Source organism: Bos taurus, chromosome 23 (assembly GCF_002263795.3).
Source record: "Bos taurus isolate L1 Dominette 01449 registration number 42190680 breed Hereford chromosome 23, ARS-UCD2.0, whole genome shotgun sequence".
Lineage (NCBI taxonomy): Eukaryota > Metazoa > Chordata > Mammalia > Artiodactyla > Bovidae > Bos > Bos taurus.
Window position 1 is genome coordinate 20,208,862 of NC_037350.1, and position 72,089 is coordinate 20,280,950.

Below are 72,089 nucleotides of genomic sequence, written 5' to 3' on the forward strand. Positions count from 1 at the left end.
CATGTCCCTAAGTGAGAAAAAGCTGTTCTCTATTAGCTTCTCTAATGATACCCTTCCTTTTGTTCCTCGACACCTTCTTTTTGAAAATCCAGTTATTTAAATGGTGAAACTTTGGGTCTAGTCCTCTAATTTTTTTCTCTTTCATTTTGCATCTTTTTCTATTATTTCTATTTTCCAAGTCATTGCCTCAACTTTATCTTCCATCACCTCAATTGAAATATATCAGTAGTTATATTATTCTATCTTTCGTTCCAAAGATTCTTTTTGTGGCCCCGATATTCCTTCTTATGGCATCCTACTCATAAATGCAATGTTCTGTTGGAGGGTAGTATTGATCCCTGCCTTTCCTCTCTTCCTAGTTGTGTTTTTTCTCCCAAGTTGCCTTTCTTAGTTTTCTCCTTCATCTTCTAGTCAAGTCCGTAGACTGGGTTCTAAGTGACACCATACTGACTCTTTCTATAGTCTTTTTGTTTGTTTCTGCATTTAATATTGGGGGCTTTCCTAGACAGCCTAGTGGGCTGTCAACTAGTGGGCACATATCTCTTAGCCAGGATAGATTCTACCACAAAGGCATATGGGTAGAGCATCCCTTGACATTACTTCCCGTTTGACCTCCAAGGAGCCTTTCTGCGCACATGTGGTCGGGGAGGTCTCCTGACTCTGGGAATGAGAAATATGTGGTCTGTCCAGGGCCCAGCCTCCTCCTTTAATTGTCCTACTATTTCGCCTTGGAGTTTCAGTCCATAGGAAATGAATGTCGAATTGTTTTATGGAGTGGAGGGGGCATCTACCTCCTATCTCAATATCTCCATATAGTCTATTGCTAGGATGGAGGAAGAGGTGATTACTTCACTACTTGGGGTGAGGGAGGCATCTGAGAGTCTGTTTCCTAAGTTGACTTTGAACTACATGTATGGTTTAGGCCCAGACTCACTTCACTTCTTAAGGAAATTGATGCTGCCAAGTCTTGAGTCTCTTGAGAAATTTTTCAGGATAAATCAGGTTGCCCCTTGGCTTTCTCCAAGACCAAGTGAAGTTGCTCAGTCGTGTACGACTCTTTGCGACCCTATGGACTGTAGCCTACCATGCTCCTCCATCCATGGGATTTTCCAGGCAAGAGTACTGGAGTGGGTTGCCATTTCCTTCTCCAGAGGATCTTCCCAACCCAGGGATCAAACCTGGGTCTCCTGCATTGTAGGAAGATGCTTTACTGTCTGAACCACAAGGGAAGTCCTGCTGCTGCTGCTGCTAAGTTGCTTCAGTCGTGTCCGACTCTGTGCAACCCCATAGACGGCAGCCCACCAGGCTCCCCCGTCCCTGGGGTTCTCCAGGCAAGAATACTGGAGTGGGTTGCCATTTCCTTCTCCAATGTATGAAAGGGAAAAGTGAAAGTGAAGTCGCTCAGTCGTGTCCGACTCTTTGCGACCCCATGGTCTGCAGCCTACCAGGCTCCTCCGTCCATGGGATTTTCCAAGCAAGAGTACTGGAGTGGGGTGCCATTGCCTTCTCCAAGGGAAGTCCTACTGCTGGCTTAATATTTAGCTTTCTTAGGCCAGCTAAGTCAGTTTGCACTCATCCCACCTGCTTTCCAAAGTTCTATTGTTATTCCTTCCTCTCTTACTCTTTATTCTTGGGAGTTCATGTCTATGACCACAGATAATCCCTTTCTCCTGCTGTTTACACCTTTAAAAATTCCCTTCCCTTGAGTATAGACAGAACCTGTAACTCACTTCTAGCTGATAGAGTATGACAACAGTTATAGGATGTCACTCCCCTGATAACTTATATTGTACAAGACTCTGTCTTAAAAGCATCTTGGAATAAGAGACTGTCCTTTCAGGCTCAATGATATAAGGTGGCCTTGTAGGAAAACCCCCATGGGAGGGATGTCTAGGTGACCTCTGGGGTCACAGGATAACATCTAGCCAATAGTTGGCAAACAGTCAATGTTCTCATTCACCCAGTTGCTGGGAAATAAATTCTGCCAATAACCCGAATGAGTTAGAAATGAATTCTTCCCCAGTTGAGCATCCAGATGAAAATGAAGACCAGTTAGCTCCTTCACAACAATCTGTGAGACCCTGAGCAGAGGACCCAGTTAAACTGTGCCTGGTTTCCCAAGTCAGGGAGACTGAGAACATAAATGCAAGTTTATTTAAACCCCTAAGTTTGTGGCAGTTTTTTATACATAGAAACTATTCCAATGTCTTTCTCTTTTTTAAATTCAATTTTTTTTTTAGTTTCTTTATTTTTTGGCTGTACCACACGGCATGTGGGATCTTAGTTCCCTAACCAGGAACTGAACTTGTGCCCTCTGCATTGGAAGGTAAGATTCTTAACCACTGGACCACCAGGGAAGTTCCTTAAGTTCTTTTATCATTGTTTAAGTTGCATCCTGGAAGGAAGCTGAAGTGAATGTGTGTGTAATCAGTGAGTTAGACAACAATGGCATGTGGTATGTGACCTGACACACTTTTCAGTTCAGTTCAGTTCAGTCACTCAGTCGTGTCCAGCTCTTTGCGACTCCATGAATCGCAGCACGCCAGGCCTCCCTGTCCATCATCAACTCCCGGAGTTCACTCAGACTCACTCCATCGAGTCAGTGATGCCATCCAGCCATCTCATCCTCTGTCGTCCCCTTCTCCTCCTGCCCCCAATCCCTCCCAGCATCAGAGTCTATTCCAAGGAGTCAACTCTTCACATGAGGTGGCCAAAGTACTGGAGTTTCAGCTTTAGCATCATTCCTTCCAAAGAAATCCCAGGGCTGATCTCCTCTAGAATGGACTGGTTGGATCTCCTTGCAGTCCAAGGGACTCTCAAGAGTCTTCTCCAACACCACAGTTCAAAAGCATCAGTTCTTCTGTGCTCAGCTTTCTTCACAGTCCAACTCTCACATCCATACATGACCACTGGAAAAACCATAGCCTTGACTAGACGGACCTTTGTTGGCAAAGTAATGTCTCTGCTTTTCAATATGCTATCTAGGTTTTAAAAGACCCTAATTTTGGTTAAAACAGGCAAGTAAACATTTCTAGCTACTTTCTATGGACTGAATAGTGTTCCTGCAAAATCCCTATGTTGAAGCCCTAACCTCCAATGTGGTTACTTGGAGATAGGGTTAGTAGGGAAGTAATTAAGGTGGAACCAGCTGATAAGGGTGGAGCCCTAATCTGATAAGATCAGTGTCCTTTTAAGAAGAGGAGGAGACACCAGAGAGCTCTATTTGCATGTGCATGAAGAAGAGGCCATGTGAGGACACAGACAAGACAGAAGAGCAGTCTTACTAGAAGACAAGTCTGATGGCACGTTCAACTTGGACTTCCCAGCCCCAGGACCATGAGAAAATACATTTCAGTTGTCTAAACCACAAGTCTGGGATGTTCTATTACAGCAGTCTGAGCTGACTAATATATTCCTACAGATAGCCGTAAATATGGACATGATTTGCTTTCATAATCACAAGCTGCTGGGTCTTAGGACATCAGGGCTCTGTGTAAAATAGTGGCTAGAAGAGACCTGAGCTCCCTTGCAGACCAAGCAGTCTAGGATTCTAATTACAATTAAATAAACAACGTCAATCTGGCTAGACTGACTTACATAACCCCTCTCTTACTGTAATTCAACTTCTATAACTTCTATCTTGGGACAGCCATTTGCCATCCATGTTGCCCTGCTCACATGATCTCACCTCTCTGTGCCTTAGTTTCAGCTGCTATAAAACAGGGATAATAATATCCCTCCCTCTCAAACTTATTGTGAAGATTACATGAGATAATAAACACAAAACAGATACATGTATATGTATGGCTGAGTCCCTTTGCTGTTCACCTGAAACTGTCATGACATTATTTTTTAATTGGCTCCATCCCAACACAAAATTAAAAAGTTATTTAAAATAAATAAATAAAAAATAAATACAGAGTAGAGCCTGACACATCGTGAGTGCATATAAATCTTGTGTCTTCTTTTTTAATTTCTTACCATCACCGTCAGCATCATTATCATCGCTACTGCTGCTGAAAGGAGCGGATACTTGCTTTAAGAAATACCGCTGCAGACTTTTTAGGAAACTCTGGAAGCAAGGATGAATCAAAGGGCTTAGTTCTTCTGGGCCCTGTGGTCAGGGCTGAAATTCAGGTGAGCCCAAAGTGATGGCAGTATGGAAGGGAAATGTCACGTCCTAGAGGGTCTTCACTTGCTGCCTTGTTATCTCATCCAAAAGTAGCACCAACTATACATGTATGTAACTTCCAGTAAATGCCTGCTGTATTATGAAAGAACACCCGGGTGCTTTACGGTTTTCCCGAACACCGACAATCAAACTCTCTCTCACTTTGCCTCTGACACAGAGAGAATTCTGGGAGGAAGAAATGAAGAACTTAACCTCACAAGGCTTGATTAGGATTGCAGGTAATTTTCAAGGCTGTTAGGAGGCTGTAGAAATGGACTAGGAACCAAAGTCCTAGAAGTGCCCAATACCCTTTTAGCATCATTGCAATGCTTGGGAAGTCACTTGACCTGTCCAAGCCTAAATTTCCTCATCCCTTCATTCTGTCTGCCCAGACACCTCACGTCACTGGACGGGGACCAGATGAAAGTTCTTTGTAAATTGACAAATACTGCATTTTATATATATATAAATATATATAAATTTATATATATATAATTTATATATATATAAACTCACATTGTTATAGTTTCTAAGTCAGGGCTGCAAAGCTATCTGAAATGGACACTTTCCATTTTGCTTCTGATTAACCTTCAAACTTCAGTGACTGAATCTAAAAAACAATTAACAAGCATAAAATTTGACTAGAAATTGAGGAAGAAAATGCCTTTTCTGTAGGAAATTTCACCAGTGATTTTTTTATAAGAAAGTAAACATGGTCCATCAATGTATTTAAAGTGATTTCATGACATTTCCTTATTCCAAATCAGATAACTGGAAATGTCACATGCATAATGCTAATTTATGAAAAAGGAAACCACAGTTTGTGGCAGTGAGAAGCTAGTACAACTGACAAAATTTCTGACACAAAATTAATCTTCTACATTTATGAAGCAATTCCTTTAAATCAAACCTTACAGAAGTCAATCTCTCCATTTAATTGAAGATAAAAGATGGTGGTCATGAAGCTGCTAAAAGCTCTTTATTTTATTCCCAGATTTTTAAATCAGAAAATTCCATTGAATATCATGTCTTCACTGACATTGAGCTCTGAGTGTCGATTTACTAAAAAAAAAAAAAATTATCCTTGATTTTAGGATTCCCCGCTTTGTTCAGCTGATGAAAACTGAGTTAGCATGATGTCATGTGAGGATTCGCTAGTATATGAAAATACATAGCAGCCTAAAAGAGGAAAAAGAGGATAAGAATTATTGCTGTTATGTTGGAACAAGCTAAGATCAAAATTAGAGTAAGCCTATGCAATTCTTTACAATTCTGGACAGTCTCATGAACAACTTAGGGTAGACAGCATTTTATTAATGCTTGTAAGCTTACATCTCTCATATTTCTCTCATTTGAGAAGAGAAACCCCACATTTTCAGATCCTGGGGGATGAGATAAAGGTTTGAGACCACTGAATGTTACTGCTGGAAGGAACCTTAGTGGTCTCTTAGTTTTTCATTTTACTGATGAGGAATCAATGTCCAAAAAGGTAAAAAAATTTATTAAAGGCCCTCAGGCTGATTTTGGTGCAACTTTTGTCATGTATAGCTCCGCATTCCTTTATTTTAACCCTAAGACCTTTAATTACACAAATAACATATTATCCCCCAGGGCTGCCCACAAAAGCCCTCAGACTGGTTGGTGGCAGTGATAGTAGGACCCAAAGCTTTTGGATGAGCACATTGAGCATTTGGGGTGGGAAATGCTTTTTCAAGTTAAGACACTTGAACTTTATCTGAAATTCAAAGAATTTTGATCAGAATCTAAAGTGAATTACCCATGACAGATGCATATTCTTTCTTCCTACCCTTTGGAAACGTTGGTCTGTTTTTACTCACCTTTCTGCTGGAATGGGTTGAAAGGCTTTTCGAATCTGAGTGTGACAGATGAATCTGATAACTTCTGCTGCACCAAAGGAAACCAAGTTACTTAGGCATTCAAAGTATTCTTTCACGTGCTTCCTTATTTATTCAGATTCCCTCAAAAAATTACAAATGCTCATCTTTTCTTCTACCAAATGTTCTTAGAAGATGAAAATCTCATTTTTGTCACCTACTCAGAAGACAAAAATCTTATTTTTGTCACCTAATTTTAAAGTGAAACTGCTGCTGCTGCTAAGTCGCTTCAGCCATGTCTGATTCTGTACGACCCCATAGACGGCAGCCCACCAGGCTCCTCCATCCATGAGATTTTCCAGGCAAGAGATACTGGAGTGCATTGCCATTGCCTTCTCCAGAAAGTGAAACTGGAGGAATACAAATGGAGAAGATGCAAAGCCCTCACTGACCATGGCTGCCTTCTGAAAAGTGAACATTTTATATTAGAAACAGGGAGAAAAAAACACTGTTGGGAATCTTTACTTTGGGGTTTGCTTTATTCTACTTTTGAATGTTTTTCTTTCTTTGATTATCCAATGAGGAAAATTCTGACTCCCTGCTTTGTAGGGTGGGGGTGTCCTGTCTTACTTTACTAAAGGATTGTCTTTAATGCAGTCACACAGTCTATAACTCCTTCCTTTTCTTTTTTTTAACTTACTTTTGATTTGAGGATAATTGGAGGATATATTATAAAATACTGTGTTGTTTTTTGCCATACATCAACCTGAAATCATCCATGGGTATACATAACATACACATGTCTCCTCCTTCTTGAGCCTCCCTCCCACTCCATCCCACCCCTCTAGCTTGTCACAGAGCACTGCGTTTGGGCTCCCTGTATCATACAGCAAATTTCCTCTGGCTTTCTATTTTACATACGGCAATGTGTATGTTTCAAGGCTACTGTCTCAATTCACCCCACCCTCTCCTTCCCCCACTGTGTCTATAAGTCTGTTCTCTACATCTATGACTCCATCACTGCCCTGAAAATAGATTCATCAGTACCATCTTCCTAGATTCCATATATATGTGTTAATATTTGATATTTGTTTTTCTCTTTCTGACTTACTTCACTCTGTGTAATAGGCTCTAGGTTCATCCACCTCATTAGAACTGACTCAAACATATTCCTTTTCTGGCTGAAAAATATTCCACTGTGACATTGTGATGGTGACTGCAGCCATGAAATTAAAAGACGCTTACTCCTTGGAAGAAAAGTTATGACCAACATAGACAGCATATTAAAAAACAGAGACATTACTTTGCCAACAAAGGTCCATCTATCTAGTCAAGGCTATGGTTTTTCCAGTGGTCATGTATGGATGTGAGAGCTGGACTATAAAGAAAGCTGAGTGCCGAAGAATTGATGCTTTTGAACTGTGGTGTTGAAGACTCTTGAGAGTCCCTTGGACTGCAAGGAGATCCAACCAGTCCATCCTAAAGGAAATCAGTCCTGAATATTCATTGGAAGGACTGATGTTGAAGCTGAAACTCCAATACTTAGGCCACCGGATGCAAAGAACTGACTCATTCGAAAAGACTCTGATGCTGGGAAAGATTGAGAGCAGGAGGAGAAGGGGACGACAGAGGATGAGATGGTTGGATGGCATCACTGACTCAGTGGACGTGAGTTTGAGTAAATTCCAGAAGTTGGTGATGGACATGGAGGCCTGGCGTGCTGTAGTCCATGGGGTTGCAAAGAGTCGGACACAACTGAGCAACTGAACTGACTGAATAATCCATTGTACCTATGTACCACATGTTTTTTATCCACTCATCTGTTGATTGACATCTAGATTGCTTCCATGTCCTAGGTATTGTAAATAGTCCTGCGATGAACTTTGGGGTACATTTGTCTTTTTCAATTATGGTTTTCTCAGCTCACTAGTGGGATTGTTCAGTCATATGGTAGTTTAGAAAAGTGTAAGTGTTAGTCACTTAGTCGTATCTGACTCTTTGTGACCCCATGGAGTATAGCATGCCAGGTTCCTCTGTCCATGGCATTCTCCAGGCAAGAATACTGGAGTGGGTTGCCATTCCCTTCTCCAGTGGATCTTTCTGACCCAAGGATGGAACCTGGATGTCCCATATTGGCAGGCAAATTTTTTAGTTTGAGCTACCGTGGAAGCCATGGTAGTTTTATTCTTAGTTTTTAAAGGAATCTCCATACTGTTCTCCACAGTATTAATTTACATTCTGACCGATAGTGCAAGAGAATTCCCTTTTCTCTACACCTTCTCCAGCATTTATTGTTTGCAGATTTTTCAATGATGGCCATTCTGTCTGGTGTGAGATGGTACGTCATTGTAGTTTTGATTTGTATTTCTCTAATAATGAACCTTCTTTTCTTAATAGCAGAGGATGATTCATTAATTTCACATTTTCTGGCTCAAGGCATGTTAGTTCTTCAAGACAATACAATTATCAAGACATACAATTAAAATCACAGAGCATTAGAACTTCTGCTTTGAGCAACTAGTCCAACACTGAATTTTTACAGTTTGAGAATATGAGACCAAAATGTACTAAGTGACTTTCCTATGATCACACAATCAGTTGGCTACAGAGTCAGAAATACAGAGCAGGTCTCTCAATTCCTGAGTCATGGATCCTAATTCACAGCACTCTCCAATGAAATGCAGACCTAGGAAAGTTACTTTAATGCCAGAAACTAATTGCCTCAGTTCAGTTCAGTTCAGTTCAGCCACTCAGTCGTGTCCGACTCTTTGTGACCTCATGAATTGCAGCACGCCAGGCCTCCCTGTCCATCACCAACTCCCGGAGTTCACTCAGACTCACGTCCATCGAGTCAGTGATGCCATCCAGCCATCTCATCCTCTGTCGTCCCCTTCTCCTCCTGCCCCCAATCCCTCCCAGCATCAGAGTCTTTTCCAATGAGTCAGCTCTTCACATGAGGTGGCCAAAGTACTGGAGTTTCAGCTTCAGCATCATTCCTTTCAAAGAACACCCAGGGCTGATCTCCTTCAGAATGGACTGGTTGGATCTCCTTGCAGTCCAAGGGACTCTCAAGAGTCTTCTCCAACACCACAGTTCAAAAACATCAATTCTTCGGCGCTCAGCTTTCTTCACAGTCCAACTCTCACATCCATACGTGACCACTGGAAAAACCATAGCCTTGACTAGATGGACCTTTGTTGGCAAAGTAATGCCTCTGCTTTTGAATATGCTATCTAGGTTGGTCATAACTTTCCTTCCAGGGAGTAAGCATCTTTTAATTTCATGGCTGCAATAACCATCTGCAATGATTTTGGAGCCCCAAAAATAAAGCCTGACACTGTTTCCCCATCTATTTGCCATGAAGTGATGGGATTGCCTCACTGTTTCTTTATTTCAAAAGTTTATATTATCCCATATTAAAAAAAAAAAACCCTCTAAATATCTATGTATTTTTTTCACACACTTAGGTCAGTTGATTTTTATCAGACACAGAAATTTCTACTTTAGAATCCTTTCTGAAAGACCCTCCATGTCTTACTGAAAGATAAAAGTATGAGGTAATGTCAAAAATACAAAATAGGGAGGCAAGTACTTTTGTTTCTAACTATACGGTTCCTTACATGGCTTGCACTTTTGTGGCAAAGAATGAAAACAGAAATCCTGTCTCCATACAAACTTGGCAGTTTGTGGACTAAAGAGCTAAAACTGCAAGGGACAAAGTTTGTTATACCAGCATAAGAGAGAAAATTCAAAGAGAGAATTTTTTATATTAGAAGTTAATGAAGACTTTCCACTCTGCTTTTCTGGAGAAGGAAAACAGGTCTACAGGAGATTAGGCAGAAAGTTAGGCAGAGAAAAGGACCCTACTGATTCTAGATGTTGGAAAACAAGTCAGACTACAGCAAGTGATATGCTTCAAATGAATTTGCTCACAAGAACACTGCAGACCCCCATGCCTGAGCATCTTTGAAGCTTTCCACACATTTGAATTCATTCATTCACTCACTCACTGAAAAACTTTCTGGTGAATATTAACTGTTTGCTGGACATCATGCCAGATACCAGGAATATAATGGCAACAGAAACTTAAGTGGGTTTACACAAAACTGGGCCTGTTGTGGGACTGTGTAAAAAGTACAGAACTTCACAAATTGCCTCCATGGTAGCAGGAGATAATTACCTTTGATGTCTGGTCCCAACAGCTTAAAGGAGACAACTTGTTGAGCAGCAGCTGTCGCAGCTATAGGGCAAAAAAGATATATTGAGGAGCTACCCATATGCAGTCATACATAGACATATCAAATACAAAACTAGTAAAATTGTTATTTAGTAATAGTATTTCCCAGCGGTATTTAATAGACTATAAGCATAGGGACCTGATGAAAGGATTTTTCTTTTATGTCTTTTCTTATAAAAAAATCTAGAATGAAACAAAAAATAACAGTACCAAAAGCTATAATAATTCAGATTCTAGACATTAGTAATTGGCAATAATTGCTGACTTGAAGTTTATCTTTGAAGTGAAGAGTCTCCTCACTGACTAAATGGTGAAAACCACGGAATTATTTATTTTTATTTAATTATTTCCTTCCAATCCAGAAGAAAGTAAATTACTTCTTTGTAAACAGGGATTTGGGGGCATGTACAACAACAATTATAATAATTATAAAATATCCTTATCTTCTTATTGAAACAAAGGCTACATTTATTAACTTACTATCTTTACTTCTCTCGGCAGAATTGCTAAAAGCTTGGAAAAATAATAAAAGTAGTATAAGTTTTTTTCTACTATCTTTTACTTGCATTAGTCATCCTTCATTAAGAATTCTATTTCATGTTAGAGGCTACAAAATATTTACTATATTAAATTTTAGAAACATAGAAATAAATAGGCTTTTCCAGCATATGGAAAGTTTTTTTGCAGGCTAATTATGCCAAGTCAAAATTTGAAAGTAAAATCAAGTTTCCCCCTTTTTTCTACAGTGGTCACATTATATGCTGTGGTTGATTCACTATAGCTCCATTATCAGCAAAGAGTGTTCAGTTTCTTTGTATGCTGACTGAACCTGCCTTTTGTAAAATTATAGAACTTTTTTATGAAAAAAAAGTTTTTCATGGTCTAACCTCTTATATATATGAATAAGGACCTTAGAACTGAAGGGAAGGGATTAGATTCCTGGGTTAAAGGAGGAAGAGAGAAATGAATACACATACCTTACTATCCAAGAGAATTCCAAAACACAAGATGAAAAGACCCTTTAAATGAAGGAATAAAGCACATGTATTATCTCTTCCATTTCCAGAAAAGAAAGTTTTCATATTATTACTATTCTATTCTATTCTCCAACATTGAAATTATTTCCTTGTCTGTCCCCCTATTGGCTGTGGGTTCCCTGAAAACAAGGATACGATGAAACCTCCACAGTGCCTGAATTAACACAAAGTACTCAAACATTTTTGTTGTTGTTGCTAATTAAATTATTGAGTAAATAAAGTTTGAAACACACATGGAGCTTCATGTTCCCCTTTGTGTCATCCTAAACCCCAAATAAAGAACTTCCATTTGCTTTTGTGTCTTTTTAGACATTAAAGAAATGCCAACTCAGCATCTTATGATGTCAGCCGGCTCTGAAGTCCAAGGCCAAGTGGAGGAAATTGACTGTATCAGCACGCTTCCCATGAAGTCCAGCCCCTGGGGAATCCTCGGCAGCGTCTTTCTTGGACCCTGAAGTCCTCCTCCTGGTTGGAGCACCCTCAGCTGCTGCCTGTTCAGACAGCACGTCACCAAGGGCCCTGGACGAAAGCTCCCTAACCCTGTCACCATGAGGTGTGTGCTCTCCATGACAGTCCTTGTGCCACCACTAAACATATCCTGGTTTGCTGAAGTAGGTGGAGAACCAACTGCTTTCTGGAGGCCTTTACTGACCACTTACTCTGTGCCAGGCACAGTGCTAAATGCTGAATGATCTCACTGAACCCTCGTATTTACTCTAAGATACAGGTAATAATTGGGTTTCCCAGGTGGCAGAGTGGTAAACAATCCACCTGCCCATTCAGGAGACATAGGAGACCTGGGTTCCATCCCTGGGTGGGGAAGACCCCCTGGAGTAGGAAATGGCAACCTACTCCAGTATTCTCACCTGGAGAATCCCATGGACAGAGGAGACTGGCAGGCTACAGTCCACAGGGTCTCAAGAGCTGGACACAACTCAGCACCAGCACCAGAGCACACAGATGATAATATTATCCCTGTTTACCAGGGGCTTTCCTGGTAGCTCAGACGGTTAAGTGTCTGCCTACAGTGCAGGAGACCTGGGTTCGATCCCTGGGTTGGGAAGATCCCCTGGAGAAGGAAATGAAAACCCACTCCAGTATTCATGCCTGGAAAATCCCATGGACCAAGGAGCCTGGTGGGCTAGAGTCCATGGGGTTGCAGAGTCAGACACGACTGAGCGACTTCACTTCACTTTACTTACCAGATAAAAGAATTGAGGATAGAAAAATTAAATGACTTGTTAGCAGTCACACAGTTGGATAACACGACATATATGAGCCTACAAACATTTAACCGCCACTACCCTGAGACATTGTTCAGCGTTAAGAGACCCAGCCAATGTTCCTTGAACCAGGATTGAGGGCTCTCTTCCAGATTCTCCAAATCTAAGGAATACTTTGCCCGCCTACTTGCTGAACACTCCTTGATCATGGCGTGTAAAACCCGTGCTTGACAGCAGAGGTCCACAAACCTTTTCTTTAAAGAGTCAGAGAGTAAATATTTCTGGTTTTGCAGGTCATCCAGATTCTTACAACTGCTCAGTTCTGTCCATGTAAGGGAAACAGCCACAGACCCTATGCAAATGAACTGGTGTGGCTGTGGTCCAATAAAACTTTATTTACAAAAACAGTGCTGCCTGCAGTTGGCCAGGCACTGCTCTGTGGCACACTAGGGACTTCCTTTACACCATTCAGACTCCAAAAGTATTCTAGATTTATTTCCCTTTCCCTGTATGCCTTCACAGAGATCAGCACAAGACAAAGAGGACTGGGTCAACAGCAAGGGGGATGAGTGTTAGCTACGCAAATTCAAACATTTAAAACACTGGAATGGATTACTGAAGAAGCCTAATATTTACTATTGGGGAAAAAAATGGATCTTTTTATTCTGTTCACTGTTGCAGGCGGTTTTGTTTGTAATAGTCCTGCTGGAGGCAGGGAGATGAGATCATCTCCAGAGTGGTCTTCCCATCCTCAATTCTCTTCACTCCAGTTACCTGACTATACAATAGGTTATTCTCATTGTTCTTACCTGGAATGCATTGAGAAATGCGAAAATAACATGCCAAGACAGATTCTGGCCGTCCGCCATTGTTACTATGCCGAAACCCCAGGTGAGCCCCAGAAGAGGGGTCAGGACGAGGAGGCTCCTCCCTATGCGCTTGACAGTGGCCTTGTTGTCCTGGGCCAGCCTTTCTCCAACAGCTGGCCTCCAGAGCTTCGTGAGAACTAATAGCACCACCACCAAATTTACAGCCACAATAGTCAGGGCAGGAACCGCAAAGGCCAAGAGAGGCTTGCTCCCATCGGACCAGTTAAGCCAACATGCATCCTTCCTTTTGTAGCCATCGCTGGGCTGCGTGACCAGAAAGGTGACGATGGATATAATGAGAGGGCACCCGTAGCCCAAGCAGAACCCGACAGCCACCATCAAAGGTGTGGCCATGTGATGGAACACGAAGATCACCCGATATGCCAGCAGGAACCCGAGCAGAAGCATCCAGAAGAACAAGGAGAGGTAGAAAAGGTGTGCAAAGAACACGGCAGCTGTGCAGACGCCAGAGTTTGTGTCCACCGTGGCAGCAACAATAAACCAGACGTCTGCAATCAGGAGGCACAGAGCTATGTTCACTATGCAGATGTGACGGCTGTGTGAGGTTTGGTTTTTGTTGACCTGCTTCCAAAACAGACCTTGGATGGTCAGGCATAAGATGAGACTTCCGATGGAGACCCCCAGTCCCACAAAGGTGATCCATTTCACAATGGGGACGATGGCAGGAGGGACAATAGAGGACATCAGCACGGAGTAGGAGGTCAGGTGAGTACAAAGGCATGTCACCAAGTTTGCAGTTTCATTCTCTAGGTGGCAGCCGGTATCTGTCCACTGCAAATGACTGAAATCCCAAAACACACATTGAGGTTGACTCAGATTCAATTTCATCTTAGAAAAAGTCAGGGAAATTTCATGGATGGAAGAGTTTGGGATAATAATGGATATCAAGGGCCCATTAACCTGAGCATTTTTATTTTCAGCAATGGGTAGAATGTTCCCCAGGGTCAAGGAGGTCATGCTGATGATAGTATGTGGAAGGTGCTTCTTGAATTGTCCTGGCCCAATAGACACATGGCCTGTGATGGGACTGGGGGTATTTTGGGGGGGGAATTCAGTTTCATAATTGTAACCTTGATTGCTGAGATTTGCAGATACTGGAATCCCTTTCCAGTTAATGAAGTCTCGAGAAAAATGCAGAGGCAGAGCTGTCGAAGGTACCAGAGTGCTAATGTTTTCCAGTGATTCTAGTAACTGGGAACTGGCATTCTTTTCTTTCTTCAGTAACACTGTCCAGTTGGTTAGCGAAGCTGAATTAAGGATGTGATCAGCTATATTGATGACATTCTAAAATACAAGGATGAAAGTTAATTTGGATTTTGAGTAAACTGGTCAGAGGACTGTGGATGAATAGTCATTAATCTTAAGCTCAAGAAAATTGCCCAGAGAATTGGCTCAATCAAGGATCACACATTAAAACTTAGCAGTGAAATATAGCATGGTTCTCCACACAGGGAAAGCTTTGGGCTAAGGAAAAAAGATCCACAGAATCACGTCAGTTCCAGGGTGAACACCTCCCAGGAATGCATAGGCCAAACAGGGTTTAGGCATGAAGGGGGAGAATGCTGCAATGGGGGCTGAAAAATGTGCATTTTCTCCTTCTGAGATAGCAAACAGGACTGCACGACTCCTCAGGCTGAGGGTCCAAGAGTGAGACGTTCTTTGTAACTCCTTTCCCATATTATGTTTATTTTGCTAACATCAGAAGTTCTAAATTCATGTCACAAATGTTCAAGCTTTAATTCATGTATATTTATGACATTAACAGAGGAAACTAAAAAACAAAAATTCTTAAACCCTGGACATGCAACAAGGAAGCCTTGAATTGAGTTGTGGGTTTTAAGGGTCATTCTTAGTTTATTTATTTATTTATTTTTTTCATTCTTAGTTTAAGACATTCCTTTTCCAAACATCCCTGAAAGGCAATGTTTTCTCCCCCAGGACCCTCACTCACTCTTAACAGCTCTGGTCCCCAGGCATCTGCTGTGGGCATCTGTCACTCTAGCTGAGTCTCACCCTGAGCCCTCTGTGACTCCTGGCTCAAATCCCATAGTGGGTTTCTTTTACTGCTTTCAGCAATCTCTGCTTTCTTTTGGTTTGTGTTTGCAGCTCTATTTTCCCCTTCATTTCATTTTTAGCTTTTTTTGTGTGTCATTTTGTTTTATTTGGTCTCATTAACAGTACATAGTCAGACTTTTTGAAAAAAACAAATCTGAGCATCTTTGTTTCAGGGAGTTTAACTTATTCACATTTAATGTCACTTCTGACATATAATGTTCACCTTATATAGTTAAGGACCATTGTGTGATTATGTAACAGTATACATAATATAAAACCCAATTTTGTAAAATATTATATGCTTTAACATATAAAATGCACACATCCAAAATTTTTGGAAAGATACCTATTTAACAAATAGTTCTTGAGTACCTGCTATGCGTCCCTTGTCAATCTTCTAGGCACTGAGATAACACCTACAATGTAAGCAGTTGGCCATTCTAGAGTGACAAGATTACATATCACTTATTTTTCTTTTTGTTTATTTGCATATCTTATAGTGAGCATGTCTTATTTGAGGACTTTTTAAAGTTAATTTTAAAATATCCAAACTAAATCATGAATTCCCCACTCAAGAAATGGAGTTCTTAAAATATACTAAATATAATATACTAGAGTCAGAGTTTATAGCCACAGGAAGGAAAAACTACAGACTCAATATTAAGTATCAAAAAGTTGGCACCTGTATCATTCAGTGTCATGTAGGGCAGAGACTTACACCTTTCCCTTAGCCAGGTGCCACCCAGGCGGCCTGCCTGGAGGCAGCTCCCTCTTACTTTGTACACACACAATTGAATCCTGGGGATTCTTATACATTGCAAAGGAAGCAGCAAAGCTCACACAAAGACTGTTACATGGCTCTTTGGTCCTTTTCAACAACATCTCATCAACTGGGGCTTCTGCCATTCCTCCTACCCGATCGAGCATTTAAAGTGAGCCGTTCCAGCTCACGCAGACTTTACCTCCATTGTTGAATTGGACACCGTGAAGCTTTTTCTCAGAGATGAGATATTGCCCAGAATTGACACCACGGAAGCCAGGTTCCCAGCTGTGGTTGATGGGCTTTGCTGGATGACCATCGAAAGCTTCTGCACCAGAGACGACACAGCTGCCTCTGCGTCAGTACTGTTGCGGGCCAGCTCACGTGAATTCTAGGAACAGAAACAGTTACCTTCTAGGAAACAATGTAGTGCTTGTGCTTCATCAGACTTATATCAGTTTCATGGCCACATATAACTAACATTTGTATGGTGCATGATAACCTAGGATAATCATATAACAATGACACTAACACTACGGTGGCTGTCATTCAGTGCTATTTTCCATACACTGTTCTAAATGCTTTACTGGGGATTCACTGATTTGATTTAATCCTTCAGTTCAGTTCAGTTCAGTTCAGTTGCTCAGTCGTGTCCGACTCTTTGCGACCCCATGAATTGCAGCATGCCAGGCCTCCCTGTCCATCATCAACTCCCGGAGTTTACCCAAACTCATGTCCATCGAGTCAGCGATGCCATCCAGCCATCTCATCCTCTGTCGTCCCCTTCTCCTCCTGTCCCCAATCCCTCCCAGCATTAGTCTTTTCCAATGAGTTAACTCTTCGCATGAGGTGGCCCAAGTATTGGAGTTTCAGCTTTCCTTACACTACCCTGTAAAGGAGGTACCATGATTATTTTCATTTTGATTAAGGAAATTAAAATTTGAAGAGTTTCATTAAAAAGTATTTTTATATAAATTATTACCCTAATTATACAGAACCTGAAGTGAGAGTCAGTGACTTTCCAAACAGTACCCCGCTAGGAAGTGGAAAAGGCATGGTTTGCTTGGCACTAAATGTTATATCCGTTTACTATGCTGCGAAATCCCTGTAGAGCAGGGGTCCCCAACCTCCAGAATCTAATGCCTGGTGATCTGAGGTGGAGCTGATGTAATAATAATAGAAATAAAGTGCACAATAAAGTAATGTGCTTAAATCACCCAGAAACCATTCCTCTACCTCCCAGTTCATGAGAAAACTGCCTTCCAAATCGGTCCCTAGTGCCAAAAAGGTTAGGGACCACTGCTATAGAGGATTTAAAGGGATGTACGTGGAGATTTGACTACACTTGGTCACTGGATTTGGGGTTTTACTTTTTCCTTGAGGCTCCCACCTGCTTCCACAACACTGAGCTAATTTGGAAGGCACCTAGAAGGGATATTCTCCTTACTCAAAGCCTGTCAACCCAGGAACCCAGATCCCTGTTTTCATTTTTACTCTTCTCAGTTGACAGAGCTGTACTCTGCCTGAGCACCTGGGATCTGCTTGTCCTTATACCCTGGGGTGGCCTAGTCCCAGCTATGGTTTATGTCCAGAGCTGAAGCAAAGACAGCAAGAATAAGGATAAGCCCCAGAAGTCATCTGCTCCGACCTCCCTCCCAAGTTTACAGATAAGAACCTGAGGTCCAGAAACGGAGGGTAAAGCTTCCACAGTCCCTTGGTGAATACCATGGGGGGTTCTCTGCTTCTGAAGTGGGGTCTCTAGCTGGGACTGAAGCCCTGTTCACTATGAAGGTCTATTTGCAGGACCATATCTGTGAACTGGTCTTGGAGTCCCTTTTAACTGAGTTTTAACTCCTCACCATTTGCTTCCATTTTTCTATTTATCAAGTCTTAAGTACTTGAATCTTCCTAAGAGAGCATCATATGAAGGCCATAGCCCTAATCCAGTGACCACATTTCTAGTTCAACATTGTTGCTACCTGAGGGACCATGAGCCCCCTATTCTCTCCTTTTCCAGTCTATAGAAGGAAATTGGTAAGGTGCATGGCCCTGGAGAGCCGTTGCAGTTCTCTCATTCTATATGGTTCACCTCTTGCTGACCCACTCCCTACCCCCATTTCTAACACATGTACCTCTTCACTTGTACTAAGGTTATGGCTTCTGACTTAACACCTTCACTGAGATCTTTAATTCCCAGGCTTTCTGGATTTAGTTGCTGTTCTGCCATCTATAGTAGCCCTCCACCACATTGATTCACACCTCTGCAGCACCCTCCCCTGAAAACCATCCAGTCTGACATTTCTGACATTCTCAGCTGCCACTTAGGCTCACTACTCATGCTTACACTTCCTGGGTTTCCCAGGGTCTGACGTCACCGACATCTGACCAATGAGACAAACTGATACATATTACCTACCCCCAGGAGGGTTCACTGGAGACACCCACTGTGAAACTCAAAAGCAGGGCAAGTCTGCAAAGTGGAAATGCCTTTTTTTTGTTTTACCTTCTTCAGTTCTTCCAGCTCAGAGAGCACACACATCTCTTCAAGGATATGCCACCCAGAGGGTTGGCACCTGACTGTGATGTTTCCGATGTAGCCGAGGCTGCAGGGAAGAGTGTACTCGTCATTCTCAGACCCAAATCCAAAGGCAATGCTGTTACACTGGGCTGGAAAACAATAGAAACAGAGAAATAGAGAAAAGAATAGAAACACAGTAGAAGAATGTCTTGACACTCTCTATCAACTATGTATTAATAGCAGTGCTTTAGAAGTCATATTTTCAGAGCCAAACCTAGGCAAAATTCAGGAGTAGAAGAAGTTTATTTTTGATGCCCATCTTTACCCCCATCAGTCCCTTTTCTTCTTTCCTGATGTTCTGCCCTCCCCAAGGCTGGCCCTCTTTCCCTCCAGGTATGTAGTCTAGGCCAACAATCTGACTTTTAGTGAGCTATCAAATAGTAAGTATTCACTGAAAACAAGCCAAGGTGTGATCGCTCCTAGAAAATATTTACCCTCTTTAAGGGCATGCTAGAATACCAGATAAGCTTCAAGATACTATGGGACAAAGTAGGCATGATAAGGTTAAAAGATAGGCAGTTGCCATTTGGGGGTGACATGTCCTACTCTGTTCCCCTCACATCATGACCAACCACTTAGCTCCCCTTGCACCAGGCCCTTCATAATAGGTTCTTACCATGATCGTGACTGGGAGAAGAAAGAACCACAAGGGCTGTGATTTTTGTTTCTTTTCCCCACTGTTCTGTCGTAAGTGTCTAAGCTCTTTGTACACTTAGTAAATATTTGTTAGATAGGTGTTGAAAGTGGCAAAAATCTTGGTAAGAGAGATTGAAATTGAATGTAAAGAATTTTTCAAACATTTGAAGAAATGAAGTGGGGTGTGTGTGCCTGTGTATTTCTGTGTGTGTTTGTGTATGTGAAAGACCTGAAAAAAAAAAAAACAAACATTCTTTCCTGGGTCCCTTGGATTATAATTTAGGAATGTCATCAGCCCCAGGGCTCTTTCAACATGGACACCAGTAAACTATTGCTGAGTCATTTCCAACAGAGCCTGCAGTGAATCAGTCTTGCATGACATTTACATTAAGAATAAGAGGTCAGATCACCCATGAGCAAGAGTCTGAAATAGTCTGAAATAGTCAGCTGAAATTGAGTTTCATCCTGGCGGGAGTTGGGCGGGGGAGGGAACAGCTGCTTGATAAAGTCAGTCTTAGAACAATTCTGTTTTGGGAACATCTCCAATACATAATCTACTAATTAGGCTCCCACAACCTACTTCCCTGGAGCTTCCCAGGTGGCTCAGTGATAAAGAATCCACCTGCTGATACAGGAGACGAAGGAGATACAGGTTCAATCCTTGCTCTGGGAAGATCTCCTGGAGGAGGAAATGGCAGCCCATTCCATTATTCTTGCCTGGAAAATCCCATGTACAGAGGGACCTGGCGGGCTACAGTCCACTGGGGCACAAAGAGTCCCACATGACTGAGGATCTGAGCCCATATACAGGTAACCTAATTCTACAGAATTCAGCATTACCTTCTCCGAACACTCTGAAAGAATTTTCTTCAAGTGTATACAGCTGGCGCAGATATGTCTTAGCTTTCTCAACCATCTGCTCAATGCCCGACAGGAGCTCAGATGTGCCACTGGAACCAACAACTTCATACCCAACAACGATGCTTCCATCTCTACAGTGATGATGTGGAAAGAAAAATGAGATATATTTGTTCAGTCACTCAGAGCTTACTCTGTGGGGGTGACATTAGGTCTGTAGGAATAGATCAAACAGATTTGATTTTTGCCTACATGGAGCTTACATGCTGATAGAGAAGGCAAGGAAAATAGAAACAAATAACCACTATATATAAATACATATAATTCTAAATTTTGTTAAGTGTTATGATAGACAAGCTCAGGGATAGAGTTACAGATATAGAAAACAAACATGGTTACCAGGGTTTAACATGAGGGCAGGGATAAATTGGAAGCCTGGAATTGACATGTACACACCACTATATATAAAATCTTTCCCAGATTTTAGGAAAAGATTGAAGGCTGGAGGAGAAGGGGACAACAGAGGATGAGACGGTTGGATGGCATCACCGACTTGATGGACATGAGTTTGAGCAAGCTTGGGGAGTTGGTGATGCACAGGGAAGCCTGGCGTGCTGCGGTCCATGGGGTTGCAAAAAGTCAGACGGGACTATGTGACTGAACTGAACTGATATATAAAATAAGTAACTAATAAGCACCTACTGTATAGCACAGGGAAGTCTACTCCATACACTGTAATCACCTATATGGGAAAATAATCTAAAAAAGGGTGGATAAATGTGTATGTAGAACTAATTCACTTGGTTGTATACTTGAAACTAAGACAACATTGTAAATCAACTATATCCTATAAAAATTTCAAAATAAAGTTTCTTCATATAGATCTTTTTAAAAGCATATTGGAACTTCCCTGGTGGTCCAGGGATTAAGAGCCCACCCTGCAACGCAGGTGATGCAGTTTCCATCCCTGGTCAGAGAACTAATATCCCACATGCTGTGGAGCAATGGAGCCCACGTGCCACAGCTTGAAAATCCGTGTGCTGCAGTGAAAGATCCCATGTGCTATAACTAAGACATGACACAGCCAGAAAAAGTCCCTAGAATAAGCATGGAGAGCTGTAAGATCTGGGTTCTAGATCTTAGGACCCTGGGTCCTAGGAGAACAGCATCTCTGGAACTGAGATGGGGAAGATGGCAGGAAAAGAATGTGAAAGGTTATGATGGGGGGAGATGGAGGACCCCCATTTTGGACATGTTACATTTGACATGTCTGCTAGAAAATCAACTGGAGATGTTAATAGGCATTGGATATTTGAGTTTGGAATTTAAGGGAGAGGCTGAAGTCACGTAACATGTTTAGAACCCACCTGCATACAGACGGTATTTGACGTTATGAAAGCCAGTGAGATAATATATATTAATTTAATCCTGCGATTCAATGAGGGTTAGGCTTTAGGGTTATTCTCATTTTATAGATAAGGGAACAAAGTCTTAAAGAGAAGTTGGGTCAGGTCATTAATTATTAATTGATGGGGACTTCCCTGATGGTCCGATGGCTAAGACTCCAGCCTCCCAGTGTAGGGGGCCTGGCGTTTGGTCCCTGGTTGGGGAACTAGATCCCATATGCTGCAACAAAGAGTTTCCATGCCACAGCTAAAAAGATCCTGTGGGCCACACTAGACCTGGTGTAGCCAAATAAAGTAATATTTCTTAAAAGTTATTAGTTGATGGATAAGAACCTTTGGCTCTCTGAAGCTCAATTTTTTTTTCTTTTCTTTTTTTTAGATTTAAACAAAGATTATTCCAAAGGTCAAATTCTTAATCACTTCATTGAACTAACATTGAGCTACACTGAACTCACAATAAATAAACCCAAATACCTTTTTAGGTTGTAATGGTCACAATGTCGTTTCATTGATATGGCTCTTCTATAGTGTTTGAAAAGTATTTTTCTGCCTATTATTTCATTTTATGTAATTGAGCTTCAGTCAGATTCCATAGCTATTAATAGTTCTGTCTGACAGATAAATAGAGAAAGTGAAAGATTAAGATTTACTTTAGGTCATATATGTAAAGAGCAAGACCAAAATAGTTGCATTTTATAGACAAGTCCACTTTTACTGTGATTTTGTCTATGAATTATTGAGGACAATTTGTAAGATAAATAGATAATTTGATGGAACATAAATTAGAAATATAAATAGAAAACCAGGACCAAGGAAAAGAAAAATGTGAATATTGAATACAAAACTGTTGACTGATTTTCAATTTTGTCTATGAATTTAATAACGACATAGTCAGAAGCAGAAGTTACATGAATTATATAGACCTTGATATAAGAAAAAGGAAGCAGAGTTTTTCCTAGCACTAAATTTTAAAGAATATTATACATGTGATCCTTTTTGTAAGTACATGAGAAGACTTAAAGGATAATGTTCAAAACAGTATATTTGTAACAAATGTTATTGAAAATTTCCTATAACTACTCTTTAACTGTGAAAAAAAAATATAAGAAGCTAAATTCTCTGACCTCTAAGTCATTACTTCCTCTAACAGACTATAAATAGCTGGTAATCAATACACACATGGATAACTAACCAAATAGCTTTTGAATTAAAGTATCAACAAAAGGATAATTTACTAAATACCTCTCTATTTGCTGTAGACAATGACTACTGGGCTTTGAAGCATGGTACATAAATGATATCTACACAAAAAATTTAATATTTTACCCAAGGAGCCCCTTCTGGCTCCCAGTTATACAACATTACACCCTCTCTGCTCAGGAGCAAACCCATTCCTTCACAATCCACGAGCCTCATCCCCACTCCTTGCCCCTTCCTATTCATGCCTTCCTGCTTCTTTCCAAGCTCTACTCTGCCATCTGGGTTTCTGATTCTAGTTTCTGATCCATAGTTTTGAGAATGACATTTAATATTTATGCTTGCAAAAACATTTAAGTGAGAATATAGGCCTTCTTCTTCAGACTTTTGCAAGCATCACAGACTTTTATCCAGCTTTAGTAAGAATCCTATGTCAAAGACCAGTTCTGACCTATTTTCTGTTGTGGTCACTTGGAAACAGCATGAGACATCCTACTTGGCTCTGGGGAGGCCCTTCTAAGACCACTGTGGTACTTACCGAAACTGGATGACTCGAACAGATTCAAAACCTTGGATTCCTTTGTATGCTTCCTTTAGCTTTACAAAGAGAGCAAAGGGCAATGTGTTGATCTTTGTCCCCACACAAGAAAGACATTTGAGCAAAAAAATGGATGCAGACAATAAATAAACCAACTGAAGCCCTGAGCAAAGGAAGGAGACTTGGCAGGAGGTAATTGTGTGTTACAGAAATACTATTAAAATGACAGCAGAGAATGGACACCCACACGCCTGTGCACACACATACAGTTTAATCTTGAGGTGGCTAATAAAGAACGTAGAAGCAATTGCTTAGATTAGAGGATGAATTTGGTGCCAGATAGTATAATAAATTCACCCCAAACCTATCTTTTCCTTCCCCTAAATAAGCCATTTATTTCTAAACTGAATCTACTTGTGAAGTATTTGTGCATGTCTTCAGTTACGACCACACGTGAACCACCAGCCTAGACAGAGGTAGTTTTATGTGACTTCAGTATGAAGTCCAGAATTCTGGAGAGTACTCTCTTTAGCCTCTAACAAGAGAGGCTTCTTTAAGGAAAAAAAAAATCCCAAATGTTAACAATTGCACTCAGATCATGAAAACTTTCTTTAGACAAATAAAAATCAGAAAATAATAAGGCTTGATTTAATAATACCCTAATGAATGAGCAAAACCAAGCACTAAAGGAATGAGAAGAGGTCAGCTGCTTAACACTCCTTGAAAGAATATGTTTAAAATATATTCCTTGTGGGCAGAGTGATTAACTGCTGGGTAAGAACTAATTGAAAAATGAATAAAGAATATGTGTTAAATAAACATGTTGAATTAGAAAACATCTGAAGTTATGTTTAACCAACAAGTTCTTATGTAATAAGAGGAAAATGCTTACCTGCATTTCAATTCCAGTGGTATATTTGGCGTACTTGGCAGAAGATGAGTCCAAAAGGTCTTCTGTAAATTTCTTATTAATTTTGAAAGTACCCCAAACCTCTATGGAAAATAAGAAATTTACAGAGATAAAAATTACTCACTGGATATAGCATAAAATTACAAAGGTCTAATTCAGCCTATCTATTTGACAGTGGTACTTCAATTTTTTTTATTTTTATTTTTTTGGTCAATTTCTTTTTATGATGAATGTTCCCCTAAAGTAAGTAACACAGGAAGAAAAATAATTCTCTTTTGTGGTTTTGGAACATAATGGGAAATTGCAGTAATTAAGACTACCTTTTGTTGTTGTTCAGTGGCTAAGTCATGGTTGACTCTCTGATATTCCAAGGACTGCAGCACTTCAGACTTCCTTGGCCTTCACTATCTCCTAGAACTTGCTCAGATTCGTGTTCAGTGAGTCAGTTGTGCTATTTATCCATCTCATCCTCTGCTGCTCCTTCTCCTTTTGCCTTCAATCTTTCTCAGCTTCAGGGACTTTTTCAATGAGACAGCTCTTTGCATCAGGTGGCCAAAGTATTACAGCTTCAGCTTCAGCATCAGTCCAATGAAAGTTCAAGGTTGATTCCTTAGGATTGATTAGTTTGAACTTCTTGCAGTCCAAAGGACTCTCAAGAGTTTCCTCCAGCAACACAATTTGAAAGCTTCAATTCTTTGGTGCTCAGCCTTCTTTACGGTCCAAATCACACATCGGTACATGACAACTAGAACAAAACTTAGCTTTGACTCTATGGGCCTTTGTCAGCAAAGAGATGTCTTTAGTTTTTAACACACTGTCTAAGTTTGTCATAGCTTTCCTTCCAAGGAGCAAGCATCTTTTAATATCATGGCTGCAGTCACCATCCACAGTGATTTTGGAGCCCAAGAAAATAAAGTCTCTCATTGTTTCCACTTTTTCCCTTTCTATTTGCCATAAAGTGATGGGACCAGATGCCATGAACTTAGTTTTTTGAATGCTGAGTTTCAAGCTAGCTTTTCCACTCTCCTCTTTCACCTTTATCAAGAGACTGTTTAGTTCCTCTTCACTTTCTGCCATAAGAGGGCATCATCTACATATCTGAGGTTGTTGATATTTCTCCTGGCAATCTTGATTCCAGCTGGTAACTCATCCAGCCCTGCATTTCATGTGATAAACTCTGAATAAAAGTTAAATAAGCATGGTGACAATATACAGACTTGACATGCTCCTTTCCCAATTTTGAACCAGCCCATTGTTCCATGTCCTGTTCTAGCTGTTGATTCTTGACCTGCATACAGGTTTCTCAGGAGACAGGTAAGGTGGTCTAGTGTTCTCATCCCTTTAAGAATTTTCCACAGTGTACTGTGATCCACACAGTCAAAGGGGTTAGTGTAGTCAATGAAGTAGATGCTTTTCTGAAATTCCCTTGCTTTTTCTATGATCTAACAGATGTTGGCAATTTGATCTCTGGTTCCTTTGCCTTTTTAAAATCCAGCTTGTACTTCCAGCTGGAAGTTCTCCATTCACATACTTCTGAAACTTAGATTGAAGGATTTTGAGCATTACTTTGCTTGCAAGTGAACTGAGCGCAATTGTATAGTAGAGTAGTTTGAACATTCTTTGGCATTGCCTTTCTTTGGGATTGGAATGAAAACTGACCTTTTCCAGTCCTCCAACCACTGCTAAACTTTCCAAATTTGCTGGCATGTAGAGTGTAGCACTTTAACAACATCATCTTTTAGGATTTGACATAGCTCAGCTGCAATTCTATCACCTCCACTAACTTTGTTCGTAGTGATGGTACTTAAGTCCCACTTGACTTCACACTCCAGGATGTCTGGCTCTAGGTGAGTGATCACACCATCATGGTTATCTGGGTCATTAAGACCTTTTTGGTATAGTTCTTCTCTGTATTCTTACCACCTCTGCTTCTGTTAGGTCCATAGTGTTTCTGTCCTTTATTATATCCATCTTTGCATGAAATGTTCCCTTCGTATCTCTAATTTTCTTGAAGAGATCCCAAGTCTTTCCCATTCTATTGTTTCTCTCTATTTCTTTGCATTGTTCACTTAAGAAGCCTTTCTTGTCTCTCCTTGCTCTTCCTTGGAACTCTGCTTCAGATGCGTGTATTTTTCCCTTCCTCCTTTACTGGAGTGGGGTGCTATTTCCTCCTCCAGTGGCATGGGTCATGACTTCATTGAGTTACATAAGCCCCTTTGCAATGGTAAAGCTGACGAAGGGGATGACCTTATAAGCAGGTAAGCAAGTAGGCACTCATATGTGGTTACAAACAACAGTCACTAGCAATGAAGTATATCTCAATTTAGGCACTGAGCTTAAACGTTGTCCCTATTAAAAAAAAAAAAAAAACTTTTTAAAAAATCACTATTTGCTAATTCCAACTTAACCCTTGCTTACCTAACACTGGTGCCTTTCTGCTCTGGGACAGGCTGTTCCCAACCTCTGGATGGACAAATCCTGTGTCTTTCATTCAGGACTTGGTTAAATGCACCTCTTTTGCAAGGCCTTCCCTAGGTCCCCATATGAAAAGAGTCTTTCCCTCCTTTAAATTCCTACAGTACTTTATCCATACCTCCCTTCCAGCCTTTTCATCTACACATCTATCTGTGAACACACCTCATGTATATACATTCCTACTCTATTTGGGAAAGACCCTTGTGAATGTAATCCCTTTCTGATTCATGTTTGTATTCCTCCAAAGATGGATCAGAAATGGATCACTTTTCAAAGAGTAGGATTCCATCAAAATCTATTGAAAATATGACATTGTCTTTTTACATGTGTTAACAATCTGGCCTACCCAAGCAGCTTGCTAATGCATCAACAGCAAGAGAAATGCCTTATAGTGACCTCCCAGAATTTGCTCCAGATCTGGGTATAAAGATGGTGCTTAATAATTACATGTTATTTGGGGAGGAAAGGATTGGTCATTTGGGATTAATAGATGCAAAGTATGATATATAGGATAGATAATCAATAGGTCCTACTGTATAGCACGGGGAACTATATCCAATATCCTTTGATAAACCATAATGGAAAAGAATATTGAAAGAATACATGTATATATACATATACATATGTATATGGACTTCCCAGGTGGTGCTAGTGGTAAAGAACACTCCTGCCAATGCAGGAGACATAAGAAACATGGGTTCACTCTTTGGGCTGGGAAGATCCTCTGGAGGAGGGCATAGCAACCCACTCCAGTATTCTTGCCTGGAGAATCCCATGGACAGAGGAGCCTGGCGGGCTACAGTCCATTGGGCTGCAAAGAGTCAAACACAACTGAAGCAACTTGGCATGCACAGATGCATACGTGTGTGTGTGTGTGTGTGTGTGTGTGTGTGTGTGTGTGTGTATCTGAATCTCTTTGCTGTATAGCAGAAATTAAACACAACATTGTAAATCAACTGTATTTCAATACAGTTTTAAAAATAAAAAAGTAAATAAATAAGCATCGCCTTAACCTGAATTGCTGTGGTCCTGAGAAAGGGACCACGGGATACCCAGGGAAGCTGGGCTATTTCAGGTTCTCCTTTACTCTCTGCTCCACTTTACCAAACTCTGGGGCTTCAAGACAACTGGACTAGTCACTGGGGACATTTCCTAAAGTTATTCAGTCTGTTGGGGGCCCATATCATCTGGGTCACCTTATCATACACTGAACATCAACCTAAGCTGGCAGTAGCTCCCTCAGCATCCACTGGTTTCCTAAGCTAGACTTTCAACTTCCGTTTAGTTTTGGCAATTCATCCAGTACATGTATTTGTTGGCAATTTAGAGCATTTCTTTCACTATAATTACTAGATAACCCTCCCTGTTTTATCCCTCTGAATTTTTATTTTCTGGAAATTGATGTTGGCCCAAGAAGTGGAAAGAAAACATTATTTACTCAGGCTGTTCCCAAGGAATCTCCCTAAATTTCAGAAGAATCATAGAATTGTTGAGGTGAACTAGATGTACCTCCAGGATAAACTGGCACCCAAACACCAACTTGCATATCTGAATTTTCTGCACTTCCAAATTTCTCAGTGTGTCCAGCCAAGCCTAACATGGCATGTCATCTCTGCCTTTCCATCTCCCTGTAAACACTAGCTCTCCTCTGGAAGGCAAAGAGAAACATCGGGGTGCAGAGCTAAGAGTCCTTTTTCTCTCTGTCACATGTGGAGGCAGGAGGCGCCCTGGCTCCCCTCTGGGTATCCGTAGATGCTTACTTGTTCTCTCACAGAAATAGACGCTCTGGGTGAGGTTGCTGGAATGACAGTCACAGGTCTGGGGTGATCCTGCCTTGAGAAGGGAGCAGTTCTGGGGATCGAGGCACTGGGGAGGAAACCAGGAGTAGCTGTCTTCACAGGCACAGCGCAGGGCCCTGTTCTGGTAGCCACAGTCTGCAGGAAAAACAGAGCTTGGTCTTACCGGGCCTTTTTCATAAACGGGCTATAGCTGAGTTCTCATCCTTGGCTTTGACACCGAATCTGAATCAAAAGCTAGAGGTATCTCTCTCCAAAAGCTAGAAGAATGAAACCAAAATGGAAACAAGCATGTTTAAAGTTAAGGAAGCATCCTGCTCAATAGATACTGAGGTTGGATCAGAAATCCAGCGAACAACAATCAAGTATCTTGGAAAGTGAAAGTGAAAGGGTTAGTCTCTCAGTCATGTCTGACTCTTCTCAACCCCGTAGACTGTAGCCCCCAGGTTCCTCTGTCCATGGAATTCTCCAGGCAAGAATACTGGAGTGAGTAGCTGTTCCCTTCCCCAGGGGAATCTTCTCAACCCAGGGATCAAACCCAGGTCTCCCATATTTCAGACAGATTCTTTACCATTTGAGCTACTAGCATCCAAAAGAAGGATGTATGTTCATTGATACCCTTTGAATGGAGAAAGAAGCAGAAGAAGGTTTGTCAACCTGAGAGTTATTTGAAGGATTCTAGAAGGTATTTGTCCACTGTCTTATTGGAGGCTCTCATCAGCCTAGCATCACTCCCCCAAAGTCCCTGTTAGCCATATGGCAAAGACAGAGGGACCTTTCTGTTGAGAGTCATAAGGAAAAATTCTATTAACCAATCCTGTATGTTTCTATTTGACCTAAAACTCCCACCAAAAATCCTTCCTTTTTAACAGACCAAAAAAAAAAAACCCAAAAACAAAAACAAAACCCTGGGGCCAAGTCACCAGACACTGTTGTGAAATTACACACAACTGTGCCCAGGAAGTGGTTCTCTAACTTGATCATGCAACAGAATCTTCTGCGAGGGGTCTCATTTCAAAGTTTAGGAGGCAAAGTCTGGGATTTGCATATTTTTTACATTCTCTGTTGCTGCTACCACCAGTCTGGGTACCACACCCTGAGAACTTTTGTTTTATAAAATTTCTTAATTTCTCCTAACCCCACTGTGGTGGTTGTTAGTGGGGCTTCCCAGGTGGCTCAGTGGTAAAGAATCCTCCTGCCAAGCAGGAGATGCGAGTTCCATCCCTGGGTTGGAAAGATCCCCTGAAGAAGGAAATGGCAACCCACTCCAGTATTCTTGCCTGGAGAATTCCATGGACAGAGGAGCCTGGCAGGTGACATCCATGGGTCACAAAGAGTTGGACACAACTTAGCAACTAAACAATAGCAACAACATTCTTTTCAGTCATAGCTATTGTAGGGGTGACGGATTCCACAGGATAGCCTAAGCTCTACCCGACTCAGGCATCATATTCCCCATTTCTAGTCCCAGTCAACAGAGATGGACTCACACGTGGTGGCCTTTGCTCTGATTATCTTCACTGGCTCAGGTAAGAAAAATGAGGAAAGCGCACAGAACTTCAGAAATTCCTTCAGCTCTCTTTTCTCCTTGGAATTTCGATAGTGCACCTGAAGCAGCAGCTCATATTCCTGGATTGAGCCTAGGAAAAAGAGAGACAGTCAGACGCATCCTTTCTCGGGCTGGGAGGGAGATACTGCAGAGCAAGTGAGGGCAGAAGAGAGGTCAGGTTCAGCGTGGGGCTCGTGGACGCTGCTTGGTATTCACTTCCGCTCATCCAGTCATGGACTGAAAATAAACCTCCAGAGTAAAGCATGCAGACTGCCCACACAGGCCCAAGACACATCTCTTCTCTGACTTCTGCCAGATTAGCTGCTCCGTGCTCTCCAATCCAGCTCAGCTCCGATGTCCTGATTGTCCCTACTTCTCAGGTCACATCTAGAGTCAAGCTTCAGGGTCAAGACTGAAGGGAAAAGAGGTGAGGAAGTCTTAGGCACTCTCCCCTCCTGCTCCCTCAGTTCTGGTCTTCTGAAAGCATCTTTGATACTAAACCCCCAGTTCAGACTTCTCTGGTGGTCCAGTGGTTAAGACTTCGCTTTCCAATGCAGGAGGCGTGGTTTCAATCCCTGGTCAGGGAGCTGAGATCCCACATGCCTTCAGGCCAGAAAACCAAAAAAAAAGCAATAATATGTATACCTATGGCTGACTCATGTTGATGTTTCACAGAAACCAACACAATTCTGTAAAGTAGTCATCCTTCAATTAATAAAAATAAATTTGAAATTAAATAAAAGAAGTAATATTGCAAATTCAATAAAGACTTTAAAAATGATTCACACCAGAAAAATCTTTAAAAAATAAATAAATAAATAAAACCCCCAGTCCCCTCTTTCCTCTCCAAAGAGCCTTTCCCTCTTATGCACAAATGTTCCACTAGTTAGCTGAGTTTGATACTGAGATGAAATGCCAAAGTAAAAAACAAAGCAAACCTTACTTGAACCTTAACGCACTCTCACCTCCACCTTATCGTTTCTGAGCAGCACTTCTCGTTTCCTTAAGGAGAGGCCATTAGGTGCTTTGCACTGGGAGAGAAGAGGAACCCCACCCAGAATTTACTTAGACACATTCACATGAAATTTGGTATCAAATTCTGTGGGGTCTTAATATCCTCTGTGGACCCCAGACTGAGAATGTCAAGGACTTCAGAGACAAAGAGGCAAAAGATGAGTATCTTTTTCCCCCGAGTTTCATTTCATTGCCATTGACAAAGAAACCTCTAAGAATCCTGTAGATTTCTCAGGACACCACCCTGCTTTCTCCGGGCACAGATGAGATGGAGAGGGCTCCTATGAAACTGCCCTGGGGAGTTGGAAGATTTATAGGGAAGAAAAGCAGCTGAATCAATCCCTAGGCAAGGAGGGCATGACAACCCATTCCAGTGTTCTTGCCTGGAGAATCCCATGGACAGAGGTGCCTGGTGGGCTATGGTCCACAGGATGGCAAAGAGTGGGACATGACTGAAGTGACTGAACACACACAGAGGAAAATCCCTAGGCTTCTTGGAAGGAAATCCAGAGGTTGCAGCCTGTCCTGGGACATTAACAGGAGACTCCTGTCTGTCACGGTTGCCACCTACTCACCTCTCCCCTGCCTCCTTCAGGCCGGAAACTCTATCCCAGCCTTGGGAATTACCCCCAGTGATGAGGGCTAAGGAGATATCCACTCCCATGGCTCAGACAGGTAAGAGGTGGGAAACTGCGGAAAGGCTGACCCTGGCCACACTGTCAGGGGTTAATGCTTCTTGTTCTGGAACCACACGGACTGGGGTTGAATCAAGCCTCCACCCGCCCCCGCCCCTCCCTGGGCTGTGTCAGTTTCACACTCTCTAAAATAAAGATGGTGATTGAACCTAACTGATAGGATCCGTGTGGGAATTTAATTCATCTAACACACCTAAAATAGTGCCTGGCATTTGCAGCAGTTCAATGTGTATGTGTGCATTTACCATTTTACAGCATTCCAAGTTGAAATTCTGATTTCATTTTCCCAAAGAATTATGGCCTTGCTACAATGTGGGAAGGTCTATGGCCCTGTGAATATATTGTCAGGTGGCAAATTTACTGTCATCGTTCAGTCGCTAAATAGTGTCCGACTTTTGCGACCCCATGGACTGTATAGCCCGCCAGGCTCCTCTGTCCATGGGATTCTCCAGGCAAGAATACTGGAGTGGGTTTCCATTTCCTTCTCCAAGGGATCTTCCCAACCCAGGAATCAAACCCGGGTCTCCTGCACTGCAGGCAGATTCTTTACCGACTGAACTACGAGGGAGGCCCAGATGGATTGGGGTGAAAGATTTACTGCACCGTAATAAAGCTTTAGTGGTCTGACCCAGGAATCTAACAACCATCTGTGTGTATTGCTTCCATGGGGAAATATACACAATGCTTGAGACACCACACTTACAAATCAAATTTCAGACCACAACTCATTTCTAGATTGAAGTCTGTGCCTTTAATTACATTATTGGGATCAAGATGAGGAAGGAAAGGAAGAATATGGGCAGTTACTGGCTGGGCACGGGGTAGGATACTATGCCTCTATTATATTATTTCATCCTCACAAGGAATTACTATTATTATCATTCTACAGATTTGAGGTATATAACGACATGCCCAAGATCATACAACCCATCAGAAGCACTCCTAGGACTTAAACCCTGCTCTCCTGGCTCCAGTGACTCAGAGGGTAAAGAATCTGACTGCAGTGCAGGAAGCCTGGGTTTGATCCCTGGGTCAGGAAGAACCCCTGGAGAAGGGAATGGCTACCCACTTCAGTATTCTTGCCTGCAGAATTCCATGGATGGAGGAGCCTGGCAGGCTACAGTCCTTGGGTCTAAAAGAGTCAGACATGATTGGGTGACTAATACCTTTACTATCACTCCTGGTTCCAGTGTATGCTTCCAGTCTAAGAGTCTTACCTAGAGGCTTTTCCTTATTCACAATGAGTTCTTGTTTTGTTTTGATGCCTTCATCCCTCTGTTAAAAAGAAAAAAAAAAAAAAAAGAATTACAACAAGGGTTTGTCATGTTGTATTTCATAAAGCTGTTTCATACAACATGCTGTATTTCATGTTGTTGGATTTCCCAGATAAATTAAAATTATGTATCTAAAACCTAGCGAGATGGTGAGTGGGTACAAGACAAGACATGGCTGAGACACCTTTTGAGCACAGATCTGAAGGAGGTGGGAAAGTGAGGATCTCCAAGAAAGAACTTTCCAAGAGGAGGGAACAGCACGTGCAAAGGCCACGGGATAAGAACATGCCTGGCACGTGAAGGCCAGAGTAGCTATGTGCTGTGGGGGAGGGGGCAGAAGTGAGGTCAGAGAGTATCTCTAGGGAGGCAGGTCCTGTGGATCTTTCTGGGCTGTGGCAAGGGGTGTACAGGACAGGGAACTATACTCGATGTCTTATAATCACCTATAATGGAAAAGAGTCTGAAAAAGAATACATATGTGTATATATTGGGCTTTCCTGGTGCCTCAGTGGTAAAGAATCTGCCTGCAATGCAAGAGCCATGGGTTCGATCCCTGGATTGGGAAGAACTCCTGCAGACGGAAATAGCAACCCACTCCAGTATTCTTGCCTGGGAAATCCCATGGACAGAGGAGCCTGGTGGGCTACAGTCTACCGGGTCACTATATTCTTGCCTGGAAAATCCCATGGACAGAGGAATCTGGCAGGCTACAGTCTATCGAGTCGCAAAAGAGTTGGAGATGACTGAGCAACTAAACAACTCAATCACTTTGCTGTATACCTGAATCTAACACAATTGTAAATTAACTATGTTAGCTAAACTAAAATATGTAAATTATTACTTCAATTTAAAAACATGGGAACTTCCCTGGTAGTCCAGCAGTTACAAAGCCATCTTCTAATGTGGGGAACACAGGTTCCATCCCTCCTTGAAGATTTAAGATCCCACCTGCAGCATGGCAGCTAAGCCTGTGAGCTGCAATTAAAACCTGACATGGCCAAATAAGTAAATTTTAAAAATAGACGACTTCTTATTTTTAAAATGACTATTGGAAAAAAAACAAAGTGAGAATAGGGAAGAGTCCAAGGATTGCTAACCTCGATTAATGTGGATTTATATGCTTTTTCTCCATCAAAGAGGCCATAGGAGAGGATGTGCTGAGTTAGATGTGATCTCTAGGATGGCTTAGTCCAAGATGCTGGTTTTGCTGTCAAGTCATCTAAGCTCCAGGAGATAAAATGACTCGTCTAAGGCCACACAACTAAGGCAGGTAATGTTGAGACAAGAACCCAGCACTTCTGATTCCAAGTCTATGAAATTATGTCATTTCAGTTGCCTGGAGAGTGATGGGAACTCATAGTGGCAGAAAGACAGAAAGGAAAACAGGACATACACCAGCTAACCTCTAGGAAGCCATCTCGGCCCTCGGTGATCGTGAGGAAGGAGAAGAGCCAGAGAGGAAGAAATCTCATCTTCTGCTGGTCCCTCCTAGTCCTGGACAGGACACAAACAGCTGGAGTCACAGTCTGTGACTAGACGTGTGTGCCATGCAAGGATGAGACATGAAGACAAGTCATTCAAACCAAAATTTTAAAATGCATTGGTGGGGGTGGGGGTGGGGAGCAAATCTTGACTTGCTTCACTTTGCAACTGAGCGCATTTAACATCCAGCCTTTTATATTTCACTGAGGTTTTCTTTTCATCTCAGTAAAGACAAACACTCAAATAACCAAGGACCCTAGAAACACTAATATTAAGATAGAATCAGAGTGTTTTAGCATTAAAATAGTCATGAACCAATCAGATTTCCTTCTTCATAGTTCATGCGGTTAGCAACAAATTGTCCTCCAGTTCATGGTTATCTCAGAATAATTTAGACACAACTCAGCCCACAGTCATGGCGATAAAATGCCCTTTACAGCTCCATGGGAAAAGATGAAGAGCTGATTCCCCAGCATTGGAATCAGTGCCTGGAGTCAGCAGCACAGAAGATCAGTCCAGCACTTACCTTCCTCTCTGGGTGCCCTTTGAACTTCATGCACGCTTTGTCATCCCAACAGCACTGCCCTGTGCTTTGCTCTGTGATCTACATGAAAATAGAACAGTTGCGGAGGGATGGAAGAGGAGGTTGGAGTTAGCAGATGTAAGCTTTTATATAGATAGTAGATAAACAACAAAGTCCTACTGTATAGCACAGGGCTGTGCTGTGTGTGCTTGGTCACTTAGTCCTGTCCAACTCTGCGACCTCATGGACTGTAGCCGCCAGGCTCCTCTGTCCACGGGGATTCTCCAGGCAAGAATACTGGAGTGGGTTGCCATGCCCTCCTCCAGGGGAATCTTCCCAACCCAGGGATCAAGCCCAGGTCCCCTGCATTGCAGGCAGATTCTTTAACCATCTGAGCCACCAGGGAAGTCCAAGAGTACTGGAGTGAATAGCCTATCCCTTCTCCAGGGGATCTTTCCCACCCATGCATTAAACCGGGGTCTCCTGCGTTGCATAGCACAGAGAGCTATATTCATTGTCCTGTGACAAAGCATAATGGAAAAGAAGAGAGAATGTATATATAAGTATAATCCCTAAATCACTTTCTTATTCAGCAGAAATTAATACAACATTACAAATCAGCTATACTTCAGTTAAAAAAAATACAATTAAGGGACTTCCTTGGCTTCCCAGTGACCAAGACTTCACACTCCCAACAGAGGGGGCCCAGGGCTTGATCCCTGGTCAAGCAACTAAGATCCCACATGCCACTACTAAAGATCCTGCATGCCACATTGAAAATCAAAGATTTGAATTCTGCAACTAAGACCCAATGCAGCCAAATAAATGAATAAATGTTTCTTAAAATATTGATTAAATAAAGAAAAAAGACATTAAAGACAGTGCAACTACTGCCACCGATATGGCCTATATGTTAGTAGAGAGTCTTTCTAGGGCTTTCTAGGGCAGCATGAAAAATAAGCCATGGGACACACACCCCTTTTGTATTTACCTGCTCCCCTTACTGAATGGTGCTCACATGCCCCCATCCCCTGCCTGCCAAGATTCCCCCTAAATAGACTGCTTTAACTTTCTTTGGGCAACAATCCAGACTCCAGATCATTCTTCTCCATCTTGCTTCCCCAAACCTATCTGCTCTGAGTCCTGGTCCCTCTGACTCATGCTTTTTGCTTTCTGAAAGTGATAGGTTTTTGTCTCTGGGGTGGTTGTTTTTTCAGATATACACTATGCATATACACCATCATGCGTAAAATAGATAGCTAGTAGGAAGCTGTTGTCTAGCACAGGGAGCTCAACCTGGTGCTCTGTGATGACCCGGAGGGGTAGGATGGAGGGGATGAGAGGGAGGCTCAAGAGGAAGGGAATATATGTGTGTGTGTATGTGTGTGTATATATATATAACTGATTCATGTTGTTGTATATCACAAACTAATACAACAATGTAAAGCAATTATTCCAATAATAAATTTTTAATTCAATTTGTAAAAAATAAATAAAATTAAAATTTAAAATGAAATTAAAAAAAATTTTTTAAATGACTCCATAAAAATAGACATATTTTATAACATGAGTATATGTACATGGGGGCTCCCCAGGTGGCGCTAGTGGTAAAGAACCCGCCTGCCAATGCAGGAGACGTAAGAGACGTGGGTTCGATCCCTGGGTCAGGCATATCCCCTGGAGGATGGCATGGCAACCCATGCCAGTATTCTTGCCTGGAGAATCCCATGGACTGAGGAGCCTGGCAGGCTATGATCCGTAGGCTTGCACAGAGTCGGACACAACTGAAGCGACTTAGTCGCAGCAGCAGCAGCATGCACGCATATTTATATTGGGGCTTCACCAGTGGCTTAGATGGTAAAGAATCTACTTGCAATTCGGGAGACCCAGGTTTGATCCCTAGGTCGGGAAGATCCCCTGGAGAAAGGAATGTCTACGCACTCCAGTATTCTTGCCTGGGGAATTCCATGGACAGAGGAGCCTGGCGGGCTACTGTCTATGGGGATTGCAAGCAGTTGGACATACTGAGCAACTGAAAAAAAGAAAGAAAGAAAAATATGGATGTTAACATAGATACACACATACATAATAAAACGTGTCTATCTATATCTGTATTATGTGTATATACACACTCATACATAATGAAATTTCATATAGATGTAAAATAGCTGAACAGTTTTGTGAAACAAAACTCCTTTTCCTATGTCCTTTGGATATTTTCTATTTGTTTTTATTTATACACATGTTGTTATTGCTTATTTGTTGGTGAACTGCCACATCGTGCTAAACTGAAACCCTGATCCTAAGTTCCAATTTACCACATCCTGCTAAGCCAATTTTCCGGTACCTTCCTGAAGTGAAGTCACATTGCAGAGGGAGCCGGTGCTCTTTCTAGCCCCTTTCCCACTTTTTCTCCACTTCCAGGGATGATTTTTAACATGATCTCCTCTTGTTCTCTTGTGCCAGGGCCTGCTTCCATGTGGGAGGCTTGGCACTCACATGGCTCTTTCTCTCCATTTCTCTCTCTCTCTCTCTGAAAAATCTCTTTCTCGCATATGGCACCCAGGCCTGTGGCTGCAAACCCAACAGGAGGAGGCCTGGGTTATTAGTTCCAAGTGTGGTGAAGAAACTCTCTTATCCTCTTGGCCTGTTTATTCTCTCTTCTTCCCCCACTGGAGGGTGGAACGTGGGCTTTCTGTCTCCTTGGACTTGTTAGAAATGGTAAACTGAAACTTTAATCAGGATTTCAGACCAGGGATTCCCAGTCACTGGTCCAGAGGCCAATCATGAATAGCCAGACTATGAAAAGGAGAGGGAGGCATTGAGAAGGAGAAAAGGAAACACTTCAGGGCCAATTTGAAAACACAGGCACCCCCATTCCACCATAAATCTACTAAATCTTACACAGACCAGGCTCTGCCATGTGTGTTATTAAAGCTTCCCAAGTGAGGCTGACCCCTAGGCAGCTCTGAGAGCTGTTTTGCTAAACTACTTCTAGGAGAAGAAAAAAAGGTTCTATTCCAAGGCTATTTGGAAAGACTGAAGCTGAAGCTGATGCAAAGACCGGACTCATTGGAAAAGATCTTGATGCTGGGAAAGATTGAGGGCAGGAGGAGAAGAGGGTGTCAGAGGATGAGATGGTTGGATGGCATTACCGACTCAATGGACAAGAGTTTGAGCAAACTCTGGAAGATATTGAAGGATGGGGAAGCCTGGCCTGCTGCAGTTCATGGGGTCTCAAAGAGTCAGATACAACTGAGCGACTGAACAACCACAATTGAGGCTAATACTGTTATCTGAATTCTCCTTTTGGAGTGTGACACCAAAGTTTCAACTTACCAAAATGGTTTCTTTGCTTCCTTGGTACACTCAGCTTCCTCTGGGGTAGGGTTGGAAGACTTACAGATAAATAGGGAATAATTTTTTAGTATTAGGTATGGGCCACACAATATTTAGGACACTATTCATTGTCCAGGATGACTGTTGTTTTTTCGAAATTCAAATTTAACTAAGGGACTTCCCTGGTAGTCCAGTGGTTAAGACGCCACACTCCCAATGCAAGGGCCCAGGTGTGATCCTTAGTCAGGGAACTAGATCCCACATCCCGCAACTCAAGATTTTGTGTGCTGCAACTAAGACTTGGAACAGCCAAAAATAAATAAAAATTTTTAAAAATTTAACTGGGCATCCTATATTTGACAAGTAATCGTAGATATGGATATCTCAAGGTGCATGGGTCAAAACAGGCTCTGTGGTTAGCCTGCCTAGGATTCAGATCCCGGCTTTGACATTTATTAACTGGATGCCCTTTGACTCTTTCTTAGTCTTTCTATGCCTCAGTTTGCTCATCTATAAGATGGGGAAAGTTGAATAAAATTCAGAGATTCTTTAGAGATTTGAATGAGTAATTGCATATAGAAAACCTAGAGCAATGCCCAGCAGATGGTGAGCCTCAGTGATTGATAGGTGCTAATATTAGCACAACTAGCATTTCAATCTCACCACCAGTTTCCATAGTAACTTGTTGGATTATTTCAGAATTTGACTTCAATCTGAGTCAAATTAACTAATCAAATAAAAGGTACTCCTGGTACTCCTGATGCCCAGCACGGTATCAATGGAGGGATTCAAGCTTCAAGGAAGTAAAAATACTTGTTTACAATAACTGAGTTAACTGATTCTAAAGATGTTTAATTGTGTGTGTGTGTGTGTTGAGGAGTTGTTGTTTAGTCGCTAAGTCGTGTGTGACTCTTTTGCGATCCCATGGACTATAGCCCACCAAGCTCCTCTGTCTGTGGGATTTTCCCAGGCAAGAGTACTGGAGTGGGTTGCCATTTCCTTCTCCATGTGTTGAGGAGGCGTAATCTTAAATCCTACTTAAATTTGCCCTCACTAGAGGCAAGCCCTATGGTATTTTCAGCACTTCCTTCTCAGTTGGAAGTGTCTTGATTATTTAAAAAAAAAGAAAAGTTCTCAGAATCCACGTGTCCTTGCCACAGATGAGGAGCTGTTGTTGTCATCAGCGTGTATGTGTTTGTTTACATCACACCTCGCTGGGGGTCAGTGATACCTGACCTACAGCTGTGTCGGCCCTGGCATCCATGCGAAGGCTTGGCCATAGTGGGACCCCCTTCACTTCCTTGAATTCATTCAACTGAATTCATTCCTGATAATCCTTGTCCTTCAGTTTTTGGAGAACAATCATTAGCATTTGCTATTATGCTTCTGGAGACAGCTGCCCATTGTCTTCTCAGTCTTCCAGTTATATATTTATGGATCAGATTTCATTTATTTATGTCAACAGCTGTCTCCTTATCAACAGTGGTGCTGAACTGGGACTGCTCTCACCTACAGTTTCCAGAATTTTTAGCAATAATCTATTCTTAGGCAGAACTGAACTCGGGCGGCTTTCCTGGCATCAGTATTTATGGGATTGTGTTTCTCCCTCTATAAATAAAAGAATTCCCAGTAGAATCGTCATCCTCCTCTCTGCCTTGAACTCATGTGCATGCACACATATGCGCCTGTGCACGCACGTGCACACACACACACACACACACGGGAAGAGCAGATCTCTAACTGGGATATGAAAAAAATTATGATTCAAATAGAACTGGTTAACAGGTGAGAACTTGCCAAACCTTGTTTTCATTTTATTCTTTTTTTATGAGTTTTCAGTCATGTTTTCATTGGGATCTGCCTTTGTATAGGAATCCCTGAGCCATTTGCCTTTGAGAATGTCTTCGTGTTTTTCAATAGGCAGATACAGTAGAGAAGCCAGGTGGAAATATAGGCGGGAAACAAAAAAGATAACCAATGCATCACACTTGGAAAAATATTTGGTGGTTTGGTCATTTTTTTTGAGCTAGACTAACTTCTGGAAGGACTATAAAGATATTTAAAATTTCAGTGAGTGTCTGTGTTGTCTCCCCAGTACAATTTAAACACATATTTTATATATTAGCATGTTTTTAGTATGTTAATATTTAATAAACTTGGTCGGAAAAAACCTAGATGAATTAGACCCTAACCTCAACTTTGTCCTTTTTCTGCTAGAATTTGTGCAAGCTAAAAAGAACTCTTGCTGGACTCAGTTTCCTCTTCCCTAAAGTAAGCAAGAAAATAAGATGCACTCAGAACTGTTCTCATTCAGATTTCATTATTATATGCGCATTTCACAGTTTCTATGTATATACCATTTATGTAGTTATTCTTTACATTAGTGCCTATCAGTAACTGAATCTGAGCTTGGAGAGATTAATTTTTTTTTTTTTTTACTGGACTCTAGGTAGGCTGCAGTCCATGGGGTCGCTAAGAGTCAGGCACGACTGAGCGACTTCACTTTCATGCATTGGAGAAGGAAATGGCAACCCACTCCAGTAATCTTGCCTGGAGAATCCCAGGGACAGAGGAGCCTAGTGGGCTGCTGTCTATGGGGTCACACAGAGTCTGACACGACTGAAGTGACTTAGCAGCAGCAGTAGCAGCAGTCCTATTTTCTCTAGTTATTATCATTCCTGAACATCTTTTAAGGTGAGCTGAGAATCTACTTATAATTAAGTTCTTAGGATGAGAATAGCAGTGGGGTGTTTTAAGAACTCCCAAGGCTGGAAGAGATAAAAGAACCTACTTAGCTAAGCTGGCCTTTCCCTTGGGACACTTCACCAATCTGCAAAGCTTTAATTTGTCCAATCGCTCCCCCCAATTTCCTAGGCAGGGAGTTTGCTCATCGTAGCTCCACCCCCTTGGGGAAACTCCAAGAACCATGATCAGATCTACTTTTGAAAACAGCTGCTGCATCGCTTGAGTTTCTCTCCTCCAATGTCCCTATTTAAATTTCCGATGGCTCACTGAATGGATCTCCTTTCAGAGTCCAGCTTAAGACCCTATTTCTTCCCTGATCCTTGTTCCTTCAAAAATTAAGAAATATTTTTTTTACAAGTCCCTGTGTCCTTTGCCATTCAACTAGAGAGCATTTCTCCTGTTGCTGATGCTGTCATCATAGCTCAGCTGTCTGCTCCCTCCTCATATGGATTCTGGTGTTTTTTTTTTTTTTTTTTTTAATTCATTTATCTCTTAAAAGAGTTGCGAGAGTGCTCAGTCTTGTCAGACTCTATGCGACCCTATGGACTGTAGCCCGCCAGGCTCCTCTGTCCATGGAATTTTCCAGGCAAGACTACTGCAGTGGGTTGCCATTTCCTCCTCCAGGGCATGTTCCAAACACTGGGATCGAACCCGAGTCTCCTACATTGCCTGCATTGGCAAAGAGATACAGAATGACTTGTTGTTCTTAACTCATCACCCAATACTTCTGGTTTATTTCTCATAGACGAGTCTAGCTCTATTCTGCTGTAAAAAGCCTGACTGCCAGCCTCAAGGGTTGGGTCTATTCCAACCCCCTGTAACTGAAGATTTTCTCCTGTCACTCACGGTTCAGTAGCGCACAAGTTACCACCAAGCCCTTAAAACATGATTAATGGCATTCCAGAGGAGGTGCCAAGCTCTTTCTTGCAGCCAAGACTTAAGCTTAGCAATGGGGACCCAGCCCTCCTGGAATCCCCCGGTCATTATTTGCCATCTTCTCCCGCTTGATTTTGCCTACTGACAATCAGTAAAGCCCAGAAAACTTGAGCTTCCTCTTGGACTGTTTACTTGAAAAAAAGTACCTGAATAACACTCAAGGGAGGGGATAGTTACATAAGAAGAAGTAAGGATAATTCTTTCTAATTTACAAAAAGCTTTCATATGTATGTCTTTGATTATTTTGGTGATTAAGTGGGAATTATTTTGGCTTCACACTTGTATAAAATGAGAAGAGTAAACCTAAATTCTAAATAAAAAGACTATCTTTGATTTCCTTAAATTTCTCTCCCTAAAGAACCTCATATTTCTCTTAGACTCTGGGCCCGGTTCATTTTATTGCTTGGGCCATGGTTTTTCTAAAATTTGAGTGTAATTGCTTTACAATGTTGTGTTAATTTCTGCTGTACAACGAAGTGACTCAGCCATATGTACACATATATCCCCTCCCTCCTGAAACCCATTTCCGTTTCTCCCCCATCCACTCATCTAGGTCAAAACAGAACACCGAGCTGAGCTCCCTGTGAAACGGAGCAGGACCCTATGGTCCTTGCCCTGCATGTTCTCTGCCTGCCTTTTGTCTGTGGAAAACTTTAGTCAAAGAATAATCATAAAAGAGAGAAATGCTGAAACAAAGAAAAAGAGTCAAAGGAGACTAAATAATAATAATAATACAGTCATTAAGCATAGGCAAAGACCTTTAGTTCTTTCTCAAGGTCTATAGATAATATTCAGAGGCATATCCTGTGAGCTGTCTCATAGATATTAAAACACGGGGTGGGAGAAGTTAACTACATGATGACCAGACTGTACCCAGGACACGAGCTGCCACAGTTTCAGTAACTGGCTGCAAGGAAATGGAAACAAATGGACCTGGAACTAAAGATTAACCATACCCCAAACAACTGAGATGATGTTGGTCAGACCACTGATGACCAATTTGAAGATGGCTGTTAGAGATGACTGTGCTGTTTTCACATGTAGCTCAGTTAAGCTCTCTTTGTACAAGAAAAAGAAGAATGTATGTTTCAAAGCTATGTTCCTAACAAATGTGAATGTCATTTTGTATCCAAGGAAACCTAACTCTTCAAGAGTGAAAACACAATTCATCAGGCCTACTGGGAAGAACCTACAGAACAGGCTTTGTGGGGTCTTCAAGGGTGAAAGGTCAGATTAAAGCTTTTACAAACTGTTCTTGTGTGATCTGTTTTTAAATGAGTAAAACAATATCTGACTTCTCATTCAGTGCTCACATTGATAAACCTTGTTTCAAATCTACCAAAAAATACTCATTCTATAAGTTTCCCTAACCGTATTAACAGTATTTTCATCACAATTTCCTAGTAAGTAAAAGCCTATTTTACAATTATATTTCCTCAAATGATTTTTCTAGAAATAAAACCAGTTGCCTGGCATTCTGCCTATCCTGCAAATACCATGCCAATTCAAAACTAAAACGCCTTCAAATTATGTACAGATGAAAAGCAAACACATCATCATGGTAAATTTGTTATTTAGACTCCTATAATCTGTCTTAAACGTCCCTTCTATTAACCTTTTTCTTGTTCATCCTTCATTCCAGATTATTTTGAGTTTTGATAGACATGGCCAAATGAGCCTTCTCATTTGTACCCAGTTATAGTCCCTGGTACAGTGTAGAAATGCCTGTTTCATCACACTGGCCCCAACACGATTATAATGCTTGCCAAACTAATTGGCAAATTTTACTCTAATTGTTTTAATTTCTAGGCTTTTGATTATTAATAAAATAAAACATTTTTTCAGATGTTCATTGGCCATTTATATGTATTTATATGTATTTTTCTGGTTTGACTATTTAAGTCTTTATATCAAGTGTTTCTATTGAAATGTTCACTTTTATCTTAACAGCTGCTTTTAGGAGCTCATCATAGCATGGATATCAGCTCTTTGTCACTCATGTTATAAACATTTGCCCATCATTTGTCTGTGGTCTCATAACTTTTTATGTTGTCCTGTTCAGCACAAAAGTTTAAAACATTCATGGAATCACATCTGTCAATCTCTTCCATTATGGATTTTAAACCTGGGGTCATGTTAAAAAATTTTTTCTATGCAAATATGGTAAAAAAAAATATCCTCTTATATTTACTTCTCACACTTCTTTAGGCAAGTTCGTTTGTTTGTTTGTTATACACATTTACATCTTCAACCTTCCTGAAGTTATTTTAGGTTTTGGTATAAAATAGGGCTTTGGGGCTTCCCAGGTGGCTCAGTGGTAAAGAATCCACCTGCCAAGTGGAAGACAAGGGTACAATTCCTGGGTCAGGAAGATCCCCATGAGGAGGAAATGGTGACCCACTCTAGGATTCTTGCCTGGGAAATCCCATGGACAGAGGAGCCTGGTGGGCTACAATCCATGGGGTCACAAAAGAGTCAGACATGACTTAGCGACTAAACAACAACAAGGGCTTTCCTTTCCTTTTCCTCCAAACAAATAGTTATCTATCCCAGCTACATTTCTCGACGGAACCATTCTTTATTAAGACCACCTGGAAAAATCTTTATCCGTTTTAAAGGTACATACTGTCATCATAAAACTCTAACCTGAATATTTTTAAAATTCTATGCTGTCTTTGTCTTTTCTTTTGCTAGTTACTTGCTTAATTGGCATCTTGGTCAACAGCATAGAAGAGTGTTATGTTATACGCCTAAGAACTGTATCGTTAAGTGTCTTATTAGGAAGAATTAACCTGATATTCTTAAGCAATTAAGCACAGGAATGTCATCAAGCAAAACTGGGCTAAAGTACAAACAAAAAGTCTGAAAGGTTTTCATGGAAAATATAATCTGCTTAATCCAAAGTCTCTTTACCCAAAACGCTGCAGGTGTGAGCCAGTCCTAATACCACATTTTTATAGTAAATGTCTGCTTATCCCTAAATAATAGAGGAACCCTTATGACCAGATTTTTTTTAAATTTTATCTTATGAGGACGAGGCAAATGATAAAGAAATTATTTTCAAGACTTTATTTAAAGTCTTTGTTCCAAAGGACCTTCTTTAAAGCAAAACAACAATTTCCACTGTCTGTGGGCCTCTGAAGATTAAAAACTGACATTTGCACTGAGAACCCAGAGACTATGAGGACTAGATCATCCTCATCAACAAAATTTAACTATATTTTGCATTTTTTTCATGTCTGTTCACCTTTTTGGATTTTATTCACTTAACTGACCGTGCACAGGAGATTTACAATAACTCTAGAAAATGCTAGGGCAATTTCACACTTGTTAATTCTTATGGATATTTGTCCTGATATGCCAGAGCCCAGGTTTTCATCTGCCATTGAACTGGAGCTTCTATGAGATTCTCTGTGGCTTGCTGGGGAGTGGGGTGCTGTAAGAGGCCCCCCTCCCCACATTTCCTCTGGTTTTCTGTACTGCAGTGGTGGAATTCAGCAAGACTAGAACCAGCTGGGCATGGGAGAGAGGGTGATGCTTTACATCTTTTGCACCATCCTTCTAGGTTCCTAGATTATTTTCACAGCTATTAAGACCATGTAGCCAGTCCAGAACTTTGAAGGCCTTGACATCCTGTGAGCACATCTCTGCTCAAACACAATCTATGTAACTATGGGTATTCCCTGCCAAAAATCTTTAGAAAGAGAACGATAATTTGAAAGAGAACAATATTTTGAAAATTGCAAAGACATATGTTTAGATTGGGTAGATTGTGGTTTCATAAGGTGTTCTCGTTTGTTTAGTCACTAAGTCATATTCGATTCTTTTGTGATCCCATGGACTTTTGTGACTCCATGGACTATAGGTTCCTTTGTCCATGGGACAGGCAAAAATAATGGAATGGGTTGTCATTTTCTTCTCCAGGGGATCTTCCCAACTCACGGATCCAACCCCCATCTCCTGCATTGGCAAGTGGATTCTTTACCACTGAGGAAGCCCACATGAGTGGCCTTATGCAAAACTGTGAATTCAGTGACATTGTTGTGGAGAAGCCGTTCCTCTACTTTCTGAGTTGTTCACCCTGGGGACACACCCCAGCAATGGCTCACATCCTTCCATACCCGGTACCCTATTGCTTCTTCCAGTTCATGCTTGCACCAAACCAAAGTGCTCGGAAAGCCTTCCTCAGTAATCAGTGCAAAGAAAGAGGAAAACATTATAATGGGATAGACTTGAGGTCTCTTCAAGAAAATTAGAGATACCAAGGGAACATTTCATGCAAAGATGGGCTCAATGAAGGACAGAAATGGTATGGACCTAACAGAAGCAGAAGATATTAAGAAGAGGTGGCAAGAATACACAGAAGAACTATATACAAAACAGATCTTCACAACCCAGCTAATCAGGATGATATGATCACTCACCTAGAGCCAGACATCCTGGAATGCGAAGTTAGTTGGACCTTAGGAAGCATCGCTACAAACAAAGCTAGTGGAGCTGATGGAATTCCAGTTGAGCTATTTCAAATCCTAAAAGATGATGCTGTGAAAGTGCTGCACTCAATATGTCAGCAAACTTGGAAAACTCAGCAGTGGCCACAGGACTGGAAATGGTCAGTTTTCATTCTAATCCCTAAGAAAGACATTGCCAAAGAATGCTCAAACTACCGCACAATTGCGCTCACCTCACACGCTAGTAAAGTAATGCTCAAAATTCTCAAAGCCAGGCTTCAGCAATACGTGAATTGTGAACTTCCAGATGTTCAAGCTCATTTTAGAAAAGGCAGAGGAACCAGAGGTCAAATTGCCAACATCTGTTGGATTATCAAAAAAGCAAGAGAGTTCCAGAAAAAACATCTGTTTCTTCTTTATTGACTATGCCAAAGCCTTTGACTGTGTGGATCACCACAAACTGTGGAAAATTCTTCAACAGATGGGAACACCTGACCTGCCTCTTGAGAAATCTGTATGCGGGTCAGGAAGCAACAGTTAGAACTGGACATGGAACAACAGACTGGTTCCAAACAGGGAAAGGAGTATGTCAAGTCTGTATATTGTCACCCTGCTTATTTAACTTCTATGCAGAGTACATCATGAGAAACATTGGGCTGGAAGAAGCACCAGCTGGAATCAAGATTGCCAGGAGAAATATCAATAACCTCAGATATGCAGATGACACCATACTTATAGCAGAAAGCAAAGAAGAACTAAAGAGCCTTTTGATGAAAGTGAAAGAGGAGAGTGAAAAAGTTGGCTTAAAGCTCAACATTCAGAAAACTAAGATCATGGCATCTGGTCCCATCACTTCATGGGAAATAGAAGGGTAAACAGTGGAAACAGTGACAGACTTTATTTTTGAGGGGGGCTCCAAAATCACTGCAGATGGTTACTGAAGCCATGAAATTAAAAGATGCTTACTCCTTGGAAGAAAAGTTATGATCAAGTTAGACAGCATATTAAAAAACAGAGACATTACTTTGCCAACATAGGTCCATCTAGTTAAGGCTATGGTTTTTCCAGTAGTCATGTATGGATGTGAGAGTTGGACTGTGAAGAAAGCTGAGCACTGAAGAATTGATGCTTTTGAACTGTGGTGTTGGAGAAGACTCTTGAGAGTCCCTTGGACTGCAAGGAGATCCAACCAGTCCATCCTAAGGGAGAATGTTCATTGGAAGGACTGATGTTGAAGCTGAAACTCCAATACTTTGGCCACCTGATGCGAAGGGCTGACTCATTTGAAAAGACCCTGATGTTGGGAGAGATTGAAGGTGGGAGGAGAAGGGGACAACAGAGGATGAGATGGTTGGATGGCATCACCAACTCAATGGACATGAGTTTGGCTGAACTCCGGGAGTTGGTGATGGACAGGGAGGCCTGGCGTGCTGCAGTCCATGGGGTCACAAAGAGTCGGACACGACTGAGCAACTGAACTGACTGAACTGAAAGTGCTCAAAAAAGTCACTGACACCCTAGTTTGAATGAATGTGTTCATTTACTTTTCCTAAGAGGATATGTCTGTCTCTTTAATTGCAGAACGAATGACATCAGAGGGCACATAGATACCAAAGTACCGAGCCCCCTCGCCCTCAGCACAACAAGACATAAACCTTTCATGAGAACCCTGCCCCTGTTTTTAAAAAAGAGTAAAGGAATACACTGTGTTTGTAGAGAAGCAAGATATATGTACCTATGAGGCATGTCAGCAAAAATTTACATCAACTTGTGGTCATGCATTAAATAGGAGTCTGTGCAAGTCAAGCCTCTTAGACTCAACATGTTCATGCTCCAATTTTAACACTTTATGCTCATGGCTACTATTTTCACATTAAATAACTAGAACAAGAAAAGCTGAATAATTTGCTCAAGATTATGCCGCTTGGTAATGGCAACCCACTCCAGTTTTCTTGCTTGGAGGATCCCATGGGAAAAAGAGCCTGGCAGGCTACAATATGGGGTTGCAAGAGTCAGACACAACTTAGTGATTAAACCACCGATGGTTGAACAAAGTACTCTATGTGATCGTATAACATACGATCCTTTTAAATTTGGGTTATGTTTGAGTAATTAGTGGTGTTTTATTAAAAACATAGCAAAAGGTTTGTGTTAGTACTCTGATAAATTACAAAATGTATTTTAATCTTTTTTTGTTACTTCCCTTGACTCTGTAATCTGCAGTCTACCGTGTGTTATTACCAGGTTTGATTTAATGGATTTGTCCATGGAAATGCCAAAGTTATCATTTCCCCGCACCTCTGCAGCCTGACCTTCCTTCCATACCTCCTTTGGTAACTTCCCATGATTTAGTCTCTGGCATGGATGAATTACATAGACTAGCAGGCTTTCATACATGGATTCTTCATGAAAAAGAAGAAAAAGGAAGAGAAAAATGACTACGTTTCAAGGCTTGTCAGAAAATATAACGGGTCACTTTGTACTTATTTGAGGGAGAGAGACTAGGAAGTAATTAAAAACATCAGTTTGTGGATTTTTCAGGGCCCAAAGAAGTTAAATTGAGAAATACTTCCTGGAAATATACCAATTAGGTCAAATCTTAAACTAATTCATCCTAAAGTGAAAATAAACTTGATCTTCTTAGATGGCACAATGGACTGTGTTTGTACGATTACCCTTGGTGAAGCTTTCTTTATTTCAGTCAATCCACCTCCCAGACACCACCCCCCAAGAAGAAGGGGTACTGTCTTGAAATCGATAGAGAGAAGGTTATGCTTTGAATCAACAACCTTGAGCCTGAGACTCACATAACATCTCAATTTATACAGTTACCAAGAAACTGAACTCGATTGTATCTGTTCCTTGTTTTCTCCACTCTCCATTCCTTTAGTTACCCTTCTTCAGGAAACAGGATATTGAAATATGGGTTTCAATTATTGAAAACTAATCAGATTAACAGGTGGTAAGGATGATGCTAAGACACGTTCTAAGGAATCAAATCACAGCATTGGGGCTTACCTGTGATTCCACTCTTCACATCACAGCCCCCGGGAGCCCTTCCTCTGGGGTAATCGTGGCTTGATCACTTCTTGTTCTGTTTGGAAAGACAATCGAAATAGCTGAGCCACAGCAGCTCGCTGGCATGTGTACAGGCCACTGATTTACTGGTAACTCCTGTAGCACATTGCTACCCTGTAGGCAGACAAGCCCAGAACACACCCGCTTCAATAAGGAAGAGAAAAATACCTTTCTGTTGACTCTTCCTCCCACTTAGAGTCCCTATCAGGCCTGGTAAGAGGAAGGAAATCAGAGCCCGTGACCTAACAATTCTCCCAGCAGACAGAAATCATGGAGGGGAAACGGGAGGAAAATGCTCCAGGGCAATGCAGGACACTTCTGTCCTCGATTGGTGTGTTTCACAGTGTCACTCTGTCCAGCTTCCACAACCAGCCTCGGGACACCCAGGGTCATACCTCATAAAGCGGAAGGAATGCAGCCCTCCGTGTGTAAATTTCAGGTGGGAAGAGGTGGGTCATACCAGTGGGGTATGGAGAGAGACAGATATTATTTCTCCTTTTCTGATTTTCTTGCGCAACACTGAATAATTGGCCTGCTACTTTCCCAGATGAAGCCACCTCAGACTTCTCTTTGAAATACTACAGAATGAAGGTGGGCAAAGGAGAGCCCTGGCATGTACGCACAGGGCAAATGCTTTCAGTATGTTGTTTGTCCTTAGAAAACCTCATGCTAAACCTTGTTAACTTCTTTCATAAGTTTCTTTCTCCCATCCAAGTTGAAAACTAACACTTCACAATTACCAATAATTTGAGGTAGGTGACTCTAAGTCACTGTGTAACTTACAAATGATTTGAGGCAGCTTACAATACTAACACTTAAAATAAAATTACATTAGAATAGACATAAAGAAATTTAAACTGTAATAGTTCTATACACAAACTATATATATATATATATGTATATGGAATATTCAAAAGATAAACTATAAAAGTAGAGCATCAACTAAGAGAAAGAATGTAAATAAAAACCTACTAGGTAGTTGCTGTGTTTTGTAAATTGAAAGCTTAACTCTATGAACAGAGCTTCCTAGCAAGGAAAAGAGGAAGCTAGTCTGGTAGACTGCTCTTATTATCAGAAGAGAGGAAATATATACTTTCTCAGGAAGAACAAAAAGGTCTTTGGAGCACTAAAATCTAATAGAAATCTCTTTTTTTTAGAGAGAACAATATTCCCCAAATTATCAAGGTCCATAATTTCAAGTTGAAGACTGACCTTCAGTGCCAAGCAGGCTGAACCTCAATGTGATCTTCTCGTTTCCAACAACAGCTTGGCCACTTGGTCCACATCCTTGCTCTTCATGACTGGGCCTGGATCTGGTTCAGTGGAAGAGTTGACGAGAGAACGAAGCCATTCTGCCAACCCCCAGTTTTTCAAGGGCATCAACCATCCCTCCTGTGTCACCCACTAGCCTGGGTGGAATAGAGCTGATGTCATAATAGTCAAGTTAATCCCCTTCTCTTCACATGCCTTTTCAGCAGGGTTTTGCCTGTTTTGGAGATGCATCAGTGGTAAGTGGAGACCAAATATTCATTGAATACAAAGAGTCAAGGTCTTCTAGACCTGTATGCACTCCTTTGGTTAATCCAATGCCTAACGTTCTAGGATCAGATGCCATCTTTTCAGTTCAGTGCTGCCATTTCCTTTTGTCTGTATTAAAATGCAAGAGCTTGTAGGCACACTTATGTCACTGATATCTCAGTGTTTATAAAATGAGGCTAATATTTACTAATTACTTAGGGAGAAAGTAGCAGTAGAATTGGGTGGAGGGGGAGGGGAAGAGGTAAGGAAACAGTGGCAGAGTGAACAGATAAAAAGCGATCAATCAGCATGGAACTTGGCATGGTGAGGGCTGGTGGCTCCGATGACAGCTGTTATTCACCTCCAGCTCTTTGTGCCACGAAGCCCAGCAACTTCCTAGGCACTGGTGCGTAGCCCTACAACCAAAAGGACCCCTACTGTTTCTTAGAGCAAAGAAATGGTTTCATTTAGCAGATACAGTAAGTCTCCTACATATGAATGAGTTCCATTCCAAACGTGCATTTGTAAGTCCAACAAAGTTAGCTTAGGTCCCCAGCTAACACAGCTGACTATACAGTACTGTGCTGTAATAGGTTTATAATGCTTTTCACACAAATAACGCATAAAAAAATTAAGAAAACACTTTTAGTCTTACAGTATTGTATCTTGGAAAAACACAGTAATACAGAACAACAGCTGGCATACATGGGCTGGTGTCAAGTGAACCGGCAAGAAGAATTACTGACTGGAGGAGGAAGGGGAGGTGGGAGATGGTAGAGCTGAAGGATCATCGGCAATAGGAAACAGAGGGCAAGCTGCAATTTCACTCACATCTGATGTTGATGGAACCTACATTTCAATGCATCTTTGAAAATCTGCAAGTAGAAGCTTCACTATACAGGGGGCTTACTGTTTCAAGAAAATTAAGCATCTAGTAAACACCAGTGGTTTCACGAGTACATTGATTCTGGTGACACTCTGAATCCAAATAAATGAATGTGTTTAATAGGCAATTCTATATTTGATAGAAGGTGATCATAGGAGGCCCAATATTTAGGTTGTGTCAAAAGAATCTGCCAGCCAATGCAGGAGCTCCAGAAGATTCAAGTTTGATCCCTGGGTCAGGAGGATCCTCTGGAGGAGGAAAGGGCAACCCATTCCAGTATTCTTGCCTGGAAAATCCCATGAACAGAGGAGTCTGGTGGGCTACAGTCCATGGGGTCGCAAAGAGTTAGATATGACTGAGCAACTGGGCACTCAGGCATGTCAAAGAGGGTGTGCTTCTCACTACAATGACTCACCACCAAACCATTTAATCACCCCTTGTAGCTTCCTCCTAATAATTTGTTAACACACGCGATGCTGAATTTTTCAATATTTCCTGGTTAGGGGATGGGGTGCCTCTGTCACTGCAGAGAACAAAAAGAAAATGGAAGAAGCATAGTGTGAGCCTTGAGGTGACATGTATGACACGTCTTTGTTATGAACCCAAGAAGAGCCACCCTCTTCAAAGGCAGAGTCATGAAAACACTGCTGCTCTGGTGTGACTGCAATGCTCCTTCTGCCCCCAAATCTCACACACTAACCTATGAAGCAGAAACAAGGTTGTTCACCTGATGCTACAAAGGCAGCTAAACAAATGTGGTTTGGTCCATTTGGTCAACTCTCCATTTTCCTTTTCTCTGGTGGTCTTGACCACAGAGCTTCCTTGGCGAGGCTGGCTCAAGCATCTTACAAATGCTGAAGAAGAGCAAGAAGGAAGACAGGGGGCTGAGGAAGAGCATCAGGCCTTCTAACTCCATCTATTTGTGTTGGTTTCCTGAACAGTCTGATGGCTTCATTTCCAGCAAAAGAGCAGAGTCACAGGAATAAACAGCAGTAAACCTGAAGTCTGGGAAAAAGGAAATGGCAAACAGAATCGTGTTATCAGAACTAGTTATCTAATTCTTCTGACCTCAACAAACCTTCCTGGAGAGGCAGTTGTGAGTCTGAGACAGTATCTTAATTGAATCAGCAGGTGGACCCACGAAGGATATGAACCCATGCCAAGCAGCGTCCATCCATCTGATATGCTGGATATCCTTTGAACTTGGTTTCTGAGAAGCTCTGATCCAGGGGCAGAGCTTAAATGGGCCACCTTAAATGATATGGTGATTCAAGGGAGGGAGAGGGCCTGAACTGTTTCCCGTGGCTTTATTCCATAATTGTGAAAGGGTTAAATGCAATTTAAAAGAGATTCAGGTATAATTATACAAAGAAAAAAAAAAACCTGAAAGGAGGAATAAATAAGGGAAGAGTTGATTATAAAATGTAAATTACAGTGAGTAATATGGTAATTCTTACAAATATGGCAAAACAATCAAAATGGATGTAGTCTCTTACCACTCAGAACTAGGACTTAAAGAGAGGCAGATGGGGACTTATTAGACTGTCTGAGGACAAAACTTGGTCAATGTGACTTATGAGAAACTGTTGTGGGGGGGTGATGTTATTGCAAAATAATAGTATTGCTATTTAGCATTAACATAAAGGACATTTGGACTTCCCTGATGGTCCCGTAGTTAAGAATCTGGCCTGCAGTGCAAGGGACCAGGGTTCCTTCCCTGGTTGGGAAGATCCCACTTGCCTTGAAGCAACTAAGCCTGTGAGTCACATCTACTGCGCCCGCACGCCACAACTAGAGAGCCTGCACACTGCATGGAAAGATCTTCAGTGACTCAGTGAAGACCCCACGTGCTGCAACTAAGACTGGACACAGCCAAACAAATACAATTTTTTTAAAAAAAACATTGAAGTAAACAAGGAAAGAGTTTGAACAACTATAGGAACTTCTCCCAATCACATAAGAGACAAGTGTAACAATCAAAAACCTGGAAATTGACCTAGACAGCAAAGGAGAAAATGAGATGAACTGTCAAGCGTTGAGAATCAGCTGTTTTTACTGCACACTAATCATATTCCAAGGACTCTTCTGAGTCATTTCCACGTGCTTTTATATCCTCAGCACTCTGTGAGGCAGGAACCACTAACATCCCCATTTTACAGATGAGGAAACAGAGGCACAGAGCAGTTAAGGAAATGATGGGCTACGAGAGGAACACAACCTGACTTCAGAGTCTATTTTCTGAACCTCTATTGCTTCTTAAAGACATACGAGAAATACACAGAGAGGTGCCCAACGCTTGCAAAAGAACCAAACGAAAGGTAAAGGCAAGGTTGTCTCAGGTACTAACGAGACACAGCGTTCTTACCATCTGAACTTTCCATAATCAGTTGGAGAGCCACCAAGACCCCATAGAATCCACAGTTTCATTTTATTCAAGTAGCTTCAAGAGTCATTAAATTCAAGGCCCTGGGTAAATTCAACAGTCAGGAAATCTTCTAACCACTGCCCTTAATCAGTTCAGAATGTACTATATTTGAATGTCAGAGATAACACTGAGAAGAGAGAGCCATGGACTATAAAAGTATTGAGCTTTTTACCCCCTACTCAGCCTGTCTTTACAGTGAGAATTATGCAGCACCAAAAAAAAAAGAAAGGAATTCCCTGAGAGGCCAGTGGTTAGGACTTGGGGCTTTCACTCCCAGGGCCCGGGTTCAATCTCTAGTCAGGGAACTAAGATCCGGCAAGCTGTGCGGCCAGCAGAAAGAATAATAAAATAAAATAAGAAAGTACTCCCACCTTACTGGACCCCACAGACCCTCATGAGGCACATGAAAAATACAACCACAGGCACCAAAACATATCCTTTGTGTTCATGTGATGCTCAGGAATTCACACGAGCACCTGGCAGGCTCAGTGAAGAAGTTCCTACTAACACAAGTGTGTATGCTAAGTCACTTCAGTTGTCTCTGTGACCCGATGGTCAATAGCCACCAGGCTCCTTCCTCCATGGGATTCTCCAGGCAAGAATACTGGTGTGGGTTGCCATGCCCTCCTCCAGGGGATCTTCCTGACTCAGGGATCAAACCCCATCTCTTATGTCTCCTGCACTGGCAGGTGGTTTCTTTGCCTTTAGCTTCACCTGGGAAGCCTTAATACATTTTCCAAGTTGAATTCTGCTTTTACTACACAGGTTCTAGAGTTCAAACCCTTAACAGTAAGATGTATTTCTCCACCCGCTGAAGCAGCAGAGTAAAGTAACACCACAGAGATGGAGAACAGTTGTGAATCTGTTAGATTAGAGGCAAAAAATCCAACAGACTGTCGTTTCATTGTCCCCAGGGGTGCATTTCTGAGGATGAAAAGTTCTCCCAGAACAAATAAATCTGATTCTGTCCCTGGGCACTTTTTCTTTGACATTGTGGCTGTCTTCGGCTTCCTCAAGAGAACGAATATCTGTAGAAGCTGTGACCTGAGATTAAGGCATTCTTTTTTACTTAAGAATTGCTTCTTTTTACCAAACCATAGGTTGACTCCAGGCCTTCCCAGGTGGCTCAGTGGTAAAGAAGCCACCTGCCTGTGAAGCATGAGACACAGGTTCAATCCCTGGGTTGGGAAGGTCCTCTAAAGTAGGAGATGGAAACCCACTGGAGTATTCTTGCCTGGGAAATCCCATGACAGAGGGGCTTGGCTGGCTACAGTCCAAGGGGTCGCAAACAGTCGGACACGACAGAGCTACTGAGCACACAAGTTGACCCCAAGGCTACAGAATGTCCTTTAAGCATAGGGAGACATCTAGCGGCCAAGAGTCACAACGTGCAAGAAGCCACCTGTTAACAAAATCCGGTACAACTGCTCAGGTTGCCTGGAGCGGGAGCGCCCAGGGGAGGTGAGGGGAGGGGAGGGCGTGGTCTAACCTCCGAGAATCTGAGCTGTTCTGTCCAGAAGTTTGGCACGGAGAAGGCGATGACACCCGACTCCAGTACTCTTGCCTGGAAAATCCCATGGATGGAGGAGCCTGGTGGGCTGCAGTCCATGGGGTTGTGAAGAGTCGGACACGACTGAGCGACTTCACTTTCACTTTTCACTTTCCTGCATTGGAGAAGGAAATGACAACCCACCCCAGTGTTCTTGCCTGGAGAATCCCAGGGACGGGGGAGCCTGGTGGGCTGCCATCTGTGGGGTTGCACAGAGTCAGACACGACTGAAGCGACTTAGCAGCAGCAGCAGCAGCAGGTACTTGCAGTAGAGTTCACTCATTCATCTACTTAAAATTCATTCAACAAACGTTCATACTAAATGTCTACTAGGTGAAAGATGCTGTGGTTCTGGGGACCTCAAAATCTGTGAATACTTCTATTTATAACTTTATCACTTAATAGAAAAGCTTGAGCCTAATAGAAAAACTAGGCCACCAACAATCAATTAAAATCTATTGTGATAAGGGCTACCCACACTACAGCAGCCCCTAGAAGAGGTACTTGCATCTTTGAGAATTAGGAGGAAGCAAGTCTAAACCACAGGTCTCATACTGGCACCCTCAGGGCCCCATCTGGCTCACAGATGTGTTTTGCTTGGCCCAGGCAATGTTTTTAAAACTATTGATTTAGTTGCTAACATTTAAACATCAGGGGATTTCAGATGCAAATTCAGATTTTTGAATTCCGGCATTTTTTGAAATGGGCATGTCTGACAATACTGTTTTGCTATTCCTGCCTTGGTGACATTTAATTGGAGCTGAGTACAGGCTGCCCATATTCTTGTAGCTTTCTTTCATCACTGCCGAGAATGTACTGTTTCAGTGAATATTTGGTAAGTTTCGCATGAACAGAGTAAAAAACTCAAACTTAGAAAAATATATTCATTGGAAAATTAGTTTCCAACAACTTGTGTTTCACAGCCCACAGATCCTCATCTACAAAAGCACACACTCTCACCAGTTAAACAGTGTATAAATATGTATCCCCCCTTGCAACTTACACTGGAATTCATTTCATCTGGGTTAAATATGTCAAAACAAAATATGAAACTATAAAGATACTAGAAGAAAAAAGGAAGATGTTGCTCTTGTATCCCTTACTTTGTTGATTTAATGACAACATCTTCCCAAAGTAAAACCTTAACCCAGACATGACCCAAAGGAACAATAGGTATTCAACTATATAAAAAAGATGGGGACGGGGGCGGGGGGGGGGGGGCGGGGGGGGAGGAGATGCTTCATGGCAAAAAAATACAAAAAACAGCATCTACATATAAATAATTGGGCCTCTCTGGTGGTCTAGTGGTTAAGAATCCATCTTGCAATGCAGGGGGCCACCGGTTCAGTCCCTGGTCTGGGAAGACCCCACATGCTGAGGGGCAACTAAGCCAGTGCGTCACAATTACTGAAGCCTGTGCGCCCTAGCGCTTGGGCTCCACAAGAGAAGCGCCTCAGTAAGAAGCCTGCCCACTGCAACTAGAGAAAGCCTTCACGCAACAGCAAAGACCCAGGGCGGCCAAAAATAAAAATAAATGAATAAAGCTGAGTCTTAAGAAGTGAAATAAAGAAATAAAAATATTTGGGAAAATACTTTCAGTGTATATCTTAAGTGACTCTTTCCTTGAATATGTAAATAGTTCTCATAAACCTGTAAGAAAAAGTTACATATGTTGAATTACTTTCTGGGCCCAAGATGGCCCACTGTTGCCTGGGATGTCGCTGATTAACAAACTCCAACCCGGGTAACTTTTGTGTCCTTGTAAATGCTCCACTTGACCTGAAATGCAGTCTATCCAGTCAGCCAAACAGCGAGCCAACTCTGGGCTCTATACTCGTTTCCTTGTTCTTTCTCACCCCAAGCAGGCAAGCAGACTCTGCAGCCTGGGTCAATCAGATATTTTCTCTTTGCTCTTCCTTATTCCTTGTTCTTTACCCGGTAAAGCTTCCTGCCTTCTGTCCCATTTTGCACTTCTTTGAATGGAGACTTTCTGCTTCATGAAGTGTTAAATAAAGCTTGTTTGTATCAACTGAATTGTGTTCTTTAATCATTTTTACCACAACCAGAGTGAGAAGTGGACAAAATGATGTGAAAAAAACAAAACAAAAATTAAAATAATTCTATTATTTTATTTTTTCACATAAATATATGAAAAGCAAGGAGAAGTCTAACATAATCTGAAAAGTGAAACACAAAACGTTAATGAAATATTATGTTTCCCTTCTCAGGTGGGGCAAAGATCAAAAGGGTTGATAATACTGTTGCTAGTAGGAGGAAATAAGCAGTCTCACATATAGCTAGTGGGAGTATAAATCAGTAAGTCTCTGTCAAATTTTAAAATGCACATATTCTTTAACCTAGCAATTCCATTTTCTAGATATAAAAACTGCATGTATACTTGCTCATGTGCAAAATGATATTGATATAAATATGTCCAGTGCAGAATTATTTGTGACATGTGACAATTGGAAGCAATATAAAAGTCCACCAGTAAGGTGTGGAGATTGTTTTTATTTAAAACGTCCGCGCAATATAAACCTCTTTTGTTTTAAGCAGCTGAAATTCTGAAATTGTTACCACCATGTGATTCCACTGGCTAGTAAAGAAATCAGTTCAAGAGTGGGACAAAAGCTACCCATAAGAGAAATCTGAAAAATTAATGGCTTTTGCTTCTGGTCTGCCTAATGTGCAGCAAAGAAACTGTTCCAGGAGACTGAACTAAAGGCAATCCATGTAATGCTATGAAATAGTTGTGAGAACTTGTCTAGAGAATAACAACATGCTGAATAAGCTCATGGTCTTAGGTTAAGAAGTTAGAATCCCTTTTAACACAGCTATTGGCTCTCTAGACAGTGTAACTCCAAAACATAATTGGCTTTTAATCTATTTTATTCCAATTAGCTCAATGTGCCAGTCACTATGCCCCAGTTCTTTTCCCAGCAGGTATTGGGCTTTGATGGGAGAACTGTACCTTTGGTCTATAATCCTGGAGCAATTTTGTCCAACTGCAAGGATTTACCTAGACCCACTTTAATTATTCCAGATATTTAAGCAAAAGATTTGATCATCGTACTCTTGACTTGCTCCTTGTCATGAGGCTTAGTTGTAATTGGTCTTAATCACTCAAAGGCCATCTCAGTTTTAATTTTTTCTAGTTAGAAACGGGAATTAGTTACAGCTTATGTCTGACCAGGTCCTGGAGTTTCAGGACTTCTTTTTTTCTTTTCATTCCTCCTTAAGAACAGCTATCCTTTTCTTACAATACGTAGTCTAAACCAGCAAAGCAATTAAAGCATGGTTTGTTTGTTTTTTTTTTTCAGTTATCTACCCATTTGTTCCAACACTGTTGATTGAATAATCCATTTTTCCTCATTGATTTGACATACCACCTGTATTAAATATGAAATTCCCTTATTTCTTTGTGGACTTCACATTCTCTTCATTCATCAGTATCTACCCAAAAACCAGCTTGGCATTATTTGCTATAGCTTCATAATATACTTCTAGATACTTACTCAAGGGAAATGAAAATAATCTATCCACACAAAGAGCTCTATGCAATGTTCATAGCAGCTTTATTTATAATAGCCCAAATCTGGGAATAATCCAAATTTCTGTCAACAGGCAGAGGGACAAACAAATTCAGACATAGCCATACAATGGATTACTACTCAGAAGATGTGTAATGTTCTTAGCATGATATCTGGGTGTGTAAGCTATAGTAAGGAAGTTGTGTTCTGTGCAAGAACAATGCTGTACAAGGTATAAGGTATAAGATATTGGGAATTCCCTGGTTGTCTAGTGGTTAGAACTCTGTGCTTCCACCGCAGGGGGCACAGGTTCCATCCCTGGTTGGGAAACTAAGATCCTGCAAGCTGCACAATGCAGCCACCAAAAAAAAAAAAAAAGCCTTTTTTTTTTTTTTAAAGGCAAATACAAGGTGTTGCCTTTCTTGGTTTTAAACTGTACTCATCCTGATGAACTTCACCACTCTTTGCCTACTTTGGATTATAGTGTTTCCACGACTGTTTGAGTGGATGATAACTTCCATTCTATTCAAAAAGTATATACCAAGACCCTCTATGCACGGAGCCCAGCACTAAGTACTAATACCTAAGTACTGTCAGAGACACAATTAGAAGTAAACTGGGTCCCAGGATATAAGAAAGGAGGTGACAGTTTTGCATGGGAAACAGCACTAATTAATTAAAAAAAAAAACTTGAGAACAATATTAGGCATCACAATAAACATTTCCAATGCCTCTTACCTGCTTACATTCAATAAAAGCAACAAGCAGAAGAATAACCTTAGTATCATAAAAACTTAACACCTTAAGCTATGCCACACTCACAGATTCTCTCTCACTTCCACTGGTGGGACAGCCAATTTTTCTTATGACATCATTTTCCATGGACTGAGGCTCTAACTTTTGGCTTTCCTGTTTTTGGCTTTTCAATAAACCATCACGGTGTTATCATACATGAAATTGTTCACCCTTCGCTGAACTTAATTTGTCTTTGGCATGTGGTTGAAGTTATCTCATGGAAGTTATTCTAACCCCTCTTAAAAGAGTCCCTTTAATTTGCCTTAACTTTAATTTTTAGACCTCAAAGCACATTCTTATACAGAGTAAGCTCAAACTTAGTGCTTCTTTCATATATTCTATATATTTATTCATATATTTGATTGGACATATTCTCAAGCTTACACTTCGCAAACTGGGGACCTAATTTGTAATTTGTCATATGTAAAACTTGGTAACAAAAACTTAAAAGAAAATCCACTTGAGGACTTCCCTGGTGGTCTAGTGGTTGAGAATCCACCTGCCAATCCAGGGGACACGGATTCGATCCCTAGTCTCGGAAGATCCCACATACCTGGGGGCTACTAAACCCTGTGTGCCACAACTACTGAGCCCACACACCTAGAGCCCATGCTCAGCAACCAAGGAAGCCACCGCAAAGGGAAGCTCTTGCACCCCAACTAAAGAATAGTGCCTACTCATAGAAACTAGAGAAAGCAGACACACAGCAAGGAAGCCCCAGTGCAGCCAAAAAACCCACATAAATTTAGAAGCTTTCAGGAGGAGATCTAAATTTATCTTTATAAAGCAGCTCACTGTTAGGCAGCAGGCCAGGGTTAGGAGTGCAGATACTTAAATGTGGGAAATTTAAGCGGCCCATTGAAAGCCTGAACATACTAAAATAGCCAAACAAACACATGTTTAATTTACCAAGTGTAATAGAGTTCCCCACAGAAACAGGACCAATAGGTTATACATATATATCAATATGGGACTTTCCTGGTGACTAAGTGGTAAAGAGTCCCCCTGCCAGTGCAGGAGACTCAGGTTCAATCCCTGGTCCAGGAAGATCCCCTGGAGAAGGAAATGACAAGCTACTCCAGTATTCTTGTCTGGAAAAACCCCATGGAAACAGAGGATCCTGGCGGGCTATAAACCAAGGGGTTGCAGAAAGTTGGACATGACTTAGCAACTGAACAACAACAACAGTACATCTATATAGGTAGAAAGAAATTTACTGTAAAGATTTAGCTCACCACATGTGATTATGGAGACTGAGAAGTCCATGACAGACTGTTGGCAAACCAGAAACCCAAGAGCATGTAGCTCCAGACTGAATCCAAAGGTCAAAGAATCAGAAATGAAAGATCTGAAATCCAGCAGGCTCAGGATCCCAGAAAAGCAGATGTTTCAGTCCAAGCCTGAAGGCTGGAAAAGACCAACATCCCATCTCAGTCAGGCAGGATTGATTCCCTCTGTTCACAGGAGGGTTACCCTTTTATTCTATTTAGATCTTCATTTGACTGATCAACTGATAAGATATCTGCATATCTTATTAGGGAGGGCAATCTGCCTTGTCTAGTCTATCAATTCAAAGGTTAATCCCATCCCAAAACACCTTCACTAACACCCAGGATAATGTTTAACCAAATATCTGGGGGCTCTTTTGACTTGACACATAAAATGAACTGTCCAGCCTAGAGTCTGTGATTCTAGATTTTTCATGCTGCTCTTTAAGGCTCACATAATTTCTATTGCGTTCTTTAAAAATCATGAAAGTATACTCTTCTGTTGAGACTCTTGTATTTAACCCATCAGAAATTGATCAAATCACTGAATTATAGGCATTGCACAGATCAAGACCCTGCTATCCTTTGTTGATGGTAGAGAGAGTTTCAGGCACTTCAGTTGAGTCACCTTAGCAACCCTGATCCCACAGATGACACCTACAACCTCAGTAGATGCCAGGATACATCCCATGAAGAGCCCAATACTAAGTCCAACTACCCCCAACAACTCTTGACTAGTTTAACTCTGGACTCTTCATGTACATGCAACAAGCATCGTTACTGTGTTGGTCACTGTGACCCAAGATCCCAAGGGGTCTTCAAGGGCAACATCTTATCAGGGTGACCTCTTAGGCATGGGGAATATCCTGAGAGGTACTCATATCAATTCTTCTAATCATTAGAGCGCTTTCAGGCGTTGACTTGCAGACAAGATACAAGAAACAACATCCAAGGAAAAGAAGAGAAGCTTTTGGCTGAGGGTGGGCCACCTTGGGTGGCCTTTGGGAAAAATGTGTAATGACTCATAGAACAGGTTTCTATACTAAGAAACAAGGAGAATTGCTTTTCAGAAAAAATGTGAGGTGTTTCCCTTTCTCCAAGACTGGGGGTCGGGGTGGGGGCAGGCAGTGAATTTCTTTAGGCATAACAACACCTGTGCATTTCCCGCACTGACTCATGCAACCTGTTCAAGTGGTTTTCCATTCCGTTGTCCCACAACAAACATGCCACAACACTTCCTCCACCCACCCATCCTCTTTACCACCTGCTCCTTCCTAAGAGACAGAAATAGCCTCTGAACAAAAATAGCTGAGGCAGTACCACTAATTTACTTCACCTTCTAATTTCACATTTATGGAACACTGCCTAGTGCCAGGGAATCCTGTGGATATATTTACTCAATTAAATTTCACAACAATTATCTATGATGGGTTCTATTTTTTCTTCTCCTGTACAAGGATGAAACTCAGGCTTTGAAAGGCTAGCCAGTTCACCCAAGGTCACACCATCAATGGAAAAGCTGAATCTGGAAGTCATTTGTCTATCTTAGGTTGCTGAGTTATTCATCATTGATCTTGAAATCATGCCTTAGTGCCCCTCTGTCCAAATTTAGAAATCACAAGACCTTAAGTACATGGTTAAAAGCAAACTTTACAAGAAGTCTTGAGACATTTCAGTGGATGAAGTTCCCCTCCAATATGTGCAATGAATAACAGTTTCTGGACCTACTGGTTAAAAGAAATGTCATTTCAGAAGTTTTATTTGGGTCCCAGAATATAAATTTAAATTGCTGGTTTAGATTCTTAAAAGGGTTCAACCATTTGAGAATGAGGCAATGGAGGCTTTGAATCTGCTTTCTTTGTAACTCTACTCAGAATCATATGGCTGAAGATAAAAGTTTTCTTTTTCGCAATCTTATTGAGATATAATTGTGTAAGTTGAGGGTGTTCAATATGTATATATTGTGAAACGATTATCACTAAATAATCTAATTTCATTAATTCAACTAGAAAGCCAACAGAGAAGACCAAGGGAATTGGAGAGAGTTCCTTCAATTACTGACGGACGGACTTACTAATTAAAGTACTAACAATCCTCATCCTTAGGGAACATACAAATTGATAAAGGACATGGACATATAGTAAGAGTGAAACCACGTCACCTATACTAATAGGAATTTGGGTCTAGTAGGAGTGATGATGAACGGATTCCTCCAGATCATTTCATTAGCCTACCCATGAATTGATCCTATATTATAGGAACCCAAATTTGGGGGTTGCCATTCACATTGTGATGGCAGGATTTTCTACAGCATTAATATAATGGCTCAATATTAGATCAGCAGATGTTCAAGACAGTACTGAACACCTAACCCATGCCTGACCACAGAAAACATGTCAGTTGCACCCACTCTGCCAATAAATCTCCACTCTCCATTTCTTTTCCACTTGTCTCTCCTGCTCCACCATGAGAAGCAGTATAGCGCAGGGGTTAAGAATAAGGGCTCAGGGAGACAACTGTTGGGCTAACCATCAGATGACACTGAATGAAGTATTTCACTGCCCCCTCCCTCAGCCTCATCCATAAACCTAGAGCATTTCATGCCTCCCTTGTAGGGTTGTTGTGAAGATTAAATGAGATAATGTGGGTAGAGTGCTTTGCTAATGACTAGCGTTTTACCTCTGCAATGCGGGAGACCACCTGCAGTGCTGGAAATGAGGTCCCTGGGTCAGGAAGATCCCCTGGAGAAGGAAATGGCAACCCACTCCAATATTCTTGCCTGGGAAATCCCATGGACAGAAAAGCCTGGTAGGCTACAGTTGATGGGGTCACAAAGAGTTGGGCACAACTGAGCGACTAAAGAACAACAATAATAAGCATTTAATAAAACGCTTTAAAAAGTGGCTTCCTGAAATGCCCATTTCCCTCTTTTCTGTCTCATCAAATCCTATGGAGACTTTTGTAAATTAATATTGCCTGACAGTAAACAAAGGATGTTGCAGCCATCAAGCCATCAGCCACTGCAGGCACCCTGGACTGTGTACTCTAAGGGGATTCAGGATGGAGAAAAACAGGATGCAGACCTTAGATAATTAAGGCGAATATCAAAGGAATGATCTCAACAAGCCCAGACTCATATCTTTCCTGTACACAGAAAAGTGCTAAATTCATTAACTTGAGATGTGTGGTTTTCTCTCATTAACAATAATTTTTGATGTTCCAACTATCTGGTTTTTGTTGCAAAAAACTCCTGTGTATCCTGGCTTTTCCCCTACCTCTTTTGAACAGTCCCTTGGAGCTATCTAAGGGGTTACTTCTAGGGCTTAGGTCCTCAGCAAGTCCAAGTATGCAAATAAAACATAATTCTCAACTTTTAGGCTATGAGCTTTTTTTTCAAATGAGACTTTAAATCTTGAAACAAGTTCTCTACTCCCTGACTGCTCCAGCTCTTATGGGAATGACTTCCCTTAAAAAACCCATGTGTGTGCATGCTTGATTGTGTCCAAATCTTTGTGACCCCGTAGACCGTAGCCCTCCAGGCTCTTCTGTCCATGGGATTTCTCAGGCAAGAATACTGAAGTGTGTTGCCATTTTTTCCTTCAGGGGATCTTCCCAACTCAAGGACTGAACTGCATCTCCTGCATTAGCAGGCAGATTCTTTACTGCTAAGCCACCTGGGAATCCCTTTAAATAAACCACACCACACACTTAAGCCTTGGATAATAGGCTGATCAGATGCTAGCAACTCCCAAAAAGGAAGTGGTGGCTTGTGGATGGGTTGGGGTAAGTATTCAGCAAACAGGCAAGCACTGTTAGCAAAATGTCACTCATGGTGGCCCAGGTTGGCTAGGCTGCCAGAGTGTCCCCAAGAGGGGATGAGACAGAGGGGACCAGAGATTGCATTTCTACTTTGCCCCCCTCCCCACTCAATCCACCTACTAGCTGCGTATCCTAAGATAAGGCCAGGCCTTGGTTGCTTTATCTGTCAGCTGGGTGGGTTCCCATTTTCCCATGCTGAGATCAGAGAGTTGAACCACTTCTTAATGTAAGACCTCCTCCAGCTTCAGATCTGGGATTCTCCCAAGGTGTGTGGCCTTGCATGGAGGGCAGAGGGGTATCACCCTGCAGCCAGGTGCCCTGTGCATCCAGCCACTCTTGAGGCCTCCACATCCTCTGAATAAACAGGACATGTTGTTCTTATTTCCCTCCACTCCCTCCAAAATCGGGACTCTCTTTCCAATCAGGCCAGAAGCCAACAGCTACTAACACCCAGGCTGCCAGCAGGGCAGTGCCCAGGGCTGGCTGATGTAAACACCGAGGTGGAATGATTGAAGTTTGGCTCTGCCTGTCCCTTTGTGTGCTGTCTTCAGCCAAAGGCCTGCAGGCTTTCATCTGCTGAGCCCAGCCGTGTTCAACAACATTTTTCTTCCTGCCTGCCTTGACTCCCACCCCTTCCTCTGGCCGATGTCTCAAAGGAAATACCTAGCAAGGTCTGAACAGCCCCTGCCATTTAGACTTCTTGTAAATGGAAAGGATGCTGGGAGAGACAGCCGGGTTCTCTGCTTCCTTTAATGCAGACCTGGTGATAACTCTCAAGGAGGAATAAGACACAGTAAGAAGGTGATCAGAGAGTTCTTTGGGATGGGGAAGAGGGGGAGATTTGTGATCAGAGTCCTGATCCAGGGACTTCCCTGGTGGTCCAGTGGCCATTCTGCACCCCTGATGCAGGCCTGGGTTCGATCCCCAGTCAGGGAACTAGATCCCACATGTTGCAACTAAGACCCAGTGAAGCTAAATAAATAATTTTTTTTTTTTAAAAAAAGAGTCCCTACCCAATCTATAACCAGACAAGTTCTATCTGCCTTCAGATCTCTCCTAGACACTGCAGGAGAAGGTCCATGGTGACAGTGACCAGCAGTCAAAATTAACATTTTTATGGCCAGACAAGAAAAATTTAAACAAAAATTTTCTCTGCCCTTCTTTCCTCTCCCCGTTAAAGTTCACTGTGCATCTGCATTTGGCATCAACCAAACCTCCCCATCAGCAGAAATACCTGCTCAGCCATGAAAAGCAGCATTCTCCTAGCATCAATAAGACAACTCCTTAAAGATAGCATGTTTTCTGGATTTCATAAGGGGTCACATGACCCACCGCAATGGCACTTAGATCAGGATGATGTAAGCTGTCAGTTATAGATTATTTGATGTACAGCTTTCTGTCTTAAAAAAGTTGTAGAAATATGCTTTGACTTCTAAGGGGCAGAAAAGTTCTCAGAGCTTTCTGAGATGCTCTTCCTGGGTTATAACCCTAGTGCAAATAAACTTTTCCATTTATTTCTTAGATTGACTGATTAATTTTTCCTTGATAAGTTGAAAGAAGAAAAATCATATGATCGTTTTAACTGATGTAAAGAAAACATCAAAATTCAACATCTATTTATGATTTTTAAAGGGTGTCTCAGAAAACTAGGAATAAAGAGGAACTTCCTCCACTTGATAAACTGCCTACAGCTAATATTATGCTTAGTAGTGTAAGACTGAATGCTTTTCTCCTGTGGTCAGAACACGGCAAGGACATCCACTTTATCACACTTATTCAGTGTGTTGCCAGAAGTTCTCTCTAATGCAAAAAGGCAAGAAAAGAAATAAAAGGTATACAAATCAGAAAGTAAGAACCAAAACTGTCCCTCTTTGCAGATAACGTGATCGTCTACATAAAATCATCCCAAGGAAGCTAATACACACACACACACACACACACACACACACACACACACACACCCCTCCAGTTAAACTCACTTATTATAAGTGAGTTTAGCAAGTTGTAGCATCATCACGCAAAATCAGTTGTATTTCCACATGCTAGCAGTTGTATTCCTAAACACTTATGTAATCACATGGTCAAAAAAAAAGCTATGTATGAATGTTCATAGCAGATTTATTCATAACAGTTTCAAGCTGAACACAAGTCAAATGTCCTTCAATAGGTAACTGGTTAAACAAATTGATATACCCATATCATGGAATACTATTCAGCCATGAAAAAAACTACTGAAACATGTGACAATCCCTGAATGAATCTCTAGGAATTATGCTGAGCTAAAAAAGCCAATAAAAATTACACACTATATCAGACTTTATTTTGAGGGGTTCCAAAATCACTGCAGATGGTGATTGCAGCCATGAAATTAAAAGACGCTTACTCCTTGGAAGGAAAGTTATGACCAACCTAGATAGCATATTCAAAAGCAGAGATATTACTTTGCCAACAAAGGTCCGTCTAGTCAAGGCTATGGTTTTTCCAGTAGTCATGTATGGATGTGAGAATTGGACTGTGAAGAAAGTTGAATGCCAAAGAATTGATGCTTTTGAACTGTGGTGTTGGAGAAGACTCTTGAGAGTCCCTTGGACTGCAAGGAGATCCAACCAGTCCATCCTAAAGGAGATCAGTCCTGGGTGTTCATTGGAAGGACTGATGTTGAAGCTGAAACTCCAATACTTTGGCCACCTCATGCGAAGAGTTGACTCATTGGAAAAGACTGATACTGGGAGGGATTGGGGGCAGGAGGAGAAGGGGACGCCAGAGGATGAGATGGCTGGATGGCATCGCTGACTCGATGGATATGAGTTTGGGTGAACTCTGGGAGTTGGTGATGGACAGGGAGGCCTGGTGTGCTGCAATTCATGGGGTCGCAAACAGTCGGACATGACTAAGCGACTGAACTGAACTGAATTGACTTTATTTATATAACATCCTTGAAATGACACAATTTCAAGGATCATTAGTGATCCTTGTAGCACTAGAAGTGCTTTACGTTTTGACTATATCCATATCAATATCTTGGTTATGATATTGAACTATAGTTTTGCAAGATGTTACCCTTGGGTAGCATGGGTAGCAGTATACTGGATCATTCTGTACTATTTCATACAACCTACATGATCCTATAATTATCTCAAAAAAGGAGGTTAATTTAAAAATGCAAGTGTATATAACATGCAACTATGCAAAGTAAATGTAGTATCGAATTTTTAAGAAAACGAACAACAAAAGTTTTGCACACTGACTATTACCCAGTTCTGTGGGCTCCAAATGAGTTATAACACTATTCCACACTCAAAGAGAGGGGGAGTAGATTCCATGTGTGGATGGGGGCATCACAAGGTCACATTAAAAAAAGTGTGTGGAAGGGGAGATATATTTGGGAAATACAATCTATCACAAAGAGAATGATGTTAATCAGGGAATTCTCTTTGGTCCAGTGCTTAAGAAACTATACTCCCACTGCAGGGGGTGCAGGTTCTATCCCTGGTCAGGGAACTAAGATCCCACATGCTACATGGTATAGCCGAAGGGGAAAAAAATGAAATAAAATAAGATAAAAATAAAAGGTAATACAAAAAAGATGCTATTTTATTATTTTTAAAATGGTATTAATCACCATCATATTCTCGATTATTAAAAACATTGGGAAAGCAAAATGGCTTTATCTCCTTTCTCATAGCAGATGTCCTCTAGGAGCAAAATTCCTCAGTGGTTAATACTTGCGATTTGCAAGTTACATTTGCAAACGGTTGAGAGCCTAGTCATTCATTTACTCAGAGAAAAATTTATTCAGTTTTGGCACTGTGATAAATGCTAAACAAAAATGAGCAACTACAATGATAATAAAGGGCTATCAAGTCCGTGTTAAAGAAAGCACAGACTACCATGAGACTCAGAGGAATAGACTTGTGGTTGTACCTGGAGGTAAGGGATGGGTTATTATTCAGGAAAAGTCTCCTAGTGATTAGAAGTGAAATAACTCTAGAATTGGGTCTTAAAACAGATATATAGATTATGTGATGCTGCAGTGGCTTTAGTTTGGAGGAAAATGGAGCAATAGCAAGTAAGGAAAGTCAGAAAAGGAAAAGCACCATTCTTGGAAAGGTGAAAAGAGGGAGCATGATTAATTTGTGTCTCTGTGGGGAGTAGAGTGTGTGAGGTTTAGGTGAGAGATGAAACCGGTGAACTGAAAGGCAGGCTGGGGCTGCTCGATTTACGGATCCCACTAAAGAGTATGGGCCTCATCTCACAAGCAAGAGGGCACCACTGAAGGCATTCTAGCTGCTTTGTGGGAGGTAGACTGCAGATGAAAAAACTGGAGGTAAGAGGAGTATTTTAATAATCTAGGAGAAAAGTCAGGGATGGGGAAAAAGAGGGGAGTAGATACATATCAGAGATGCTGTGGTGGTCGGGTCTACAAGACATGGTAACAGATGGGGCGTAGGAGCTGAGGGAAAGAGAGAAAGTTAGGATAACCACCCAGGTTTCTGACTTGGGTGAGTAGATGAATGGTAACATTATTTCCTGGATGGGATACAGGAGGAAGACCAGGTTCTACAGGAAAGATATATGCAATTTTGAGTATGTTGAGTTTGAGTTGCCTATGTGGTGTCCGGGAGAAGAGATCTGGAAAGAAGCAGTTGGAACTTAGGGGAAAACATGGAATGGAAATACAAATATAGGCACCAGCAGTACACAGGTAAGAACCATGGACAAGGGAGAAATTACCAGGAGAAAGCAAGAGGGACAAGATCCAAGGGCCTCGAGGAACATCAGCATTTGAGGGTGGAGGTGGAGAGGAATTAGCAGAGAGAGAAGAAGGAGAATTAAGAGGGGGCGGTTTCTTAAAAATCCAGAATAGAATCTCAAGAAGCAAGGACTGACCACGGAGGCAAGTGCTACATAAAAGTCAAACAAGATGAGCATAGAGTCCTTTGCCTCTGACAAGTAGGTCCTTCATGTCTTATTTCAATCATTTTCCTGGCTTTGGCGGCTGGAAATAGTAAAGTTGCTGTCAGGGAGGTAGAGAGCTTAAAGAGGAAATCAAAGGGACTTCCTTGGTGGTTCATTGACTGATAACTTGTCTGCCAATGCAAGACAAGGGGACACTAGTTCGATCCCTGATCTGGGAAGATACCACATGCCACGGAGCAAGAAAGCCCGTGAGCCACAACTACTGAGCCTGTGCGCCCCAGAGCCACCACTCCTCAACAAGAGGAGGCGCCTCAAAGAGAAGCTTGCGGACCGCACTAGAGAAAGCCCATGTAGCCATGAAGACCCAGCGCAGCCAAAAATAAATAAGCAAATTAAAAAAAAAAAAAAAAAGAGGAAACCACAGTGATGAAAAGTGAAGCAGGCCAAGTGCAGATAGAAGTGGAGATGTTAAATATACGCTATGCTTTGAAGGATCTTATCTGGGAAGAAAAGAGAAAGGGAAGTGATTGGAGGGGAGATGGGCAGAAAGACACAGGTTAAGAGAGGATGTTTTCAAAAGATTAAAGACACTTGAGCATTTTTTATAGGCTAAGCAATGGAGTCAGCTAAGTAAGAAAAAGGACGCTACAATGCAGAGCAGACATAACTTGGAACCAGCTCCGGAAGAAGACATTTGGATGAAGAACTCAACAGGAAGGACAAGCAGTAAATTGGAGAAAGGTCGCCTTTGTCTGAAACTAGAGGAAACAAGTATAAGGTGGGGAGTGGATTCATCTTCTCTCCCAGGCTGGAGGCCAGGAGGTCTGCTGGCAGAGGAGGCTGAAGAGGAAAGCGGAAGCTTTAGGAGGGCAGATGTGCTGGAAGTAAACCTCCTAAATGAATAAGAACCTTCTGTTAGGAACTGTTTAGACTACAGCCCCTGGAGGTAGTTTTCCTCTGAAGTGATAACCAACTTCCTTTGAACTTCTTTTGCCCTTTGTTTTTTCACACTTTTGTGTTTGTTTTAATTAAATTGCCCTTTATTCTGGTGAATCATCAAGGAATATTCTGGGATGGAGCATGTCACAGAATGCAAATCAGCTATACTCATTTCTCCCCAGGGATGGAATTAGCAGCCACCCAAGGTTCGGCTAATTTGAGTGACACAACCGTCCTTATCGTGGAGAATTAGAGTAAGTCTGGTTTGGCAATCCACAGAGGTTGCTAAGGGTCCTTGTGAAAGGGGCGAAGTTCCTGGTACCAAGGGGACAGAACTGCTCTGTGTGACAGTATTGTGGCTGAGAAGCTCAGACCAAAAATGAGCACAACATCTCCTCTGGAGACCAGATCATGGGGCCAAACGAGATGCTATCTGGCCTGTTAGCCTCAGGAAAAAAAAAAAAAGATGGTCTTGGAACAATTCGGGCAGGGAAACAATAGAATTCTTTATTTCTTGGCACAGGAATGAATGGATCTTTATTCCAAATGCAAGGCAGGCATTAAATCCAAGGACAATAAATGGTAGGACCAGCATTCCAGGAACAATCATGAGCTTTGCTCTCACAGTGAAAACAGCCCCACGGGGCTTCAAAGAGACCTGTGGGCTTCTTTTCTCTTCTTAAGCAAACACAATGAAGAGAGAACAAGCACTTCCTAAGGTTGTGAATGCCCAGAACTTCTCCTGACCCTAT

At 41.6% G+C, this 72,089-nt stretch overlaps 1 protein-coding gene across 5 annotated transcripts; it reads right to left on the reverse strand.

Annotated features, from left to right (window-relative positions):
- Positions 1–5,126: 5,126 nt before the first annotated feature.
- On the reverse strand, positions 5,127–49,776 carry ADGRF1 (adhesion G protein-coupled receptor F1). 5 transcript variants are annotated; one of them, XM_059880299.1, is made up of 17 exons: positions 49,629–49,776; positions 37,081–37,171; positions 35,143–35,220; positions 34,538–34,666; positions 33,078–33,135; positions 30,093–30,242; positions 28,567–28,740; positions 24,314–24,414; positions 23,422–23,480; positions 20,263–20,414; positions 18,712–18,875; positions 16,411–16,599; positions 13,313–14,677; positions 11,221–11,262; positions 10,187–10,246; positions 6,010–6,076; positions 5,132–5,350 (listed from the first exon to the last, which is right to left on the reverse strand). In XM_059880299.1, exons 3-17 carry the CDS (start codon positions 35,170–35,172, stop codon positions 5,262–5,264), a joined length of 2,829 nt encoding a protein of 942 aa, XP_059736282.1. In that variant the 5' UTR covers positions 35,173–35,220; positions 37,081–37,171; positions 49,629–49,776; the 3' UTR covers positions 5,132–5,261. The 5 variants fall into 5 exon arrangements, with proteins under 5 accessions (NP_001179256.1, XP_059736282.1, XP_059736283.1 ...); NM_001192327.1 differs by lacking the exon at positions 37,081–37,171 and having other exon boundaries at positions 5,127–5,350; positions 49,629–49,753; XM_059880300.1 differs by lacking the exon at positions 37,081–37,171 and having other exon boundaries at positions 6,010–6,073.
- Between the last annotated feature and the right edge of the window lie 22,313 nt (positions 49,777–72,089).

Bases quoted from the DNA above. Each gene is read 5' to 3' on its own strand.
- ADGRF1 (NM_001192327.1), bottom strand. From the start codon at position 35,172: ATGAAGTTCAAAGGGCACCCAGAGAGGAAG. The intron at 30,243-33,077 runs GTAAGACTCTTA...TCTTTTTCCTAG, and splicing joins GAATAAGGAAAAGCCTCTAG to GCTCAATCCAGGAATATGAG. The intron at 10,247-11,220 runs GTATGTGTATTC...TTTGCCCTATAG, and splicing joins GAATTCTCTTGGATAGTAAG to CTGCGACAGCTGCTGCTCAA.